Raw genomic sequence first — 71,670 nt, 5'->3', positions numbered from 1 at the left:
GTAGGCGAAGTACCTACATTGTGTGTTGGTGAACTTTTTGGACATGAATGCGGCCGGGCGGCAAGTCTGCCACCTTTCGCCTTGTCCAATTAATGCACCCATGCCCGCTGGGCATGCGTCTGTTATGACCCAGACGTGGAGTTTGGTCCTCTCTTCTTCTGAGAGGCTTTCCGGTGGGTTCCACTGGACGGGCTTCAGGATCGGAGCCCTACATGCTAGACGTTTGATTTCGTCGAAGCATTTCTGGTGGAGTGGTGTCCACCTGAATGTCTGCTTGTTTGAGCAGATTGTTTGCAGTGGTCCTGTGTAACCGCTGACGTTTGGCATGAATATCGATAGATATTCTACCATTCCCAGGAATCTTAGGACTCCTGTGTGGTCTGCTGGCTCTCGCCAGTTGCGGATTTTTTCCATTTTATCCGCTTGAGCATGGATGCCCTGTTCGTCCACTCGGCTTCCTAGAACGTCTAGGATTGGGGCAAATGGCTGGAATTTTTTCCGGCTTATGTAGAATTTCGCCCCTTTTAGGCGAGTGAATAACCACAATAGTGCTTTATTGTGGTTTTCCACCGAGCTTGTGCTGGTGAATATATCGTCGAACCAGACGTGTAGGCGTCTGCCTACTTCTCCTCGTAGTTCCCAGGTCAGTGCGCGCTGGAAGGTGCAGGGAGCATTGCAGTCTCCTTGCTGCATCGTGTTCGAGTTGTACGTCCCGTGGGGCGTGGAGAATGTCGTCCTATGGACGTCATCTGGATCCACGCGTATTTGTTCGTACGCGTCCGACATATCGATCTTTGATCGGTATGTTGCTCTGGCAACTGATTCCTGGATCAGTCGCATGTCTGGCATTGGTGTGACGTCGAGGATTGTGTTTGAGTTATGGTTCCTCGCATCTATTACCGTGCGCAAAGATCCATCTGCTTTGCGGATGCACAGTAGCGGGCATGCTCGCTCGCTGTTCGTGGGATACCACCATCCTGCTTTTACATAGCGATCTATTTTGGTCGCTAGTGCTTCCTGCAGTGCTGCGGGACATCTCGGGGTGTTTTCCCGAAATTTCTTGTTCGGATCCTTCAACGGGATTCGATGGTTCACTTCCCTCAGGGGAGGCATTTCTAATGGCGCTGGCGCCATTACGGTTTCAAATTTTTCTCTCCACCACTCCCTGAGTATTTCGAACTCGGGGTTGTTCATGGAGAGACCTTCCAGGTGTGGTACGTCTGGAAGTTCTAGTCCTTCCGGACTAGGATTGGGCCAACCTTCAGGGTATTTTCTTGTGATTACCCTGAGGTGTGTTTCAGTCCCGCCTCCCTGTCAGGGGGGCTTCTTTTTTGGTTGTTCTCGGGCTCTTGCTCGAGTTTTCCCTCCGTGTGATCTCGTCACACGGTCTTCGCTTATTCCAAGGGTGTCTATGTTACCCTTGTTCGCCGTTCTCACTTTGTGGGACCGGAAGTCTAAGCTTACCTGGTTTTTGTTTAACCAGGGGGCGCCGAAGATGGCGTCGTACCTGTCGATGTTAATTACATCGAAGTAATGTTTTTCTACGTGGCCGTTGATCTCAACGTCCACATTAGTTCCGAACAGGATCTGTGATCTTGTTCCTTTCGTCCCCATTTGGAGGACAACTGGGTTCTCCAGTTGAAGGATTGGGATGTGGACCGCGCGGACAAAGTCCGGTGATAAAGCGTCCGTTTCGGCTCCACTATCGAATAGCGCATAGGCTTTTATGCCTGCTATTTTTATGTGAGCCGTTAGCGTTCTCTTTGTTGAGAGCGGTCTGTTTACGGGGTATTTTCCCGTGTCTTTTGAGATGCGGAATTTCGCATCAAATAAAGGGGACTGGGTTTCGATGGACTTTTGGTCCTTCTTCCCTTTGTCCTTGTTTTCCTTGGGTACTTTGGTGTATTTCCCCAAGGCGTCTTTTCTTGGTGCTTCCACCAAGGCTTCGGCGACTTTTTCGTCTGCCGTGTTTTCTAACTGGTGTGCTACAGCCAGTTTGATTTTATAATTTATGTCATCGTGGTCGACGACTGACATTGGGCCCATTCTTATGGTCCCAACGTTGACTTCCTCACCCTCTGAGTCAGGTGAGTATTGAGGTCCTTCGTATGGGTCCTCCACTTCGAAGCTTGATGCTTCGGAGTTACCAGAGTTGTTCTCTGGTTTCTCATCTGATGAGCTTTTTGACTCTTCGTCTGTTGAGTTCGCGATTTCCATGGCAGCTATACGCCTTGGTTTTTCATCGCTCGTTATATTGTGTCTTGGGCAATCTTTCGTTTGCCCTATTTTGCCGCATTTGCCGCAAATTGGAACTGACTTTTGGTCAGTTTTCCTCGAGTTTTTTGAGGATGTATCCTCTTTCCATCTGGGTTTCAGCTCTTCCGCTTTCTTTCCTGACGGGAGGGCTTTGCCGCGGCTCGTTGTTGCCGTGGTGGTTGTTCGGGTATAGTACCCTGATTTGTAGGCTGAAGACATCTTCAGCCCGTCAATTATCTCGTCTACACGAGATATTGCTTTTAACATCTCCTCGTTTGAGGAGAAGTCTGCTCTGATTCTATCATGAGCAATCATTTCCCTCTTCCATTCGAGGGGAATGTAGTTTAAGAACCTGGCGTTAAAGGACGCCTGGTCTGGCGGCGTCACCATTTGGGACGCTGCTTTTGACAGTTCTAAGTAGAACTGTTTTAGGCCTTTTTCCGCTTCGTATTTGACGTTGCGGTATTTCTTTGTCGCGTTCAATGCGGCGGAGGCTTTGATGAAGGTTCTCATCAATATGTTGAGAACCTCGAGGAACATGCCCTCGTCTCCTCTGAGGAGAGTTTCGTCTCGGAGTCTAATTCCGAGGTCAAATGCGGGTCCCCCTAATCCACGAATCAAGCAGTCCAGGTGGACTTCGTCGAATTGGGGACCTTTGCATCCTCGCGAGGCGAGGAATCCCAGTAGTTCTGTGAACCACTGCCAGAACGATTCCATGTCGTTCTCCCCTGACCATTTCTTGTCAGGGAATGCCGGCCCATTCTTTAGGGCTTCTGGCTTCACTCCTTCTGGGTAGGGAGTGAGTATTCTCACTTCGGCCATTCTTATGGCCTTTTCGTACCATTTCTCCAGGTACTCTTCTTGCTCCCCTGCCTTTGCGGGGTCGCTGTCCAATGGAGATCTCTCCTTTGGGGGGGTTTTTGCTGGGGGGAATCTTTCTCGCAGCATTTCTTTGGTTTCAGGCGAATTCGCCTGAAGTTGTATTTGTATTCTCTCATTGTTTTGAGAGGGTATGAATGCGTTACCTCTCTGTTCGAGAGGTCCGTCATAATTGGATGTTTGGCCGAACCTTTGGTACGTGCCAATTCTCCTTCTGATCTCTGAACGATGTCTTCTCTCGGCATCGTCTTCTCCTATCCTTGGGAGAAGGATCTCCTTAGCGTCTCTGTCGAGTCGCTGGTGATATTCCAGTGTGCTTTCACTGGTGGTTCTTTTCGTGAATTTTTCACGAGTTCTATTTATGTCCTGGACCGTGGTCCAGGGGTGTTTATTTGTTTCCTCACTTTTTTGTGAGGAGTTTATTTCCTTCAGCAAATCTGTTTGTTCGCTGATTTTTTCTGTCAACGCGTCGATTGCGTTGGCCATTCTTTCTAGAGTTATCTCTAGACGAGCCGTGCTATTATGGTTCGTTTCCTCGATCTTTTTCTGGATCGAGTTTATCGCGTTTATTATGCGCGATTCCTGGTTTTCCAGGAGGAAGTTTGGTTGGGCGAGCAGTGACTCTCCCCAGTTGACATTTCCGCTTCTGGGAGTTCCAGAATGGGTTCTTGGAGTGAACACTCCACGCTCGCTTTGTTTTGGCGAGGCCGTTGCGGAGGGTGCTTCCCTTTCATAGAGGGGTCTGTTCGCTGGTTTCTCCTTATTTTTACGTAAGGCTTCCTCAGCGAACTCCCTCATTTCAGTTCGCCTCCTCCTCATTATCTCGGAGACCTCCTCCGAAGTTGGTGACCTTGCCTTGTCTGGCATGGTGCGTGGGGGTGTAAACAGCAGAGGCTCTTTTGGAGCTTCCGCGCTCTGAGAGATCCTGCTCTCAGGGCGTATTTTCGCGCCTTCTCGGGCTTTCAGCCTGAGAAGAAGTTGATCTTCACTTTCCGTCCTCCATTCGGACGGAACCTGGAACAAGTCCAGTAGTTTTTCGGATAGCCGACGCGGGGTTTCTTCCCTTTGTTTCCCTTTGTCTGCCTTTAGGGCTTGACTTGGGGACGTGATTGGGAACTCTAGGGGATAGTGGGGCCCTGGGGTTTCCTGCGGCTCTATCCGATCAGCTTTTTGGGCTGATCGTTCGGCGCTTACGCATTTTTCGCGCAAGTCGATTACCTCGTGAGGAGGTAAGGGATCTTCCCCAGCTTGGGTTAGATCGGTTTGTTGTGGAGTTCTGGGGGTATTTTGCCCCGCACTTACTCCACGTAAGTTTCTAAAGTCTTCAGGGACCAGCCCTGAAGTGGTTGCTTTTCCCGGATCGCATTGATCCTCGTCGTCATCTGACGACGGCTTTTGGTTTGAATCTCCCATGATGGGAGATTGCGGTTTCTTAATAAACCGCTCGCTTCTTTTTAACGTCGCTGCAGATGCGACCTTGCCCTTGCGGGCGTGTTTAGGCGCCATAAGCGCTTCCGAATCAGATGTTGAGATTTTATAGTTGTGGGTTGTGTTGTAAAACACACCTCATGCACTTAAAAAAGTGTGAGGTCTTTGGGGTTGCTCAGCACACAAAGCCGTAAGTGATACAAGATGATGTATTTTACGGTGGTGTGTAAGCGGTTACCCGGAGGTTCCCGCTTGTCCACGTGACTATATCTATCTAGTTTACATGTGACTCGGGGTTCGGGGCTATTGCCCTGACACCTAACCAGCCCCCAACCCCATGTCTGGCCCCCTGCCTTACTGTGTGAGACTTGGCCAAGAATCAGAACCTAGACCCTGCCGGTATTCCGACCTTACCTCCAGTTCCTGAGCCCTTGGCGCTCCCGGCATTCAGTCACGCCTGCCTTGTCTCCATCTGAACCACACTCATCGCTTCCCGCTATGTGGTCACAGCCATGCCCCGCTTCTGTCCACTCTGCACCCTCTGCCCACTCCGCACCCTCTGCCCACTCCGCACCCTCTGCCCATCTCTGCACCTTCTGGCCACTTCTGGTTGCCCTTGACACCTCTGGTCAGGTCAACACTCCCACTCCCCTCTGTACCTCTGTTGGCCTTCATGCTGTCCTTGTGTGACAGTGCTGGCAGATCAACTTCTGTTCGCGGACTTGTGTCGGCACCGCACCGACCCCGCTTATTTGCGGACTTGTATCGGTGCCGCGCGCTGACCTCCGCTTTTCCTCTGGCCATTTGTCACTTGGCAGCTTATCATTCATTCCTTGCCGAGTGCCATTTATTGTTTGCTTCCCTGCCAATATCGGCATTTGATCCCCTCTTTATTGGCACTAGGTTATTGATCTCATTCAGTTATTCATCAATAACCCTTGCCACTTATTGTTTAGTGATCTGTTCCTCCTTTCCAGTTCCCAGGCTCTTGTCCTTATTTAGTTTGACAATCCCCGCTTATCTCCGCGCCGGACCACGCCGGACTGACCGGCCTTTCTATATTCCCTCTTGCCTATTTATATACCTTGTAAATACTTTTGGGGACCTCAGTCTGAAATCAACTAGAGTACCCCCCCTGTCTGGTCTGAGTCTCTCCTTCTGCAAAGGGGGCTTTCCCCCCTCTGAGTCCGTGCTCGCGGAGTCCGCGCTCCTCCTACAGGTCCGCTCCGCCCGCAAGTCTTGTTTGAAGTCCGCTGTAAGTGTCAGTTTGTAAATACGGGATCTCCCCCAAACGTCAAGCTCAGGGCACAGCGCTCCACCTGAGTCGCTGAGGCCGCGATCCCACTCTGTTAACCTTGAACAGCACTTCCGGACGCGCCGCATATTTCCGCCCGCATATCCGCGCGCGCGCGCGCTCCAACAGACCTCTGCCACAATCTCCGATCCCGACTCAGACAGAAACCCAAGTATTCCGACTCTGACAACAATCCAGAACTCTGACAAAAGCACGGAAAGTGCAAAACAACCTTAGATCATGAGGGAAAAATCTGAAATAAATCACAGAAGCCCATATGAAAGAAATAAACACCCGTGCATATCATAAATCCCGAACAATTAAACGGAAACAGTGCCCGCATACGAACGACTATGGGAACGACACACGTGATTACCAAATGTGCGTGCGAACTTTTGCTAACTCAACGAATACCAGGAAATAGGACACAACCTTAGTACCATTGGAAAGGTGGGAATAAATGAAAATTTATGATACCAAGAACGTGAGAAGACATCCAGAAATGAATGAGATACAAGGACATGAAGTTAGAAACCTGAAAACACACGGGAAAACAGCTTCAAGAGGTCCAGAGTCCTAAATAAAATACATAAAAATATGATATCTTCAAGGACGACCTACTATGACAACGAACAATACATATGGAGGATTAGGATGTGATAATACAAAGGGGAATCAGGGAATATGAACAAAATTCATGAAAACCACTAAACTATGATGGATCATGGCGGGAATTTTAGGGAACGATATTCTAATAAGGTGGAGAGCTATAACACATTCGTTTGAGTAATTCTTGACTACTAGCAACTTTTTCTTTCAGTTTTAAACCTGAATAATTCACTCATTTACCATTTCAGTCTCATTTTAACTAAATGTCACTAAATAAAAATGGAATAAATCAGCTGAAGGTCTCAGCACAGCCGTACGCATAGTAATGCGAAGTTTGAATTCAGAATCATTGAGTCATAGCAAATTTAATGGTATATATAGGGAATTTGAAATAGGTAACTGCGGCAAATGCAGCGCAGCCAAGTTCTAATTAACCATTAAAATAGCTTAGGCGAGGGAGGACAATAAGGATTCTAGGCGCAGTCTGACCACAGTAGAACTGCAGTTCAGTGCAGCAAAAGTGCAGTAGAACTATAGCGTGAAAATTTCATTTTTTATTCAGTTTGAGAAAAATACACTGTAAATAAATCCTGTAAGAAAATAGAGTATTATTTTTCTCAAGCATTTCTGGTTGTCACTCCAGCGCAAAAAAGTGATATACAGTTAAGATTGCCACTGTAGTAAAAGGCAGCAATTAAGGAGAGAAATATTAAGTAAATATTTCAACAGGAGAGCTGGTTAACACTCCAGATTTCAAAGTGTAAACACAAAACAGTTATCTTGCTACTGTTAAAACAAGCAATAAAATAAGACAAAAATAAAACAAACCCAAGGGACACTCCAGACACAATCCAAATCCATTAACTGAATAGAATCTTTGAAACTTCACCAAGTAGAAGATTAAATTCAAGTTAAATTCCAAATTAAACAACACTACACAGAATTACACCTAGACAAATTAAGAAATTTCAATAAAGGAACAGCTCCGCAGGGCTCGGTTTATCTGTAAGTCAATTCCCAGGAACTTTAAAACTAACCCATAAAAATAGAATTAGCCAAAACACTTGGATTGGTACTATATTTACAATAAATAACACTAGTACACTTCCCCATCCTAACTAAAGAACCAGGGAACAGCTTGGTGGTAGTCTCGTTTGAACCTCCCAACTGACCTTCCTTCGTTCTCTCCTTCAACGTAGTATGAGGTCACCAATGCAATGGACTAAGGCCGAGGTGGAGTCAAAGTCCGAGGTAGGAGCTATGACAGAGTCTCGGAGCGAAGGTACAAGCGGTGTCCGAGTACGAGGTAAGGGACAGCGGCAGAAGGTCGTAACTTGGCAGGAGGTTGGCAGAAGAGGACCAGAGGGAAGAGGGAGGAAAGAGGGAAGAGTGGCGGAAAGGAGAGTTGTCAGGTCCGAAGGTGAGTATCGGAGCGGACAGGAGAAGAGTAGGAGGATGACGGAAGGGTGGAGGTGTTGTGAGGAGGGAGCGGAGGAGTGGGAGGAGGAGTAGGAAGAGGGTGGCGAGAGGAGTGGTGTTTGGTCCGAGGTGGGTATCGGAGCGGACGGAGATAGGACAGGAGAGGGACGGAGGAGTGGAGGTGGCATGGGAGGTGAGAGGAGGTGTGGTGCCAGGACTGAGGGTGAATATCGGAACGGACAGCGGTAGGGTAGGACTCCGGAGGTGGTGAAGAAGGAGGTCCGGGAGTCGGGTTGGGATCGGGTATGCACAGATATGACAGGTATTCGTCAAGTTAGCAAAAGTTTGCATGCACATTTGGTAATCACATGTGTTGTTCCCGTACTTGTTCATATGTGGGCACCATTTCTGTTTAATTGTTCGGAATTTATTGTATGCGCAGGTGTTTGTATCCTCAATACGGGCTTCCATGATTTATTTCAGATTTTCCCCTCATGTTCTAAAGTGTTTTTGTACTTTCTGTGCTTTGTTTTAACCAGGGTCTTCCTTATTTGGACAGAAATTGGTCTTCGCGATCTGCCAAAGTGTGGATCTCAGTTCCAATGGCCTTCACATCATGTCAGGGACTCGCCCAGGGTCGAGGCGGTTCGGGTATAGCGTCCGGGACCGAGAGCCTGGCGGGGGGCGGATCGGGCGTGCGTACTGACAGGCCCAATATGGGACAATAGTCCCTGGCCACTTAGACTGAAGTGGAAAGTTGTTATTATTATTAAAGGAGAAATATTGTACTACTTACCTGAAGTGGAAAGTTGAGAAGAAGGCTACTTCTTTGGTTCCCACTTCAGGTTCATTTATATACATGCGGCTTGGATCACATGACGGATGCCACGTCACCCTCGCACACAGCCGTAACCACCCGGGTGTCTCCGTGGGAGATCCCGAGGGTATCCGGTGCAGGTGTGCGTGCTGGGCACAGCGGGAAGTCGCCCGAGGTGCCCAGGCTGGGTGCATGGTGGGCGCGCTGCAGATGGGTCAGTTGTACATTGATACAGAGAAAGTCATCCATGTAGAATAAAGGGGGAATAAAGGAGAAGTAAGATAAGGAGAGACTGAGGAGGGGAGGATGAGGGGGGAAGAAGGGAAAGGGGGAGGAGGTAAGGAAGGGTGGACCGGCGGGGTACTGGGTCAGGTTGGGCCGGGTGGAGCCGGGTCAGGCGGGTGTGCCCTGACACATCACCACCCTCACATGTCTTTAAGCATGATGCAGATTTCTATATTCCTGTCGTTGGTGTAACTTCACAACAGCTGGACCGTTTGGGCTGAAACTTCGCATAACGATAGTTTCCAATTTATGATATTTTCTATGTAAATTTCGTTATGTGTTTTAAATATGGATCTTGCTTGAATGTCGTCTTTTCCCTGAGCTGTGACTTTGATGTTGCTCATTCCGTTAATGAATATCTCATTGATGTGTGAACCTTTTATTATGAAAATTTGGGTGGATTAAGATTATATCCCTTCCTTTTTAATGGGCTGTCAAGCTCGTCTCGGTCATTACTGCTTGTTCTTTGTGCTTTCCTTTTAAACGTTGTCCTCATTTTCCGAGAGTTTCAGTCATATCTCCGTCATCTATGGGTACTTTTCCCTGAATTTACTTTCATTGGGTCCGTTTGGGAAACATCTACATTCCCTATTATAAACACGACTTTGAATTTTTCATTGGTTCCTGAGGAATCCTTGTTCCATGGTACTTCCAGCCTCGGCTATGTGTGCAGGCATGGGAAAGTAGTTTCCGTGGAGGTTCTCTGGTTGGTTTTATAGTCAAATCTTGCTCGATTGTCCTAGTTCCTTGTTCAATAATTCCCCCAAGCATTCCGTCTTGTTGGTGCTAAGCTTGAAGTATTTTTATTAATTTTCTTTCTTCCGATTTATTGTATGTAGTCGTTATAATTCGTAAAAATTTGTTAAAATTCAGGTTCTTCTATTTTCTGATATCTACTTGACGTATGGGGTTTTTCGTGGTTTATCTGACATATTTCCATAATGAGTTTCCATAGGGTGACCATTATTTCTCCTACAGCATGAGGGGGGGTTGCAGTTGGTGGGGGTTGCATTAGGGTAAGCAGGGGCCTGGGCAGAGGTGCATGAGGTTGTGTTGCCTGGAAGTGTCTCCACTGGTTGTCCAGGAGAGTGGCTTCATGTTTCCATTTGGCCCAGGTGGTGGGCATGGGGTGAAGATCTCGCAGAGCCGGGCATTGATTGCTTGCTCAAAACAGTCAACGAGCCCAACATCGCCCAGCTGCAAGGCAGGTCCCAGTATCTTGAACTCCTGGATGACTTTGTCCATGGAGTCACTCCCCTGTCGGATGCTTGCCAGCTTCTGCCAGGTGGTGGCCTCCCAGTTGGGTTGGGCTGAAACATGGCACCAAGTTCTGTGTTGAACTTGTCCATGGTGAGGGTGGGAGAGTTTGCTGTTAGCAGCACGATGGTGCACTGTGTTGCCCATGCTCCTGTGGTCCCCCCCTTCATGTAGGACAACACAAAGAGGATCTGAGAGAGGGGGGTGGGGAACTCAGCTATGCAGATGTGGAAATAGATGCTGCATTCGGCCTTGAAGTGGTCGAGGTCCTCGCTGGCTCCCAAGAAGGCAGTGGGGGGGGGGGGCAACCTTAGGCCCTTTGGGGGTGGGTGTGGGTGCAGGTGCAGGCATGGGCATAGTGTCATATCCATACAATCCCAACCTCCACTCTGGGCTCCCAGAACTCCGAAACTGACTCCGGAGCCCCACTTCCCTTCTGTCACCTCCTCCTTGCCGACTCCCAAGAGATTATCCCACCTCCGGCTCCGACCTCAACCTCGACACCTTCCAGATGAGCATGCAACACCTATGCTCCTGACTCCGGACCTCCACTCCGGAATCCCGTTCACATCTCCATCTCCAAAACCTCCGGTCTTAGCTCTGACCTCGGACTTTGACCCCACCTCCGCTTATACCCATTGTATTGGTTAGCCAATTCCATTTATTTACCTTTGCCAATATTCTGGAGTTTGGCCTCCGAGTTCAGACTTTCTGGACTTACTTCGGACCTTGCAACTATTGCATTGTCCCATTTCAATTCCGCTATTCTCCCTCATTCCTATTTGGGCTGCTGCTTCCTTTCTATTCAGTCAGCTAGCCATTCCCGACTCCCATCCTCCTTCCTTCCTCCTTGGGCCTTGGTCCTTCACTCCTCCTTTGGGAAACACCATTGAGTCAACCCCTTGACCCTCAGTGTTGTTCCCCTTTCCAGCTCCCTTTGTCTCCTTTCATCCTACCCTTGTTCCTTTTGATTCTGGACCCTTCCTTATATACAATGTACCTAGTAACTTGTAACCTCAGTCTGAAATCGACTTGATTTCCCCCCAAGAGACTTCCCCTCTGCTAGATCCGAAATTAGGGACCCCCAGGACAACCAGCAATGGCACAGCGCTCCGCTTGAGTCGCTGAGGCCAAGGTCCTTCCATGCTAAGTCTCCAATTCCATTCCAGAGTCATCCAAATCCACCTGATCTAACACATAGGTGTGGGTGCAGAGGCAGGTGCCAGTTGGTTCAAGACTTGGTTTTTGATGATGGCCTGCAGTTCTTGGAACTGGGCCAGCAGGTTGTCATATTCCTCTTTGGTTACCATGGCAGGTGTCAAGAAGACTGTCAGAGACCAGATCGAGACGAAGGAATGTCTCCATGGCAGAGGGCTTCGGCCTCAGTGACTTATGCCAGGAGCGCTGTGCCAAGTAACACGTCTGTGCCCTAACTTACTAACTGGCAACCAGAACTAAAAGGGGGTAAACTCTAGTCAATTTTATTACTGAGGTGTAACCTATGTACAAGTTGAGTATATATATAGTTACAATGAGGGCCAACCTGTAAATGGCAGGGCCGAGCAGAGTGGAGCTAACGGAGTTAAACATTAGCCGATTGAATATTACCGACAAGTCAGGTTACAGGGTTAGCGGAAATGGCAGGCGATAACCCAGAAACAGAAAGGAGGGATAGGCCCAAAGGAGGGCTTGCAGGGCAAGCAAGTGAATTGCCCAGTGGAGGCGGGAGTGTGCTAGCAGACATCGGAGCTGTCCGGAAACCTTCGGGGCTCCGTACTTAGGGAGGCATAGGTAATATATTGAAACAAGGGGGTGGTGACCATCGAAGAGAAGCGGAGGTGGTTGTGGAATACTGTCAGGGTTCAGCACCCTGCCCTAGGGTGCCCCAGACTCCCCAACCAATCCCTTCCTTCCATTCCTTCATCGTTGCCTTGTTGTTGCCTTTCCGTATTGTGTATCCATGCGCACGGGATAGCGTGGGAACTTTCTGAGCGAGCAGCTCGCCCAGAATGTTCCCATGGGTCACAGCCACAGTTCTGGGTGAGCAACTCGCCCAGAACGTTCCCACGCTTACTGGGCACTGCCACCTGGATGTTCCCTCCGGGTCACACTACACAACTCTAGGAGCTGTATAGTTGTGGGCATGTGACCCATTCCTTTATATAGCAACCATGCAGGGAGATGAGACCTTTACCCTTCTTCTCATCTCATGCCCTGCATAGTGTGAGGATGGTTTAGATGGGGGTTGAGGTCAGGGAGCCTCCGAGTCCGAGGCCGGGCCCTGACAAATACGGGAGCTCCGAGGTTAGTGAGGAAGGAGCGGAGGTAGTCCAGAGAGTTCAGAGGTAGTAGAAGTTGATGGCCGAGTATGGATATGACAGTATCCCCTTCTTAGGCCTGAACCCTTGAAGGCCCAGAATTAGTAAGGTGAGGGGAGCTGTACTTACAGAAAAGAAAAAATGAAAACGGAAGTGAGGAGTGGAGGGAAAGGGAGAGATGGGAGAGGAGTTGAGTTCCTAAGGAGCTTCGGGTCCAGGCTTGTCTGGGTACCAAGAGTGGAACGCTTCGACAAGGTTGGAGGCGTGATCGAGTTCGCCAGCAAGGAGCCATTGTGTCTCCTCATCAGTCCCTTCATAGCCCAGCCACTTGACCAGGTAGAGCAACTTGTTGTGTCTACGTCGGTCGATCTTGGAGTTGAGTATCTCTTTGATCTCGAACTCCATCTTGCCTTCGATTTCTATGGGAGGCGGAGGTGGCTGGTGGCAGTTCGGAATGACATTCGGGACGGAGGGTTCGATCTGCGAGACATGGAATACTGGGTGAATGGCTTGCATGTTTTCCAGCAGGCAGAGAGTGAGGGAGTGAGTTCCAATGCGGGCAATGATCTCGAATGGGCCGAGGTTTTTCTCGGAGAGCTTTTTGGAAGGTCAGGTGGAGCAGAAATGCTTGGCCTTTACATAGACCAAGGTTCCTACCTCAAAAGCTGGGGCAGGGCTCTGATGGGAGTCTGCCAGGCCCTGATAACGGATCTGAGTGAGGTGCATTTCCTCGCGAAGGAAGTGGTGGAGGGAGTCGAGATCTATGGAGTACTCTTGGGCGTGTATTGATGTTAGGTCTCACTCTGGGTGAACGGTGATGTTTGGATGGTAGCCTTTGTTGGCAAAGAACGGAGAGACGCCTGTGGTGGCATTCGGAGCGTTGTTGTATGCGAACTCCATGAGAGGTAGGAGTTCGGACCAATTGTCCTGCTGGTAGTTACTGTAGATGCACAGGTACTGCTCAAGTGTCTGGTTCATCCGTTCAGTCTGTCCGTCTCCTTCTGGATGATAACCGGAGGTGAAGTGGAGGCAGATGTCGAGGGCCTTACCAAGTGAACGGAAGAAATGAGAGACAAACTCCGGACCCCTGTCGGAGGTGACGTGGGAAGGAACTCCGTGCTTGGAGAACACATGGAGGAGGAAGAGCTTGGCCAGTTCCGGAGAGGTGATGGTATCGTGGGTGGGAATGAAAATGCACTGTTTGGACAGGCGGTCCACGACAACCAAGATGGAAGTGAATCCGGAAGAGGAGGGTAGCTGTCATATCCGTGCATACCCGACCCCGCCCCGACTTCCGGACCTCCTCCTTCCCCACCTCCGGAATCCTACCCTACCACTGTCTGTTCCGATATTCACCTTCAGTCCTGGCACCACACCACCCTTCACCTCCCATGCCACCTCCACTCCTCCATCACTCTCCTGTCCTATCTCCATCCGTTCCGATAACCACCTCGGACTGAACACCACCCCTCTCGCCACCCTCCTCCTACTCCTCCTCATACTCCTCCGCTCCCTCCTCACAACACCTCCACCCTTCCATCATCCTCCTACTCTTCTCCCATCCGCTCCGATACCCACCTTCGGACCTGACACCTCTCCTCTCTTCCCTCTGGTCCTCTTCTGCCGACCTCCAGCCAAGTTACAACCTTCCACCGCTGACCCGTACTTCGTACTCGGGCACCACTCGTACCTTTGCTCCGAGCTTCCGTCATAGTTCCTACCTCGGACTTTGACTCCACCTCGGTCTTAGTCCATTGCATTGGTGACCTCATACTACGTAAACACCTTCGGCACTTTCGCTGCTTGTAATGTATTTCTTGCGTTTCTCCCTCATCCCTATTTGGACTGCTGCTTCTTCCCATTTTAGCCAGTAGTCATCATCCCCACTTCCCCTCATCCTCCTGCCCCTCTGGGCCTCGCCCTCCTTACCTCCTTTCGGACGTATCACAGGTTTTGCCTTATGACCTTTGGTACTGCTCCGCTTCTGACATCCCTTTGTTCCTGTTCGGACGCCTTCGTTCTGATTCGGTTCCCCTTCGCTTCCTTGTGCTTTTGCCCCCTCCATTATTTATATCGGTGCTTGTACATACTCATAGCGGGCTCAGTCTGAAATCGACCTGAAATGCCCCCTAGAGACTTCCTGCTCGCCTACTGTGAAATTAAGGACCAAATGGACAAACAGCAATGGCACAGCGCTCCGCTTGAGTCGCTGAGGCCAAGGTCCCTCCACGCTAAGTCTCCGATTCCACTCCGGAGTCATCTGAATCCGCCCATCTCTAACAGTAGCTGTTCGATGAAATCCATGGAGATGGAGTTCCAAGGTCGTTCGGGGATGGTGTCAGAGTCTGCATGTCAGTTCGCACGTAAGAATCTCCCCGGGAAACTAGTCGTTGTAAAAGCTGAGGGGCCAACCCAGCTGGCGATAAGGCCTTATATACATGAATTCCACAACTCATAAGAGCGCGGCTACATTGGGAACACATGGTAGCCGATAGAGAAGCGACATGAAATAGGAGAATAGATCATGCGGATAAGGGGGCGATAACGGGTGAGGGATGATGCGATAGCGGAAATAGCGCATTGAATACAGCCCGCGTTCTAACTACGGCAAATCACACGCAGATATCGGCTTACAGGTACTCAACCTATCCGGATAGGGGTCCGGGCCAGCCGGATAACCGTCCGTGCCCTGACAGATGGGGAGTTGTTTGAGCAAGCCGTAAGGCTTATGATGGGGGAATTTGGCATGGGCACAAGAAGTGCAGGAGGACATGTAGCTCTTCTCGAAGTTATGGATGCCCGGCCAGGTATACTCACGATGTACTAGATCCAGAGTCCGGTTTTGACCGAAGTGTCCGGAAAGTTGGTGGTCGTGTTTGTCTCGCAAAACGCAGAGACAGAGATCGTTGGAATCCGGAACATAAATGCGGTTGTCCAGCCTTAACAGGCCTTCAGCATCGATGGACCAGCGGGAATTGGGGAGGTTGGGGGAAGCGAGATGAGAAGATCGGAGGAGAGGGAGGCTAGAATGTCTCGATGGAGAGCCTCTGTGTCAACGAGTACGGCTGCCCGGATTACTGTGGCAGCTAGGAATGTGGCTTGTAAGAACGCAGTGAGCTGCTCGGAAGTGAAGACCAGTCAGAAGTTCTGTGGATTGACACGAGCGTAGTCCATATCCCCTTCTTTGGGATGATGTCCCAGCGTCTAGTCAACGCATCTGGTTTTACTCCGAGTCCTCCAGGACGGAATCGGACAGTCATGTGGAACTGGGAGAGGAACTCTGACCAGCGGGCTTGCCGCCAGGTCAAGAGTTTGGTGGTGGAAAAATACTCGAGGTTCTTGTGGTCGGTGACGACGTCGATTGGAGTTCCTGAACCTTCAAGGTAGTGATGCCACGATCGGAACGCATTGTGGATGGCAAGCAGTCCCTTATCGTGGGTGTCGTAATTGAGCTCCGGCACCAAGAGTGTTCTAGAGCGGAAAGCGATGGGGCGAATCTCTCCATCATCACAACAGATGGACAGGATTCCGGAGATTGCGTAATCGGAGGTGTCGGTTTCCACAATGAGGGGGCATTGGGTAACCAATGTGTCAGGATGGGAGTGTCAGAGTCCGCGCATCTATTCGCAGCGTAAGAGTATCCCCAGGAAACTAGTCGATATCAAAGCTGGGGGGCTAGCCCAGCTGGCATAGTAGCCTTATGTACATGAGTTCTGCTAACTCACGAGAGCGCAGTTACATTGGGAAGATGGTAACTAATAGAAACACAACATCAAATAGGAAGATAGAAGATGCGGGAAATGAGGGAATATCGGGTAAGGGGTGACGCGATAGCGAATATAGCGCAATGAGTTATATCTGCGTTCTAACTACGTAATTATCTCACGCAATCTCGGCTAACAATTACCTCATTGATATCGCTTAGAGTAAAGGGGGGCCGGATAACCGGGCATCCCCTGACAGGGAGCAGAAGTGAAGGCTTCTTTCAAGGTGTTGAAAGCAGAGTGACAGTCATCAGAGAATAACCAGGGGGCTCCTTTACATGTAAGTTGCATCAAGGGGACCACAATGTCGGAGTATTGGTGGATGAAACGCCGATAGAAGTTAGCGAAGCCAAGGAAGGACTGGACATCCTTGACTTTACAGGGCTCGGGCCAATCTTGGACGGCTTTAACCTTCTCGATGGACATGGTGAGTGCGGAGGGAGAAAGGCAGTATCCGAGATATTCCATGGTGTCCGTATGAAATTTGCATTTCTTCGGATTGGTGTATAGGTGTCAGGGGATGACTCCCGGGTCCCCATGACCCTCCACTATGGCCCACAGCCTCAGGTCTGGCCAGCCCTATCCAGGGCACAATCTACTGTGGGTAAGAAGATGAGAAGGAAGCTAACTTCTCATCTTCCCACAGTGGCCACCATATCAGGAAAACTTCCGGGGATACCCGGAAGTCACATGAAGGGTAGGAACCGGGCTTGGAGCATGCGGCGTGCGGAGCGTGCGTGCATGTGGGAAGCGTGGTGGGTGGAAGCGGGTCCGGATGCGGGTCCGGGTCCGGGCTAGTCAGGGTGTGTGCCCTGACAATAGGCCATGTTTGCGGAGTCTCCTAAGAACTTCTCAGACATGCTCCTGATGTGAAGACATGTCTTCTGAGTAGGTAAGGATGTCGTCTAGGTAGACTACCACAGAAACATCCAAGAGGTCGGCAAAGATCATGTTGACAAATCACTGGAAGGCCGCAGGTGCATTCATGAGACCGAATGGCATGACAAGCCACTCGTAGGAGCCGTAGCGCATGCGGAAGGAAGTCTCCCATTCGTCGCCTGCTGCAATGCGAACCAGGTGGTAAGCATGCCGGAGGTCGAGTCTGGTATAGACTGTGGCACGGCTAGGGGCGTCAAGTAGGTCTGAGATGCAGGGAAGTGGGTAGCGATCCTTTTTGGTGATCTTGTTCAGCCCTCGGAAGTCAACGCAAAGACAGAGGGATCCATCCTTCTTGCGGACGAAGAGGACCGGCACCGCATGAGCGGAAGTAGTGGGACGAATGAACCCGGAGGCTAGGTGTTCGTCTAAGAATGCCTGGAGAGCCTTGAGTTCCAAAGTAGAGAGAGAGTACATAGTACCCAAGGGTGGTGAAGTGCCTTCCTCAAGGTCAATCTTGAGGTCGTGCTCATGATGCGGTGCCAGTGTCGAGGCTTTGCTCTTACTGAACACATCCACGAACTCGTGATACTCCTTCAGAATGGCCGAGAGGTCAACGGAATTGGTGTGGGATGAGGCAGCCCTTAAGCGGCTGTCCTCGGAGGGGATGGTTAGGCTGATGGATACCGATCCTTCAAGTCGACAAGCCTTCGTGAATGCAGAACGGCTGATGAACTCGATAGATGGTAATGGAGGAGTGGGAGCCTGGGGCTGGGGTGCTGGCGGAACATCAGATGGTTGGATGTCGGACGATGGCGGTGGTACCGGAGATGACGGGGGAGAGCTCGGAGTAACTGTCTTGGTAGGTTTGGAAGTTTGGAACATAATACTGCTTGAGACCCAGTCAATCAACGGATTGTAGTGGGTAAGCCAGTTGTGTCCTAGGACTAGGGAACATGATCCATCCAGCGATGTGACAAAGAAAGTTGTGGGGGTGATGTTTCTGGAAGCGAAGCGGAGGGGAATATCAATGGCATGGGTTATGATTAAGTTGGTGCTACCGTCAAATAGGCGTAGTTGTAGGGTTTTATCTGATATGTCTTCAAGGCCAACTTCTTTACGAATGTGTCGTCGATGAAGCAGTCCGAAGACCCAGAGTCTATGAGTGTGGGTACGTTCTCATAGGTGTGGAAGAGTTTATTATGTGTCCTATCATTGGATGGAGGAGAAGAGACAGAAGAAGAGAAACGGAAAGAGGTGGATCGATCTACGGAAGTAGTCAGAGGGGGTGGAGGAGAGAGTGGTACATCAGCAACACTATCTACAACAGGTAGAACATTAACCGAAGGGTCAACATTGAGAGGAGAAAATAGACCATTTGAAAGAGAAAACGAAACAGGAATATGGAGGGAGGATAAGTCGGAGATGGGAGACACGTTTAGACACACTTCTTTGGGCGCACGGAGGGAAGAATCGCAACCCCCGGTCCGTGCGGAGTCCATGGGGGTGCGGACTAATTTCTTGCTTCTGCGGAAGCGGATCCTTGCTCCTTGGTCTGGGCCGAACGGGCCTTAGACATGTGAGAAGAAGACTTGGGACAGTCCTTGACCATGTGGCCAGACTGACCGCAGAACATACAAAGTTTCTCATTGAGACGATGCTTACGCTCTTGTGGCGTGAGCTTGCCGTTGTCTCCGAGTTTTGACAAAAGGTCCGGTTTAGCGGAGCTGGCCTCGGACTTCTTATTGTCCTTCGGAGGCTTGCTACCGGAAGCGGAGTTGAAAGAGGAGGAGGGAGGAACGGGGTCGGGACGAGAAGCGGTGGTGGACTTGTTGAAAACATTAGAGGAGGAGGGTTTTGCGTGATGTGTCACTTCGGATTTACGCTCCCAATAGCGCGCATTGAAAGTTTGTGACAAGGTGCGAAGTTCCGAAAGAGTAGAAGGTTTACCTACTCTGGCAATATCGTCCTTGATACGTTCCGGCAATCCGTTATAGAAAAAACGACGGAGCGCAGCTTCTCCGTAACCATGAAGTTGAGAGGTGTGTCGGTTGAACTCGATGATGTACTTATTGATGTGGTGCCCATCCTTCATGTCCAAGGTGATTAGTTGAACTTCGGCATCGCACACAGGATCGTGAGGACCGAAGTTGGTTTGAAGTTCGTTGACGAACTCTTGATAGTTGTTCATCCATCATGGACGAAGTGTAGAATTTTGATCGAATAATAGATCCGGCTCGAACCAATCGAGGGCCATTCCCTTGAGGTAGGACTGCATGAAGATAACCTTGGTGCGGTCGCTAGCAAAAGCGAGGGGATGGTCCTGGAAATTCAGTTCGCATTGGACCAGAAATACTCGGAGTTCTCGGGATCTTTTCCGTCGAACTGTTTGGGCTCATGGACCTTGGTCCAGAGAGCTGAGGATGGTGGAGGTGGTGGTTGTCCAGTGTAAAAGAAATAACGGCCACACTATGGAAACCCATTATGGAAATATGCCAGATAAATCACAAAACCTCATATGACAAGTAGATATGAGAAAATAGAAGGACCTGAATTTTAACGAATTTTACGAATTTTTACGAATTATTATGACTACACACGATAAATCGAAAGAAAGAAAAATAGCAAAAATACTTGAAGCTTACCATCAACGAGACAGAATTCTCGGGGGAATTTATAGCAAATATTAAACCAAGAATTAGGACAATCGACCAAGAATTGACTATAAAAACAATCAGAGAACCTCCACGGAAACTACTTTCCCACGTCCGCACACGTAGCCAAGGATGGAAGTACCACGGAACAAGGATTCCTCAGGAACTAATGCAAAATTCAAAGTTGTGTTTATAATAGGAAATATAGATGTCCACCAAACGGACCCAATGAGAGTAATTACAGGGGAAACTACCCATAAACGACGGAGATATGACTAAAACTCCTGCAAAAACGAGGACAATGCCTAAAAGGGAAGCGCGAAGATTAACCAGTAACGACCGAGACAAGCTTGATGGCCCATTAGAAAGGAAGGGATCTAATCTTAATCCTCCCAAATTTTCATAATAAAAGGATCATGCGTTAATGAGATATCCAATAACGGGAATAGCGACATCAAAAGTCCAAGCTCAGGGAAAAGACGATGTTTGCGTAGGATCCATAATTATAACATACAACGAAATTTACACAGAAATTATTAAAAATGGGGAACTATAGTTATGCAAATTCTCAGCCCAAACGGTCCAGCCGTTGTGAAGTTATACCCATGACGGGAATATAGAAATCCGCATCATGTGTAATGACACGTGAGGGTGGCGATGCACAGGGAACCGGCCATCGGAACCGAGATCCGCACTTCGGCAGATCGTGAAGACCAATTTCCGTCCAAATAAGGAAGAGCCCGGTCAAAACAAAGCACGGAAAGTGCAAAACAACCTTAGATCATGAGGGAAAAATCTGAAATAAATCACAGAAGCCCATATGAAAGAAATAAACACCCACGCATATCATAAATCCCGAACAATTAAATGGAAACGGCGCCCGCATACGAACGACTATGGGAATGACGCACATGATTACCGAATGTGCGTGCGAACTTTTGCTAACTCAACGAATACCAGGAAATAGGACACAACCTTAGTACCATTGGAAAGGTGGGAATAAATGAAAATTTATGATACCAAGAACGTGAGAAAACATCCAGAAATGAATGAGATATAGGGACATGAAGTTAGAAACCTGAAAACGCGCGGGAAAACAGCTTCAAGAGGTCCAGAGTCCTAAATAAAATACATAAAAATATGATATCTTCAAGGACGACCTACTATAACAACGAACAATACATATGGAGGATTAGGATGTGATAATACAAAGGGGAATCAGGGAATATGAACGAAATTCACGAAAACCACTAAACTACGACGGACCATGGCGGGAATTTTAGGGAACGATATTCTAATGAGGTGGAGAGCTATAACACATTCGTTTGAGTAATTCTTGACTACTAGCAACTTTTTCTTTCAGTTTTAAACCTGAATAATTCACTCATTTACCATTTCAGTCTCATTTTAACTAAATGTCACTAAATAAAAATGGAATAAATCAGCTGAAGGTCTCAGCACAGCCGTACGCATAGTAATGCGAAGTTTGAATTCAGAATCATCGAGTCATAGCAAATTTAATGGTATATATAGGGAATTTGAAATAGGTAACTGCGGCAAATGCAGCGCAGCCAAGTTCTAATTAACCATTAAAATAGCTTAGGCAAGGGAGGACAATAAGAATTCTAGGCGCAGTCTGACCACAGTTCAGCACAGCACAAGCGCAGTAGAACTATAGCATGAAAATTTCATTTTTTATTCAGTTTGAGAAAAATACACTGTAAATAAATCCTGTAAATAGAAGGTAGAGCGTGAAAAAGGAAGGCGACCCAAGGAGTATAAAAGGGAGACCCTTTCTGCGACTTTTTGCCCCCTTAGAGAAGTAAGAAAATAGAGTATTATTTTTCTCAAGCATTTCTGGTTGTCACTCCAGTGCGAAAAAGTGATATACAGTTAAGATTGCCACTGTAGTAAAAGGCAGCAATAAAGGAGAGAAATATTAAGTAGATATTTCAACAGGAGAGCTGGTTAACACTCCAGATTTCAAAGTGTAAACACAAAACAGTTATCTTGCTACTGTTAAAACAAGCAATAAAATAAGACAAAAATAAAATAAACCCAAGGGACACTCCAGAAACAATCCAAATTCACTAACTGAATAGAATCTTTGAAACTTCACCAAGTAGAAGATTAAATTCAAGTTTAAATCCAAATTAAACAACGCTACACAGAATTACACCTAGACAAATTAATAAATTTCAATAAAGAAACAGCTCCGCAGGGCTCGGTTTATCTGTAAGTCAATTCTCAGGAACTTTAAAACTAACCCATAAAAATAGAATTAGCCAAAACACTCGGATTGGTACTATATTTACAATAAATAACACTAGTACACTTCCCCATCCTAACTAAAGAACCAGGGAACAGCTTGGTGGTGGTCTCGTTTGAACCTCCCAACTGACCTTCCTTCGTTCTCTCCTTCACCGGTGTGACGAGCCAAACTGGTGATGGCTTGGGCTAGTTGTGCAATAGCCATGTTGGGGATGGGTTCGGCATTGTCAGCGGTTGGGACAGTGGGGATGGGAGGATCAGCAGGAGGAGGATCGATGAAGTCAGGGACCTCGGAACCGAGTCCAAAGAAGTGAACGGGGTCTATGGGTTGTTCCGTGGTGTCTCCGAAATCGGAATCTGCAGCTGGTGATCGATTCCTAACGGGACACATGATCGGAGTCGATGGGAGAGGAGTTTCTAGATTAGAAAAGCTGCGAAACTCAACTGGGTTTCTCGCCAATCGACTAGGACCAGGCTGTGAGGGTTCTGGGGACGGTGAGGCAGAGTTGGGAACTAATGTGCGTAGTTGCGAACGAGTGCGAGGGGCTTTTGGTGCCATACAAGATGTGTACTAGTCAGGGAGTAATAAAATACTGTCAGAGACCAGATCGAGATGAAGGAATGTCTCTGTGGTGGAGGGCTTCAGCCTCAGCGACTTATGCCAGGAGCGCTGTGCCAAGTAACACGTCCGTGCCCTAACTTACTAACTGGCAACCAGAACTAAAAGGGGGTAAACTCTAGTCGATTTTATTACTGAGGTGTAACCTATGTACAAGTTGAGTATATATATAGTTACAACAAGGGCCAGCCTGTAAATGGGAGGGCCGAGCAGAGCGGAGCTAACAGAGTTAAACATTAGCTGATTGAATATTACCGACAAGTTGGGTTACGGGGTTAGCGGTGTAGGAGAAATAATATTCAAAGAATAAAACAATGATCTATCAGAATTGTCAACGAACAGGTGACAAGTTCAGACGTTTAACAGATCTCATGATCTTTATGAGACTGGACAGACATTAGAAGATCATTATAAATTATCTACACCCATGTAGCATGAGATTTAATCTACTACAAGCATGCCTAGAACCTGGCATAGGTGTAATATTCAAAGAATATATCCCTACAACAAGACAATAGCACATAGATGGCAGAATAAGAAGGAACATTGGGAAAGAAATGTGAATATCTCGGGAACCAGTAGACTCTTGACTGTAATCCTTTTACCATCTGAAAGGACTGTTTCTTAACTTTATCCACGGTTATGTTTCATTCTAAAAGCTTCAAAACTGACGGAGATATCGCTCAAACGGCGAAACACCTTATAATTCATATATATTTATTTGCTAATTCTTACAAAAAGTAATGTGACTCAAGGGAAATATATTGGCGCCCGGAAGTCTGGCGGACCGAATACCATATGATAGAGTATTCCCCGGCGCGGGCGGACAGTTTTTGATCGCATCAGAAGAGGAGAAAATGCTAAAAAACCGGATCTTGTATATTTTCCCATGATTCATCAAAACTTTTTGATTTTAAGCTCAAATAAATCGGAACAAAGGAATGATTGATGATCTGGATCTCGGATCATAAGCATGAAGTGATTCAGAAGTCCGCGGATCGGTTAATTAATTGGGAAGGCTCTAGAACATTAGTAATGATGCGGCTTCACAAAAAGGGGTCAATTAGAGAACAGTCTAGAAAGTTCCTTTATAGCCAAGTCATTTCTAAAGATAACCGTTCGTAATTAAGGCGGTGTAGAGCATAGCTTCAGCGCTACAAGATCCCGCTAAGATCGGCCCAAAAGACAAAGAAATGAATTAGTTATTGCTGAGTCATGTCCTAAGTCCATTATTAAGCTTACACAGCCCAAGCCCCTATATCATTCTAGAACTATCTATAATACAAATGTAGCACATGTAACTAGTGCGAGGTGTGGGAGTAGAGAGGCCTCTGAAAAGCATAAAAGGCCGCCGCTTCTGCCCCCTCTCAAACCTCAGGTAGAAATAAAAGTTTAATTCTCCTCACCAGTGGTTGGTTCGTTTGCTCCAAAAGATAAAAGCAAATATTAGTTGTTAGCTAATATAAAACTAACACGTCACTCTAAGCGTGAGTTAGGGTCAGTTAGACACAGTTGAACAAAAGTGTCATAGTGAGAATTAGTGAGAATTTGGTGGAGGGACTTCTTAATTGAATAATCTCTCAGCAATACTTGGTTATCACACCACAGGAGAAAAGTGAGTGATCCTGAACCTGCTAGATAACTAGCACGCACTCTAAGCGATAGAAAGAGCAGTTTGGTCACTCCTGTATTGAGTAACATTTATTGCAGAATTATTTTATTAGTAGTTTTCCTTCAGTAAATTATCAGGAAAATCACATCCTACTGAAAAGTGGTATATCTAGGTGTAATATTGACTAGAAATCATAGTAAAGTCAATATAGAATTTTATCCGTAGACGATCTATACGTCAGGTGAGATCGTTGGGGGGTGTTTATTGTTGTTTAGACAGTGAACAATTATATATTTGGCAACCAAAACACGGTCAGTATGCAAATCAGCACAAACTCTAATATCGTTATTGGACGTAGGAAACTGGTTACATAAGGTGATCCAGCTCCACTCCTTCAGCGGAAATGGCAGGCAATAACCCAGAAACAGAAAGGAGGGATAGGCCCAAAGGAGGGCTTGCAGGGCAAGCAAGTGAATTGCCCAGTGGAGGCGGGAGTGCGCTAGCGGATGTTGGAGCTGTCCGGAAACCTTCGGGGCTCCATACTTAGGGAGGCGTAGGTAATATATTGAAAAGAGGGGGTGGTGACCATCGAAGAGAAGCGGAGGTGGTTGCAGAATACGGGAGCTCCAAGGTTAGTGAGGAAGGAGCGGAGGTAGTTTGGAGAGTTCGGAGGTAGTAGAAGTCGATGGCCGAGTATGGATATGACAAAGACATTCCTTGGATAGGTCCGATCACTATCCAGGCGATGCTGTCAGGTGGAGCTTGGTGTTCTGGGTCGTCTGATGGTGGGTCGGAGACAGACTGGAGGTGGGTGGAGCTCCAAGGGTGACAGGGTGTTGAAGGGACTTGGCTTCAGCAACTTGGAATGGAGTGCTGCACCCGGTACGTTCTCATTGTCCCCAATTTGTCAGGGGAGCTGGCGATGGAGGAACTGAGGCCACCAGCAGAAGGGGGCCGGAAGCCCCCTCACTACTTAATGATGGAGGTGTTAGCAAGGGTCAATCATTTGTCATGTGATTTGTGTGGGTTTTATACCAAGGCGTCTCTAGACATGCCTGTTACTCAGTACTTAGTTCTAGGGTAGAGCAGCAGACAAGTGGGACGCGATAGACGTCCTGGAGGAGGGTTTGGAGGACTCAAGACTGTTTATATTATAACTGGGGGGAACTATTTACTAGAGGGGTATGCACATGTGTACATATAGCGGAAACATTTGGATCCAAAGGTAAACAAAGGTTACCAAGGGGAAGGGGAAGTAAATAGAAAAGAATCCACAGGACAAATAAGGAATAGGTGAAAAGCCTGAATTATGTCTGAGGTTTGTGGAGTGAGAGAATTAAAAGCCAACTGAATGGCAAGGTCTGGAACCATCTAAGAATAAGCAGGGGACTACAGAGAAAGATATCCGGAAAGGTCCGGAGCCCAGAAGTTGTAGTCTGGAAGATTGGGGTTGTAGAAAATATCAAATGATAAGACAATAGAGATTATCAAGACTGGAGGTAAGGTAGGAATGGGGAGGTACTGGAGGTGTGGAGACCAGAAGTAAGAAGGAGGGTGGATAGGCAAGTTGAGGTTTATCAACAACAAGCAGGTCCATCTCCTTTGAACAAGGGGTCCAAGGAGGTGGAGGTCCGGAGGTGATGCAGATGTAGATGGGAGGCAGAGCGGGAGAGAGTCGAAGGAGGAGGTAGTCCTAGGGCTGTTGGCATCGACTGGAGGCAGCAGAGAGAGATTGGAAGGGCTGGGGGAGGTCATAGGAGTCATATAGGGATAGAGCAGAGGGAGGTGGAAGATCCGAGATATGACAGCAGGGGAGAAGGGAGGGATAGGGGAGATGAGGTTCTTCTGCTGTCAGGGATGGGAGGCCCAGGTGAGATGCCCAATGCTGTAACGGGGATTTGCCAGTGTACCTTAAACGAGCCAAATCCCGCAATTCTACCACCCTCAGCAAGCACCTCACATCCATCACATGTAGCCTATATCCCCTCACACTCTTTACACACATTTCCTATTTTTCCTAATTTTTCTGATTCTATTTCCGATGTCTAGAGGCCGATGTTTCCATTTTCTTTTGTCATGTGATATTCTTTCCTATTTTGTCTATCGGACTCTTCCGGGACCCGCTGTACAGTTAGCTAGAGAGTTATCAGCACCAGACCTGACTGGACCAATATACCCATTCAGACCTGACCCTCAGTGAGATCCTTATCCCCCCTCTTTCCTGTTGCAAGTCTAGTTGGATAGACCCGTTACAACACTAGAAGCCTCATGGGGTGTGGAGCAGGTGTGCATACTGGCAGGCCCAGCTCAGGAGGCAGTCCCTGGCCACTCAGACTGAAGGCTACTTCTTTGGTTCCCACTTCAGGTATGTTTATATACATGCAGCTTGGGTCGCATGATGGGTGCCACGTCACCCTCACATACAGCCATAGTCACCTGGGTGTCCCCATGGGGGATCCTGAGGGCGTCCACTGCGAATGCATGAGTTGGACATGGTGGGGAGTTGCCTGAAGTGCCCAGGCTGGGTGTGTCCTAAGCATGCTGTGGGTGGGTCAATGGTACATTGATATGAAGAAAGGTCATCTGTGTAAAATAAAAGAGAAAGTAAAATAGGGGAAGAATGAAGGAAGGGAGAGGAAGAGAAAGAAAGAAGAAGGGGGGAGGAGATAGGAGAGGAGTGGGTGGCGGGGCACTGGGTGAAGTGGGGCTGGGTGGGGCCAGGTCAGGCAGGTGTGCCCTGACACTCTGCCCAAATTGATTCCTACTGTAGTATTCAATGTGATGTGGAACAAAGGATCTTGGATGATCACCATGGAAAGGACAAACTCATTGCACCTATTTCTCTCCTATACCAGCCATTTGTGACATTTGCTGTGGACTGGATAGAAGGATTTCCCTGAAGATAAACTGAAGGAAGATGTCAATGCACTCAAGTTTTTCAACAAGGAGCCTGGACCTTGTGGAAATCCTGGAGAACCCACACCGGAGTTAAGGATCAATAGTAAGGATGTCTAGTCAAGAGAAGTAGAGTTTAGGAGAGTTTGGCCCCATCTTAGTCAGCATAGGGAGCTGTGAGCCCTCTTTCAACATCAGCTATCACTTCACATGGGAATGTGTTGCAGATGGAACAGTTTGTCAGAGACCAGATCTGGGATGAGAGACGACATCCTGTGGCAGAGGGCTTTGGCCTGTCAGGGCATGCCACTCCACTTCATGCTGCTCCCTCCCTTTGCTCCTCTTTTCCTTTTCATTTTTTTCTTTCTTTATACAGATGACCTCCTCTCTTACATGTGTAGCACAGACACATCTGATGCCATTGCCTGTGGAGCCACCCATGATAGCCCAGCTCTGTCTGGGGCTGATGTGGCACACTCACGTGACCTGTTCCCACCTGTATATAAACCGAGCCGAAGCAGAACTGAAGAAGTAGCCTTCTTCTCATTACTGCTTCAGGCAAGTACCTTAGTCTAGCTTAGTTTAGTTTATCCTTTCATTCTAATAACAACCATTACTGCTTCAGCCTAAGAAGCCAGATAGGGACGCAAGGGCTACCCACCATACACTCCCGTTACTCTGCTGCCGCCCAGGCCGCTACCCCCACCTCTCCTGCGCTGTCCCTGACACAGCCTCAGTGACTTATCCCAGGAGTGCTGTGCCAAGTAACATGTCTGTGCCCTAATTTACTGACTGAGGAGGAACTCTAGAAAAGGGGGGATACTCTAGTTGATTTTATCACTGAGGTGTAACCTATCTACAAGTTATGTATATAGAGGGTGGGCCCGTGAATGGCAGGGCCCAGCAGAGTAGAGCTAACAGAGTTACAGGTTAGCTGACTGAATATTACCAACAAGTTGGGTTATGGGGTTAGCAGAGTGATGGGCTATAACCCAAAAACAGAAAGGAGGGATTGGCCTGAAGGTAGACTTGCAGGGAAGGCAACTGAGTGCCTGGCAGGAGCGGGGGTGCAATTGCGGACATCGGAGCTGTCTGGAGACCTTCGGGATTCCATACATAGGGAGGCATAGGTAATATATTGAAATGAGGGGGTGGTGACCCTCAGGGGAGTCGGAGGGGATTGTGGAATCTGGAGGCTCCAAGGTTAGTGATGAAGGAGCAGAGGTAATCCAGAAGGACCAGAGGTGATGGCCATGGATATGACAGGAGGTAACAGAATAACCACTTGCTCTAATGCTAATGCTAAAGCTCAGTCTCAAGCTAATGCACGAGAACTATAATATTACCTAATGCTAAAGCTATAAGGTAATATACAATGAGTTACAATGTAGAAGAAATAAGAGTAAAAGAATGTTGTAACTAACCTCAGTCTCAAGCTGATGTGCAAGAACTGAGGGAAAAGAAAACTAATTCAAATGATTGAATATAGTTTGTGGCCTTCATGGATAAGTCCGAAGTGACCAAAATAAGTAAGAAGAAAAGGTGTTGTGACCAAGTAGTCATGCTACCATGGGAATGTGGCTGTGCGACAAACTCGTCCGGCCTCCCATAGCACACGGTTCCTCCAACAGGAGGGACCTTGACCTCAGCAACTCAAGGGGAGTGCTGTGCCATTGCTGTTTGTCCATTTGGTCCTTAATTTCAGAAGTGGTGAGCAAGGGGGCATTTCTAGTCAATTTTGGACTGAGGGTCTAAAATGAGTATGTACAAGCACCTACATATAATGGAGAGACGAAAGAACAAGGAAACAAGGGTGATCTGAAACGGAACAAAGGTGTCCAAATGAGGGTACCGGAGAAGGTACTGGAGATTGGAGGTGGAGGTGGACTGGAAGTATACTGGAGGATATGGGGGAGGTGAGGGAGAGGATGAACCAGAAGTGAACCAGAACAGTGGCAGAGTAGGTTGGAGGTTGGGCGGAGTTGGTATGGATATGACAATGATCTTTGGTACTGCTCTGCTTCTGTAATTCCCTTTGTCTTGTATCCTCATCATAGAAGATTATTAATATTTCTATCTACCCAACATTACTATGGACCTCCTAGGACCTCTGCCAACCCTGCAAAGGTTTTCCCATTACCCAATAGCTGTTGCTAATCCCACCCTTCACTTACCCACTCCACAGTGCTCGATAAGGTGATTCTCTCATGAGCTTGCCAACCCAGCAAGTGGGTAAGTCCATCTTGGGTTTTCCCTTTCTTCTCATATTTGTCCTGTATTATGTATATAGGTCATGTACCATAGTTGATGGCACTTCAGTGCAAAATCGATGACTAGATCCCCCCAGAGTTCGCGCCCTCCCGTTCTGAAGTTAAGGACCCAACAATAGCGTAATCGAACGTTGGCACAGTGCTCCCCTCTGAGTCACTGAGGCTACGGTCCCTCGGCTCATCCTCTACCTCTGGCCTCCCTTCCAGGGAAAGGTCCAGACATGCTTGTTCCCTTTTTGCCATGCTCTGACAGTCATGGGTTAGACTCTATGGTACATCTGAAAGGAGGTAGGGAGGGCGAAGCCCAGAGGGGCAGGAGGATGAGGTGAAGTGGGGTTGATGCCTAACTGGCTAAATGTAAAGAAGCAGTAGTCCAAATAGGGATGAGGGAGAAGTGCAAAATGTATACTACAAGTTGGAAAGGAAATACAAATAAAAGCAATGAAAACAATATCAGAAACAATAAACTGAATGATGGAAATAGTATCCCTCCTAATCAAGCATCCAACAACCTTCTCCTGCCATCCGAATGGACTTTCCTCGCTTGTAGCTTTCCAATGGTACTAATTTCATCCAAATCCATCCAGTGGTTCTTGAGATATGACTGGAATTGGCAGTAACTTGAAAAAAGTGTAATGGCAGTTCATGAACCATCATGGAAGTCATGACATTTCATGAATGGTCACCAAACTTTATGAAGCAGCATGAAGTGTCATACACAGTCATGCCAGTTCATGACAAACCTTCATGGAATTTCATGAGATGTCATGAACCTGCATGGGGGGTCATGATTGCTCATGACTTAAGTGGTTCTTCCAGGCAAGTTTTGAGTGGTTACATGCCTGTCTATGAAGTGTCATGAAGTGTCATGAGCCTTCATAAAGGATCATGGACCCTCATGGACCCTCATGGACCTTCATGAATCATTAGGAGTCTTCCCAAGAATCATTGTGATTGATCATAAATTAGGATTCTTGATACAACAATGACAATTGGGGGCATAATGGTTAATTACATGTGTTAGCCTTAAGTTGAAAGTGATATGAAAGCATCATACAAGAAAACAATGGAATGGGACTGACAACCTAGGTGCCAATATTGGTGAGTTAAGTGAATGAATAGATAAATGTATTAGGTAATTAGCAAGAAATGAATAGTGTGCTGCAAAGTGTCATGGCCCTGCCAAAGGTGCCCATCTGTTACCACTCTCCCACTTCCCCACCACCTATCTTGCCCTGTCAATCCTCTCCATAATTCATCCCTCAGTGGTGCCAATAGTTGACCCTGTCCACAGTCCCACATCAGCACCTTCTCCCTTCCCATCACCACTCTAACTTTCCTGATCACTCAGCTACATGCTATTCATTTATTGCCAAGCACCCACATGTCCTGTTCCTGCCCATTCACTTAACTTACTTTAGTGGCCAATATTGGCACCTTTGATCCATCCCTATATTGACACTTGATCTGCTACTATATTGGCACCCAGGTTGTCAGTTCTCTCAGGTTGCCTCCCTACTTGCCTCTTTCAACTTTGTTTAATTGTTCATTCCACTCTCATTCATTCTCTCACTCTCTGTCTCCCTGGTTCTCATCCCTCATTTAGTTTGTCACATTCACCACTCTGCCTCCCATTCAGGTGCCAGACTGACTGGCCCCTCTTCTGTTTTCCTTTTCATGTTTATGCATTGTAGATTACTACCTATGTACCCCAGTTTGAATGTCAACTAGAATACCCCCCAAGTCCTCTTGTCCATAGTTCACCTCTGACTTCATCTTCACTTGAGCCTACATCGCTGCAAGATTCCCTCCACTACACCTGAAATACAGGATAGCCTAGAGCATGTGGCACAACACTCCCACTGAGTCATTGAAACCAACATCCCAACCCCCTGTCACGGCCGACAAATCCTGGGGCTCCGTCAGTGGCGAATCAATGCCGATAGGCGAATCCGCTGACCCGAAACCCAATCTAACCAGCCCCAATCCGATGTCTGGCCCCCTGCCCTATCAACCATGCACTGCATCCAGACCTCCACCCGCATCTGTACCTCTGCCCACCTCCACACCCTCTGGACCTCTGCCACTCCTGGTTGCCCTCCACACCCTGTGGTCAGGCCAACACTCCCCTCCGACCTTGCTGGCCATCATGCTGCCCTTGTTTGTGATGGCACTGACGGACCACCCTCTGTTGCGGACTTGTCAGCACCGCGCTGATTTCCATGTCCCTTCACGGACTTGTGTCGGCACCGCACCGACCCCGCTTATTTGCAGACTTGTATCAGCGCCGCACGCTGAAGGAGAGAACGAAGGAAGGTCAGTTGGGAGGTTCAAACGAGACCACCACCAAGCTGTTCCCTGGTTCTTTAGTTAGGATGGGGAAGTGTACTAGTGTTATTTATTGTAAATATAGTACCAATCCGAGTGTTTTGGCTAATTCTATTTTTATGGGTTAGTTTTAAAGTTCCTGGGAATTGACTTACAGATAAACAGAGCCCTGCAGAGCTGTTTCTTTATTGAAATTTCTTAATTTGTCTAGGTGTAATTCTGTGTAGCGTTGTTTAATGTGGATTTAAACTTGAATTTAATCTTCTACTTGGTGAAGTTTCAAAGATTCTATTCAGTTAATGGATTTGGATTGTGTCTGGAGTGTCCCTTGAGTTTGTTTTATTTTTGTCTTATTTTATTGCTTGTTTTAACAGTAGCAAAATAACTGTTTTGTGTTTACACTTTGAAATCTGGAGTGTTAACCAGCTCTCCTGTTGAAATATCTACTTAATATTTCTCTCCTTAATTGCTGCCTTTTACTACAGTGGCAATCTCAACTGTATATCACTTTTTCGCACTGGAGTGAAAACCAGAAATGCTTGAGAAAAATAATACTCTATTTTCTTACTTCTCTAAGGGGGGCAAAAAGTCGCAGAAAGGGTCTCCCTTTTATACCCCTTGGGTCGCCTTCCTTTTTCATGCTCTACCTTCTATTTACAGGATTTATTTACAGTGTATTTTTCTCAAACTGAATAAAAAATGAAATTTTCATGCTATAGTTCTACTGCGCTTTGCTGCGCTGAACTGCGGTTCTACTGTGGTCAGACTGCGCCTAGAATCCTTATTGTCCTCCCTCACCTAAGCTATTTTAATGGTTAATTAGAACTTGGCTGCGCTGCATTTGCCGCAGTTACCTATTTCAAATTCCCTATATATACCATTAAATTTGCTATGACTCGATGATTCTGAATTCAAACTTCGAATTACTATGCGTATGGCTGTGCTGAGACCTTCAGCTGATTTATTCCATTTTTATTTAGTGACATTTAGTTAAAATGAGACTGAAATGGTAAATGAGTGAATTATTCAGGTTTAAAACTGAAAGAAAAAGTTGCTAGTAGTCAAGAATTACTCAAACGAATGTGTTATAGCTCTCCACCTCATTAGAATATCGTTCCCTAAAATTCCCGCCATGGTCCGTCGTAGTTTAGTGGTTTTTGTGAATTTCGTTCATATTCCCTGATTCCCCTTTGTATTATCACATCCTAATCCTCCATATGTATTGTTCGTTGTTATAGTAGGTCGTCCTTGAAGATATCATATTTTTATGTATTTTATTTAGGACTCTGGACCTCTTGAAGCTGTTTTCCCGCGCGTTTTCAGGTTTCTAACTTCATGTCCTTGTATCTCATTCATTTCTGGATGTCTTCTCACGTTCTTGGTATTATAAATTTTCATTTATTCCCACCTTTCCAATGGTACTAAGGTTGTGTCCTATTTCCTGGTATTCGTTGAGTTAGCAAAAGTTCACACGCACATTCGGTAATCACGTGCATCGTTCCCATAGTCGTTCGTATGCGGGTGCTGTTTCCGTTTAATTGTTTGGGATTTGTGATATGCGCGGGTTTTTATTTCTTTCATATGGGCTTCTGTGATTTATTTCAGATTTTTCCCTCATGATCTAAGGTTGTTTTGCACTTTCCATGCTTTGTTTTGACCGGGCTCTTCCTTATTTGGATGGAAATTGGTCTTTGCGATCTGCCGAAGTGCAGATCTCGGTTCCGACGGCCAGTTCCCTGCGCATCGCCACCCTCACGTGTCATGACACATGATGCGGATTTCTATATTCCCGTCATGGGTATAACTTCACAACGGCTGGACCGTTTGGGCTGAGAATTTGCATAACTATAGTTCCCCATTTTTTATAATTTCCGTGTAAATTTCGTTGTATGTTTTAATTATGGATCCTACGCAAACATCGTCTTTTCCCTGAGCTTGGCCTTTTGATGTTGCTATTCCCGTTATTGGATATCTCATTAATGCATGATCCTTTTATTATGAAAATTTGGGAGGATTAAGATTAGATCCCTTCCTTTCTAATGGGCTATCAAGCTTGTCTCGGTCGTCACTGGTTAATCTTCGCACTTGCCTTTTAGACATTGTCCTCGTTTTTGCAGGAGTTTTAGTCATATCTCCGTCGTTTATGGGTAGTTTCCCCTGTAATTACTCTCATTGGGTCCGTTTGGGGGACATCTACATTTCCTATTATAGACACGACTTTGAATTTTGCATTAGTTCCTGAGGAATCCTTGTTCCGTGGTACTTCCATCCTTGGCTACGTGTGCGGACGTGGGAAAGTAGTTTCCGTGGAGGTTCTCTGATTGTTTTTATAGTCAAATCTTGGTCGATTGTCCTAATTCTTGGTTTAATATTTGCTATAAATTCCCCCGAGAATTCCATCTCGTTGATGGTAAGCTTGAAGTATTTTTGCTATTTTTCTTTCTTTCGATTTATCGCGTATAGTCATAATAATTCGTAAAAATTCGTAAAAATTCGTGTCCTTCTGTTTTCTCATATCTACTTGTCGTATGAGGTTTTGTGATTTATCTGGCATATTTCCATAATGGGTTTCCATAGTGTGACCGTTATTTCTCCTACAGCACTGACCTCTGCTTTTCTCTGGCCATCTTGTCACTCGGCAGCATACCATTCATTCCTTGCCGAGTGCCTATATTGTTCATCCATTCATTCGCTTAACTTGCCAATATTGGCACTTAATCCATGTGCTGATGCACTTCTTATTACCTGTCAATATTGGCACTTGATCTGCTTTTGTTTAGTTCATTGCCTCCCATTTCCTGGGCTCTTGTCCTTCATTCAGTTTGACAATCCCCGCTTATTTCCGCGCTGGACCGCGCCGGACTGACCAGTCCTTCTGTGTTTCCCTCCTGCCTATTTATATCCTGTAAATACTTTTGGGGACCTTAGTCTGAAATCAACTAGAGTACCCCCCTGTCTGGTCTGAGTCTCTCCTTCTGCAAAGGGGGCTTCCCCCCCTGATGGGAACTCTGTCCCTGCACTATGTCTTGAGCCTCTTTGGCTTCGTATTTGCTCTGGGCGCTGGTAAACTTTGCTAGAACTTCATGTTCTTGTTGGGGAGCACCTCTCTCTGTTGGGGGAGTCCTTTTTGTAAATACAGGGAAGAGGCAGTTATAAATATGAAAAAAGTATCTGTGGAAATCCGAATGATCCGACAGATTTAGGAAGGCAACAGATCCACAAGGAACACTTAAGAAAAAAAAGCAATATCAAAGCAATATTGATGTTGTTAAGGAAATAAAGAACCATGGCGATCGGAACAACCGCTGAACCAAATGCGTCACTCGTAACATCGTTCGACTCGTGTTAACAAGGGCTTTCCAACAATACCAAATTCGTCCGGATCGGTGGAGAATTGATGGAGATATGGAGGAAGCGGCGGAATATGCGGGTGACAGTTGCCCAATTTGGAAACTGATGGTTGTCCGTGGTCGGGAATGGCTTGGAAAAAATCGGAAGAAATATGAAAAACGTGGAAGGGATATATGGAACAATGGTAGATGTGTTTCGGGAGTGGGGTACTTGACATGGGTGGTAGAATCGCGATAATCGGCTTGTTTGCGTGGTACCGGCTGTGCCTGCCTACAACGTGTCAGAGTTAGTGTGAGTGTGTTAGGAATTCCTACAGTAGGAGTAAGGGCAGTCATCTAGCTCACAAGGAGTGGGTAGTGGACACTGAGCCCGGACCTTGCAGAATTTCCAGAGAATTTCCTGGAGTTTTAGGATCGAGGCCAGTGGAGAAAGGAGTTTTTGTGGAGAGTTTCCCCCACAAGCTTGGTTGGCACCAAGAGCCACTAGCTCTCTTGCAGCATCTGGGGTTAGATCAATAGCATGGTTCCAAGGCTTTCGGGGGGCAGCACATCAAAGGCTTCCTTCGAGAATACATCCTGGAAGTGTCATATCTGTAGATACTCGATCCTGAACCGACTCCCGGACCTCCATCTTCACCACCTCCAGAGTCCTACCCTACCACTGTCCATTCCGATATTTACCTTCGGACCTGACACCACACCACCCCTCACCCCTCATGCCACCTCCACCCTCCCATCCTTCTCCTACCCTATCTCCATTCACTCCGATACTCATCTCGGACCGAACATCACTCCTCTCGCTCCTCCTCCTACTCCTCCTCACAACACCTCCACCCTTCCATCACTCTCCTACCCTCCTCCCATCCACTCTGACACTCACCTTCGGACCTGACACCTTTCCTCTCCTCTCTCCTCTCTCTTCCCTCTGACTCTCTTCTGCTGGCCCTCTGCCAAGTTACGACCTCTTGCTGCTGCCCCGTACCCTGTACTCAGACACCGCTCATACCTTCGCTCTGAGACTCCATCATAGTTCCTACCTCGGACTTTGACTCCACCTGTCACGGCCGTGCATTCCGGCCCGTTAGCCGCCCGTCCCGATGCCGCCCGAGCCCGTTACCGCTATGCGAGCGTGAGCGCAAGCCCCGACCTCAGCCCTATCCTCCCTGAGGACCCCCTGCTCACTTCCCCGCTTGCCCCTAGGCTCCCCTGCACCTGGCCGACTCCCCCACAGCCACACCGACCTCCCTGCCCCGAGTCCGCCTCTGGTACCGACCTAGCGTGACTCCGCGACATCGCCTACTCCGCTATGATACCATCGCCGCTATCGCGGCCCTACACCCCTTCGTTTATTTATCTGTTATTGTTTGTTTTGACCCTCGGTCATTGCCGGCCGCTGTGCGGCCAACCCCGCTCTTTGTTCCTATTTGCTTCCGGACCCTTCGGCCTTCGGCCCGGGTCCGCTTCTATTCATTTCACCTTCATATATATATCCTGTATACTACATTATAGTACCTTAGCTCTAATATCGACTTGACCACGACCCCAAGCCCTGACCCCAACAAGGCAGCCCCAGTAAGTTCGAAATGAGGGCCAAGAGACAACTAGGGGGCACAGCACTCCCTTTAGAGTTGCTGAGGCCGAATGCCCTACCCTCGGGCCTTGTCTGAGGCATCGCGGCCATCGCGGCCCTTAGCAGGTCCGCATCGGCGACCTTCGGTGCCCGACCCTGGATCAGTATCTAACACCACCTCAGCTTTAGTCCATTGCATTGGTGACCTCATACTACATAAACACCATTGCCAATATTCCTCGGACTTTCAACCCCGCCTCCGTAACCTCCATAAGCTCCACAACCTCCGAGCTCCACAAATCATCTTTGGCACTTTTGCTGCTTGTAATGTATCTTTCGCGTTTTCCCCTCATCCCTATTTGGACTGCTGCTTCTTCCCATTCTAGCCAGTTAGTCATCATCCCCACTCCCCCTCATCCTCCTGCCCCTCTGGGCTTCGCCCTCCTTACCTCCTTTCGGATGTACCACAGGTTCTGCCCTATGACCTTCGGTACCACTCCGCTTCTGTCATCCCTTTGTTCCCATTCGGATGCCTTCATTCCGATTTGGACCCCCTTTGTTTCCTTGTGCTTTCGCCCTCTCCATTATATATATCGGTGCTTGTACATACTCATTTTAGGCCTTTAGTCTAAAATCGACCTGAAATGTCCCCTAGAGACTTCCTGCTCACCGCCTATGAAATTAAGGACCAAAAGGACAAACAGCAATGGCACAGCGCTCTGCTTGAGTCGCTGAGGCCAAGGTCCCTCCTTGCTAAGTCTCCAGTTCCCCTCCGGAATCATCCACCCTTGCCCAGTTCTAACAGGAAGTCTCTGTAGTGCTCAGGCACCAGCTCTTCCAGCATCAGCAGTTTCACCTCCATGTCTTGGGCTTCCTCTGCTAGGTGTTGGGATGGCGTGGTTGTCACCCTCAGGTCGTGTCCCCACTGTGGCAGGATTATGGCATGTAGATCCCATCCCCAGGCTCCACTTCAGGGGTCTGCTTGGGGGTTGCTTGCAGCGACCAGCAGGAGGAGGGGCAACGAGACATGATGACCTTCTGCCATGCCCAGTTGACCTCTGGGTTATGGTGTAGCAGCCACAAATGCCCGATGATAAGGGACTGCTGCCCTAGGTTCACCACAGCAAAGCGGGCCCACTCTGTGTGTTGGCCAAATGTCAACAGGGCTTCCAGCTCTTCAGTGATGGCCCCATTCTTGTTTGGTGTTCCATCTACATTGCACACTGGGATGGGCTGGGGGAGTGGGGTTGTCTCAAGCCTGTGTTTCTGGATGAAGTCTGGGCTTATGAAGTTCCCAGTCACACCAGAGTCTAACAGTGCTGAAATGGTGACCGCAGTGAGGGATGGTAATGCGGTGTAACCAGGCACGAGAGCTGCCCAGACATATAATAGGGACCTGGGGGTAGCATCTGGATCAGGTCGGAATGAGGGAGAAAGAAAGGATAGTGGCAACAGTGCCGATACTGTGCTGTGGTCCAGGTGCTAGAAAACAATCAAATAAATCTCACTAAATCAGTACTCACTCCTGGTCCTTCTTTGGACAGTCGTCAGGAGGCTTCTTTAATGTATGGAGGGATCGCTCAACACCACATTCTTTGTAGCACAGAAGAGGGGTCCAACAACTGTAAGTACAATGCAAACTGGGTGTATATATAGAAAAAAAGAGAAATCAGAACAAAAAACAAGGGAAATAGCCGATGGATGGTGACAATGGAAACAGGAAGAATGTTAAGAGCTCGGCTAAGAAACAATAAGGCAAAAAAATGTCCACAAGGTAACAATAAAATCAATAATTGAGGCCCATAAGGTCAATATCAACCATTAATCTCGCTTCTCCACCGCGTATCCGTCGTCCTAACTCCCGTCCCGTCATTTCATCCTCTTCTCCTAATCCGTCGCAGTCCATCGAGCTCAAAATCGTGTGAATTGGTAGAGATTTGGGGGAGATATGGGGAAAATGGTAGATAACCATGGATTTTGGGGAAGTGGCAATATGAGTCTTGAGAAAAAGGCATGAAAAAAATAGGAAAAAATGTGGGAACGTGTCGTGGGCATTGGGACTGTGTTGGAGACTTGAGTGTGCTTGTTGGAGCCTCGAAAAACATGTTTCTGGCCTTGTTTGTATAGTACTTGCTGTGCCCTCCTACAGCAGTCACCTTTACTTTCATGTTGAGGGAGCAGGGGGACTGTTTGGTGAGCATGTAGATGGCGGGTGGGGAGACAGCCACCTCAGGTGGTGGGCCAGCAGCTCTTGTGCCTTTCCTGGTTGAGGATGCGGTTTTCCTCTGTTTCTTAGCAATTACCTGGTGGAATTTGGACGATGGTGTGGACTTGCACATATCTCGGTATTTACACTGGGTACTATTGCTCGTAGGCAGCTGGGACACATCCCTCACTGGTTGCCTTCCTGAAAATCCTCCGGGGGGTCTGCTTCCTCTCCCTCTTCATCCCTCTCAGGTGTCCCCATCAGCTGGCTTCTCAGCCCCTCTCATCACTGATCTGCCCTTGAACGGTCGAGGTCCATTGGCTGAGGGAGTGGGGCTGGGGGCATGGGGCCATGGCTGTGGGGTCGGGGCAGCATGGCAGGGGTCCAGGTGGCAGGCATGTGAAGGGCTGGGGGGTTGATGGTGGTGGGCTCGTGGGGGGAAGGGGCAGTTTAAAGGGGAGCTGGGGTTGTGTCGCCTGGAAGCACTGCCACTGGTTGTCAAGGAGGGTGGCTTCTCGTTTCCATTCTGCCCAAGTCCTTGGCATGGGACGCAGGCGATAGATGTTCTCATGGAGCTGCACATTGATCACTTGCTCAAAGCAGTCTATCAGTCCTACATCACCTAGCTGTGAGGGGGGGCCATGGATCTCAAACTCCTGGATGATCCTATCCATGGAGTCATTACCTTGCTGCAAGGTGACGAGCTTGTGTTGGGTGGTGGCTTCGCGGTTGGGGTCTTGGAACATGGCATTGAGCTCTGCCATGAATTCATCCATAGTGATTGCAGGGGATCCCACCATCAGCAGCATGATCATGTGCTGTGTCACCCATGCTCCCATGGCTCCTCCTTTCATGTACGATAAGACGAAGAGGATCTGGGACAGAGTGTCAGGGAACTCTGCTGTGCGGACATGGAAGTAGATCCCGCATTCCTTGCTTGCACCAGCAAAGGCAGTGGGTGGGGTGACCTTGGGTGCTTTGGGTTTGGGTTTGGGTGTGGGTGTGGGCGCGGGTGTGGGTGCAGGTGGTGGGTTTTGGATTTTGCTCTCAAGGATGGCTTGCAGTTCCTGGAACCTGGTCAGCAGGTCCTGGTACTGCTCCTTGGTCACCATGCTGGAGGAGGTGGGGAGACTAGGTTGAAGCCCTCTTCTGCTGTCAGGGATGGTGCAGGAGAGGTGGGGGTAGTGGTGTAGCCCCTGGCGCTAGTGGCCCAGGCGGCAGCAGAGTAACAGGAATGTATGGTGGGTGGCCCTCACTCAGGCTTGCTGGCTTCTTAGGCTGAAGCAGTAATGAGAAGAAGGCTCCTTCTTCAGTTCTGCTTCAGCTCAGTGTCAGGGCAATAGCCCCGAACCCCAAGCCACATGTAATTAGATACATATAGTCATGTGGGTAAGCGGGAACCTCCGGGTAACTGCTTACACACTACCGTAAAATACACACATTTGTATCACTTACGGCTCTGTGTGCTGAGCTACCCCAGAGACCTCACACTTTTTTAAGTGTATGAGGTGTGTTTTACAACACAACCCACAAAAAACTATCCATTCTTAACATCTGACTTGGTAGCGCCTATGGCGCCTAAACATGCCCGCAAGGGCAAGGTCACATCTGCAGCGACACTAAAAAGAAACGAGCGGTTTATTAAGAAACTGCAATCTCCCATCATGGGATATTCAAACCAAAAGCTGTTGTCAGACGACGACGACGATCAACATGATCCGGCAGTAGCAACCACCTCAAGGCTGGCCCCTGAAGGTTTTAGAAACTTACGTGGAGTAAGTGTGGGGCCTAATACCCCTAGAACTCCACGACATACCGATCTAACCCAAGCTGGGGAAGATCCCTCACCTCCTCACAAGGTGATTGACTTGCGCGATAAATGCGTAAGTGCCGAACGATCAGCCCAAAAAGCTGATCGGATAGAATCGCAGGAAACTCCAGGGCCCAACTATCCCCTGGAGTCCCCCTCATGTCCCCAAGTCAAGCCCCAAAGGCAGACAAAGGGAAACAAAGGGAAGAGCCCCCACGTCGGCTATCTGAAAAACTACTGGACTTGTTTCAGGTTCCGTCCAAATGGAGGACGGAAAGCGAAGACCAACTTCTTCTCAGGCTGAAAGCCCGAGAAGGCACGAAGATACGCCCTGAGAGCAGGATCTCCCAGAGCGTGGAAGCTCCAAAAGAACTTCCACTGTTCACACTCCCACATGCCATGCCAGACAAGGCAAGGTCGCCAACCTCAGAGGAGGTCTCCGAGATAATGAAGAGGAGGCGAACTGAAATGAGGGAGTTCGCTGAGGAAGCCTTACAGAAAAGTAAGGAAAAACCAGCGAACAGACCCCTCTATGAAAGGGAAGCACCCTCCACAATGGCCTCACCTAAACAAAGCGAGCGTGGAGCATTCACTCCAAGAACCCCTTCTGGAACCCCCAGAAGCAGTAATGTCAACTGGGGAGAGTCACTGCTTGCCCAACCAAACTTCCTCCTGGAAAACCAGGAATCGCGCATAATAAAAGCGATAAACTCGATCCAAAAAAAGACCGAGGAAACGAACCACAATAGTACGGCTCGTCTAGAGATAACTCTAGAAAGAATGGCCAATGCAATCGATGCGTTGACTGAAAAAATCAGCGAACAGACGGACTTGCTGAAGGAAATAAACTTCTCACAAAAAAGTGAGGAAACAAATAAACACCCCTGGACCACGGTCCAGGACATAAATAGAACTCGTGAAAAATTCACGAAAAGAACCACCAGTGAAAGCACACTGGAGTATCATCAGCGACTCGACAGAGACGCTAAGGAGATCCTTCTCCCAAGGATAGGAGAAGACGATGCCGAAAGAAGGCATCGTTCAGAGATTAGGAAGAGAATTGGCACGTTGTTGTGGGGACAAGTCCGTGCAGGTCAAACCAACCCTTATCACACATTTCACCCCTTACTGCATCAGGGACTAGGATTGGTGAGTCGTGGTAATAGTAGGAGTTGTAGAGACTGTGGGGGTGGTTCTGACGAGCCCAAGATCGTCGGATTTGGTGGAGTAGTTGAGGAGATATGACATTTTCTTTATTTTCTTTACTATTTTCATTCATTCATGCATGTGACTTTCCTTTTATATTTGTATCGGACTCTTCCATGACAACTGTACAGACAGTTAGTTAGAGGTTAGACAGAGAGTATCAGCACCGTACTCGCAGGACCCACACCTACCTGAGAGAAAGAGAGATACCTACCCCCCCCTAGACCTGAGCCACGAGTCTAGATTGATAGACCCGTTACAACGTACCAAAGGTTCGGCCAAACGTCCACTTACGATGGACCTCTTGAACAGAGAGGTAACTCAAACACACTCTCTCAAAACAATGAGAGAATCCAAATACAACTTCAGGCGAACTCGCCTGAAACCAAAGAAACGCTGCGAGGAAGATTTCCCCCACCAAAAACCCCCCCAAAGGAGAGATCTCCATTGGATAGTGACCCCGCAAAGGCAGGGGAGCAAGAGGAGTACCTGGAGAAATGGTACAAAAAGGCCATAAGAATGGCCGAAGTGAGAATACTCACTCCTTACCCAGAAGGAGTGAAGCCTAAAGCCCTAAAAAATGGGCCAGCATTCCCTGACAAGAAATGGTCAGGGGAGAATGACATGGAATCGTTCTGGCAGTGGTTCACAGAACTACTAGGATTCCTCACTTGGATGCAAAGGTCCCCAATTCAACGAAGTCCATCTGGACTGCTTGATTCATGGATTAGGGGGGCCTGCGTTCGACCTCGGAATAAGACTCCAAGACGAAACTCTCCTCAGAGGAGATGAGGGCATGTTCCTCGAAGTTCTCAACATTTTGATGAGAACTTTCATTAAAGCCTCTGCCGCATTGAACGCGACAAAGAAGTACTCCAATGTCAAATACGAAGCGGAGAAAGGCCTAAAACAGTTCTACCTAGAACTGTCCAAAGCAGCATCCCAGATGGTGACGCCGCCAGACCAGGCATCCTTCAATGCCAGGTTCCTAAACTACATTCCCCTCGAATGGAAGAGGGAAATGATTGCTCATGATAGAATCAGAGCAGACTTCTCCTCAAATGAGGAGATGTTAAAAGCAATATCTCATGTAGACGAGATAATCGACAGGCTGAAAATGTCTTCAGCCTACAAATCAGGATACTATACCCGAACAACTACCATGGCAACCATGAGCCGCGGTAGAGCCCTCCCATCAGGAAAGAAGGCTGAAGAGCTGAAACCCAGATGGAAAGAGGATACATCCCCGAAAAACTTGAGGAAAACTGACCAAAAGTCAGTTCCAATTTGCGGCAAATGTGGCAAAATAGGGCAAACGAAAGATTGCCCAAGACACAATATAACAAGTGATGAAAAACCAAGGCACATAGCCGCCATGGAGATTGCAATCACAATGGAAGAAGAGTCGAAAGACTCATCAGATGAGAAACCAGAGAACAACTCTGGTAACTCCGAAGCATCAAGCTTCAAAGTAGAGGACCCATACGAAGGACCTCAATACTCACCTGACTCAGAGGGTGAGGAAGTCAACATTGGGACCATAAGGATGGGCCCAATGTCAGTCGTCGATCACGACGACATAAATTACAAAATCAAACTGGCTGTAGCACACCAGTTAGAAAACACAGCAGACGAAAAAGTCGCCGAAGCCTTGGTGGAAGCACCAAGAAAAGACGCCTTGGGGAAATACACCAAAGTACCCAAGGAAAACAAGGACAAAGGGAAGAAGGACCAAAAGTCCATCGAAACCCAGTCCCCCTTGTTTGATGCGAAATTCCACATCCCAAAAGACGTGGGAAAATACCCCACAAACAGACCGCTCTCAACAAAGAGAATGCTGACGGCTCACATAAAAATAGCAGGCATAAAAGCCTATGCGCTATTCGATAGTGGAGCCAAAACGGACGCTTTATCACCGGACTTTGTCTGTGCGGTCCACATCCCAATTCTCCAATTGGAGAACCCAGTCATCCTTCAAATGGGGACGAAAGGAACAAGATCACAGATCCTGTTCAGAACAAACGTGGACATTGAGATTAACGGCCACATAGAAAAACACTACTTCGATGTAATTAACATCGATAGATATGATGCCATATTCGGCGCCCCCTGGTTAAACAAAAACCAGGTAAGCTTAGACTTCCAGTCCCACAAAGTGAGAACGGTGAACAAGGGCAACATAGACACCCTTGGAGTAAGTGAAGATCATGTGACAAGATCACACAGATGGAAAACTCGAGCAAGAGCTCGAGAACAACCAAAAAAGAAGCCCCCCTGACAGGGAGGCGGGATTGAAACACACCTCAGGGTAATCGAAGAAAAGTACCCTGAAGGTTGGCCCAATCCTAGTCTGGAAGGACTAGAACTTCCAGACGTACCACATCTGGAAGGTCTCTCCATGAACAACCCCGAGTTCGAAATACTCAGGGAGTGGTGGAGAGAGAAATTCGAAACTGTAATGGCACCAGTGCCATTAGAAATGCCTCCCTTGAGGGAGGTGAACCATCGAATCCCATTGAAGGATCCAAACAAGAAATTTCGGGAAAACACCCCAAGATGTCCTGCAGCACTGCAGGAAGCACTAGCGACCAAAATAGATTGCTATGTAAAAGCAGGATGGTGGTATCCTGCAAACAGCGAGCGAGCATGCCCGCTACTGTGTATCCACAAAGCAGATGGATCTTTGTGCACAGTAATAGGTGCGAGGAATCGTAACTCAAACATGATCCTCGACGTCACACCAATGCCAGACATGCAACTGATCCAAGAATCAGTCACCAGAGCAACATACCGATCCAAGATCGATATGTCGGACGCGTATGAACAAATACGCATGGATCCAGACGATGTCCATAGAATGACATTCTCTATGCCCCACGGGATGTACAACTTGAACATGATGCAGCAAGGAGACTGCAACGCTCCCTGCACCTTCCAGCATGCACTGACCTGGGAACTACGAGGAGAAGTAGGCAGACGCCTACTTGTCTGGTTCGACGATATATTCACCAGCACAAGCTCGGTGGAGAACCACAATAAAGCATTATTGTGGTTGTTCACTTGCCTAAAGGGGGCGAAATTCTACATAAGCCGGAAAAAATTCCAGCCATTTGCCCCAATCCTAGACGTTCTAGGAAGCCGTGTGGACAAACAGGGCATCCACACTGCAAGAGGGCTTGCAGCTCTCTATGCCGACTAAGCTCGTGGGGCCAAACTCTCCAAACTCCTGCTTTCTTCACTCAACTTCGCTATACTCTTGATCCTTAACTCCGTGGTGGGTTCTCCGGGATTTCCGCAAGGTCCGGGCTCAGTGTCCACTACTCACTTGTTGTGAGCTAGATCACTGCCCTTATTCCTACTGTTGGAATTCCACACACTCACACCCTCTCTAGCGCATCCTAGCACCTTAGAGAATTTTGGGGGAGGGGAGAACTTCTATTCCAGAATCCGGTATGTACAGGATATAAGGAACAATTATTTTTAGAATAATTGATGGGAAATATTGGTACCATATGGCACCTGCATACCTTATTAGGCGAAATAATAAAAAAAAGGGTAACAGTATCAATAAAAGAATATCAATCAATAACTGAAATGATGGTGAAATATGAAAATATAAGAAAATAAGTGATATCTCAATGGATTTACGGAATTAAAGGCCAAAATTGGAAATGTAGCTGAATAGAACTATTACGCAGCCGATGAGCATTTTTACCAATTTATTAGACGCCGTGGGAACGAGTGAGGCAGGAATTCTGGGTTGCCGCTTGAGATCCCCACGCCTGCACATGCCCGTGCCTAACTTGCCCAACATAGAACTCCGTCAATTCTCCACCGTTTGGGATGTTCTTGGTACCGTCGGAATCGTAAGAATTAGGACTATTTTTGGATGTCGAATTTGTATCGGGTTGTTGTGTGAATGGAAGTGGTTTTATAGTCGTGAAATTGTGTATCCGAGCCGGCTCTGTGTGTGGGCAATTATCCCGCCTACAATGCTCAAGCGGATAAAATGGAAAAAAAACTGCAACTGGCGAGAGCCAGTAGACCACACAGGTGTCCTAAGATTCCTGGGAATGGTAGAATATCTATCGATATTCATGCCAAATGTCAGTGGCTACACAGGACCACTGCAAACAATCTGCTCAAACAAGCAGACATTCAGGTGGACACCACTCCACCAGAAATGCTTCGATGAGATTAAACGTCTAGCATGCAGGGCTCCGATCCTGAAGCTCGTCCAGTGGAATCCACCGGAAAGCCTCTCAGAAGAAGAGAGGACCAAACTCCACGTCTGGGTCATAACAGATGCATGCCCAGTGGGCATGGGCACACTAATTGGACAAGGCGAAAAGTGGCAGACTTGCCGCCCAGCCACATTCATGTCCAAAAAGTTCACCAACACACAACGTAGGTACTTCACCTACGAGCTCGAGGCACTGGGTGTCCTCGAAGCACTCATGAGATGACAAGACGATCTCATGGGAGGCTGTGAATTCACAGTAATCATGGACCACAAAGCTTTGGAATATTTCAAAGCGAAAAACCACAACTCAGGTAGACACCTGAGATGGCAAGCCTTCTTCACAAGCTTCAATTGCGAAATAAAATACATGGAAGGCCACAAGAACAAAGTGGCAGATGCACTCTCACGGTACTACGACTTGTCAATGGACGAGGATCTGCATTTCGACAACTACGTGTCGGCGGACATCCATCTGGACAAAAATGCAGAAGATACTATCCCCGACAGAATCGAGGAATACGAAGAACTGCTACTAAGCAGTACCCTGAGTAAAAACTCAGAGAGAAAGAGACTCGCAGCGATACGCACGAGAAATACCCTAGAGGAAGCTCTAGGGGGGAGCGCCCAAAATCTGGAAGAAATCATAATTCCAGAAGAGAACCTTCGAAAACAATTCGAAGAGAAAGACCTCATTGAGGCAATAAAATCTGGATACTCGCAAAGCCAGATCCACCGGGAAATCCTAGAGAACCCGGGGAACTTCAAAAACTCTCCATAAAAGATGGGCTGATAACCCGACTTGGAGAAGGAGGAACGACCCAAATAGTAGTCCCAAAAGGGAACTATGAAAGGAAGTCCATTCGAGGAATAATCCTCGAAAACATCCACGAAACACTTGGACACCTAGGATCCAAGAAAACAGTGGAAACCCTCCATCGACACTTCTGGTGGAAGTCAATGAGAAAGGATACCCACAAGTTCTGCAGGTCTTGTGGAACTTGTCAAACAACAAAGAAAAGCACCAGGAGAAATCCTGGACTGCTTCACCCACTCCCGACCCCGGAAACACCATGGTCGTCAATAGCTATGGACTTCACAGGTCCATTCCCAACAAGCTTGGGATATGATTACCTCTGGGTAATCATTTGTAGGTTGACGTCCAACGTCCACCTAATTCCAATAAAGACAACAACGAATGCACTAGAACTAGCATTCGTATTCCTTCGTAAGACTCCACGGTCTACCACACTCGATCATATCAGATCGAGACTCAAAATTCACGTCAAAATTTTGGCGCGAACTACACTGAATACTCGGTGTGCAGTTGAAATTCACAACTGCATTCCACCCGCCAAGCGGAAAGAATGATACAAAAAGTAGTACAAATACTACGTGCGATGGTTAGACCAGATCAACGTGACTGGGCAGTGAAACTGTCGATGGCGGAATTTGCGATCAATGCGAGCTCAAACACATCAACAGGATTTGCCCTGTTCGAATTAATCTACGGCCATATGCCAAAGATGTGCCTAACAGCACCATTCTCGGACTACCCGGGAGTAAACGACTTCGCCCAAAAAGCGAAGGAAAACCTCATGACAGCACACGACGCGATAATACACAATCGTGCTGCTCAAACAATCCAGGCGAATAAGAAAAGACACCCGGACCCACCTTTGAGAAAAGGCGAGCTTGCATAGTTATCCATGGATAAGCTGAACCTACCCAAAGGAAGGGCAGGAAAACTAAAGCCCTTATACATAGGGCCTTACAAAATTCTGGAAACATTTCCAGAGACGTCAAACTACATCCTCAAGTTGCCACCACAACTTGAACAACGTGGAATCCACCCAAGATTCCACGTATCCCAGCTCGTACCTCACAAGCCAAATGACCAAGAGATCTTCCCAAATAGGGAATTAAACACATTCTACGATTTTGGGGAAGACCCTGATCGTGAAGCAGTAGTTCGCGAAATCTTAAACCACGCATGGGTTCACAACGAACTCTGGTTTAAGGTCAAATGGGAGCTAGGGGACACCACATGGGAACCCCTAGGAAATTGCAATGACCTCGTCCACCTGGACGAGTACCTCACTTTACAAAATGTAAGGGAACCAGAAAAACTCCCTATCAAAAAAGACAGGGAACTCTCGGCATCACTACGCCCCCAAAAACGGAGGTGGAGGAAGTAAAGCCGAGGGACGATGGCCCACAGCCAAGAGCATGGGAAAGTTCTGGGCGAGTAACTCGCCCAGACAGCCACACCATGTACTAGAGATCACATGGGCCAGGCGAGTAACTCGCCTAGACCACGTGAACCACAGGCTCACATGTAAAAGAACACACAACTGCGGCGAATCCCATGCATGCAAGAACGAAAACCCCTCCCACCACCACAAGAAACATAACGACGAAATGTCGTTCTCTGGGGGAGGCAACCCTCGGTTCAATCCAAACAAGCCACCGGACATCGAAATACGACAACCTGGGGAGCAAGGCTCCCCGGAACAACAACAACACCAGGCGCAGATAAGCGCCATGGACTACACGACACACACAGCACAAATGAGTGCCGCGAACCAACAACCATCCACGTTGCTAACAGGCACCGCATACCCCCAGCCTCCTCAGAGGGGCTTCCAACCATACGCGGTGCAAACTGCACCGATGGCACAACAAGCGCCATTCCAGGGGCAGCATTTGCTGCTGCAGCCCCAGGCATACTCCCCAGGGAACTTCCCTGGCCAGATCAACCCCTGGATTGGCCAATTCGGCCTAGGTCCAACAACACCCCAGCCAAATGCAGGCTGGGAATCAGCCATCGCATCAGCGGTAGCTGCTCAGACAGGTCAGCTCCGTGAGGAGCTGAAAGAGATGAAGTCCCTCGTAGGAGGGAGACGAGGGAGCGACAGCGGCTCCTCGTCCAGACCGTCCAAATGGGCACGGTCTGATAACTTGAGGGTGTCAGAAGACGCCTGCGACCATTGCACCCACTGGAGGCGTGAATACAACAGAGCACAAAGAGACGCCGAGGGCATCTTCGACTCTCTGAAAGACACAGAGAGAGAGGTCGATCTCCAAAAAAAGGGAGATTGAATTACTGAAACGCGAGCTCAGAGAGGCATGCGCACTGGCAGACCTCGCTGCCAAACCCATTATGACGGGGGCCTCCCAGGTCAGGGGGAGGGGATACGGTGCCAGGGCACCTACTATCCCGCCACCCCGTGGGCAGGTGACCCTGTCCGGGTTGCATAAGGGCCCGCCCTCAGAAGGGCAAACCCATGTCGAGGGGAAGAGGGAGAGCAGTAGGCAACCGATGGCAGACCCTAAAATGGGGACCACTGCCAGAGGCAGCGGGCCGCTGAGTACCTCAGCACCCTATGGGCAAGCTACCCTGCAGGGAAGTGTCCACATGCTATACGAGACCGCCAAACTCAACGAGTTTGGCAAAGTCGAAGCTCCAGTTGACGTAACAATCAACCCCAACTTCCCCATGAGGAGAATAGCGGGGTCAGAAGCGGCGCTGAAGGAGAGAACAAAGGAAGGTCAGTTGGGAGGTTCAAACGAGACCACCACCAAGCTGTTCCCTGGTTCTTTAGTTAGGATGGGGAAGTGTACTAGTATTATTTGTTGTAAATATAGTACCAATCCGAGTGTTTTGGCTAATTCTATTTTTATGGGTTAGTCTAAAGTTTCTGGGAATTGACTTACAGATAAACCGAGCCCTGCGGAGCTGTTATTTTATTGAAATTTCTTAATTTGTCTAGGTGTAATTCTGTGTAGCGTTGTTTAATTTGGAATTTAACTTGAATTAAATCTTCTACTTGGTGAAGTTTCAAAGATTCTACTCAGTTAATGGATTTGGATTGTGTCTGGAGTGTCCCTTGAGTTTGTTTTATTTTTGTCTTATTTTATTGCTTGTTTTAACAGTAGCAAAATAACTGTTTTGTGTTTACACTTTGAAATCTGGAGTGTTAACCAGCTCTCCTGTTGAAATATCTACTTAATATTTCTCTCCTTAATTGCTGCCTTTTACTACAGTGGCAATCTTAACTGTATATCACTTTTTCGCACGGGAGTGACAACCAGAAATGCTTGAGAAAAATAATACTCTATTTTCTTACGTCTCTAGGGGGGCGAAAAGTCGCAGAAAGGGTCTCCCTTTTATACTCCTTGGGTCGCCTTCCTTTTTCACACTCTACCTCCTATTTACAGGATTTATTTACAGTGTATTTTTCTCAAACTGAATAAAAAATGAAATTTTCATGCTATAGTTCTACTGCGCTCAGCTGCGCTGAACTGCGGCTCTACTGCGGTCAGACTGTGCCTAGAATCCTTATTGTCCTTCCTCGCCTAAGCTATTTTAATGGTTAATTAGAACTTGACTGCGCTGCATTTGTTGCAGTTTCCTGTTTCAAATTCCTCATATTTACCATTAAATTTGCTATGACTCAGTGATTCTGAATTCAAACTTCGCATTACTATGCGTATGGCTGCGCTGAGACCTTCAGCTGATTTATTCCATTTTTATTCAGTGACATTTAGTTAAAATGAGACTTGAAATGGTAAATGAGTGAATTATTCAGGTTTAAAACCAAAAGAAAAAGTTGCTAGTAGTCAAGAATTACTCAAACGAATGTATTGTAGCTCTCCACTTCATTGGAATATTGTTCCCTAAAATTCCCGCCATGGTCCGTCATAGTTTAGTGGTTTTCGTGGATTTCGTTCATCTTCTTTGATTCCCCTTTGTATTATCACATCCTAATCCTCCATATGTATTGTTCGTTGTTATAGTAGGTCGTCCTCGAAGATATCATATTTTTATGTATTTTATTTAGGGCTCTGGACCTCTTGAAGCTGTTTTCCCGCGCATTTTCAGGTTTCTAACTTCATGTCCTAGTATCTCATTCATCTCTGGATGGTTTCTCACGTTCTTGGTATCATAAATTTCCATTTATTCCCACCTTTCCAATGGTACTAAAGTTGTGTTCTATTTCCTGGTATTTGTCGAGTTAGCAAAAGTTCACGCACGCATTCGGTAATCATGTGCATTGTTCCCATAGTCGTTCGTATGCGGGCACTGTTTCTGTTTAATTGTTCGGGATTTATGATATGTGCAGATGTTTATATCTTTCATATGGGCTTCTGTGATTTATCTCAGATTTTTCCCTCATGATCTAAGGTTGTTTTGCACTTTCCGTGCTTTGTTTTGACCGGGCTCTTCCTTATTTGGATGGAAATTGGTCTTCACGATCTGCTGAAGTGCGGATCTCAGTTCCGATGGCTGGTTCCCTTCGCATTGCCACCCTCACGTGCCATTAAACATGATGCGGATTTCTATATTCCTGTCATTGGTATAACTTTACAACGGCTGGACTGTTTGGGCTGAAAATTTGCATAACTATAATTTCTTATTTTTCATAATTTCCGTGTAAATTTCGTTGTATGTTTTAATTATGGATCCTTTGTAAACATCTCCCTGAGCTCGGACTTTTGATGTCGCTATTCCCGTTATTGGATATCTCATTAATGCGTGATCCTTTTATTATGAAAATTTGGGTGGATTAAGATTAGATCCCTTCCTTTCTAATGGGCTATCAAGCTCGTCTCAGTCGTTACTGGTTATTCTTTGCACTTGCTTTTTAAGCGTTGTCCTCATTTTGCAGGAGTTTTAGTCATATCTCCATCGTTTATGGATAGTTTTCCCTGTGATTACTTTCATTGGGTCCGTTTGGGGGACATCTACGTTTCCTATTATAAACACGACTTTGAATTTTGCATTAGTTCCTGAGGAATCCTTGTTCCATGGTACTTCCATCCTTGGCTACGTGTGCAGACGTGGGAAAGTAGTTTCCATGGAGGTTCTCTGATTGTTTCTATAGTCAAATCTTGGTCGATTGTCCTAATTCCTTCTTTAATATTTGGTATAAATTCCCCCGAGAATTCCGTCTTGTTGATGCTAAGCTTGAAGTATTTTTGCTAATTTCCTTTCTTTCAATTTATCGTGTATAGTCATAATAATTCGTAAAAATTCGTAAGAATTCATTAAAATTCAGGTCCTTCTATTTTCTCATATCTACTTGTCGTATGGGGTTTTGTGATTTATCTGGCATATTTCCATAATGGGTTTCCATAGTGTGACCGTTATTTCTCCTACAGTGCACGACGCCGCATACGCTTGGTGGACAAGCATGAGTGGGAAAGAATTCGTACATTGGTACGAACAGGCCGAAGCCGCCTTCAAAAGCGGCAAGGTACACAGAACCCTTCGCGAAAAAGTGAAGGAAACTGAGAAATACTTCTTGGGACTCCTGTCATATCCATCCCTGGCCATCGACTTCCGATCCCTCCAATCCCTCCAATCCACTTCCGCTCCTTCCTCACTAACCTCGGAGCTCCTGTATCCCACAATCCCCTCAGTACCCCTCGATGGTCACCACCCCCTCCTTTCAATTCATTACCTACGCCTCCCTAAGTACGGAGCCCCGAAGGCTTCCAGACAGCTCCAACGTCCACTAGTGCACTCCCGCCTCCGCTGGGCAATACACTTGCTTTCCCTCCTTTCCGTTTCTGGGTTATCGCCTGCCTTTCCGCTAACCCCGTAACCCAACTCGTCGGTAATATTCAATCGGCTAATGTCTAAACCCTGTTAGCTCCGCTCCGCTCGGCTCCACCATTTGCGGACCCGCTGTTATAAAAATGGGGCCTAATTGGCCCATTTCTATAGCATCCGGGTGCAGGAGGGGGCCGTGACATTGAGAAGATGTTACAATTAATGTAACAGATGTTGTAACAGTGGGGTTTACAATAACATGGACATCGGGTGTGTTGGGTGATAATTGATGGTTAGGTTGTTATTATTTACATGTCACGTGATATTATACTGCATAGAGCCCATAAGAGGCTAAAAATGGGAAAATCCCATTTCCATAACACCCGCCCTCGCTGTAACTATATATACTACACTTGTACATAGGTTACACTCCAGTAATAAAATCGACTAGAGTTTACCCTCTTCAGTTCTGGTGGCCAGTTAGTAAGTTAGGGCACGGACATGTTTACTAGGCACAGCGCTCCTGGCATAAGTCGCTGAGGCCGAAGCCCTCCGTCACGGAGACACTCCTTCGTCTCAACCCAGTCTCTGACAACTCCCGAGTATTGCAAGACTTGCGGAGGAGTATAATTCCCTGGAGAACAAGGGAAAAATCTCCTGGGAAAGTCTAGGCAAAGCCGCCTATCTAAAGTCCCAGTTCGAACCACTCAGGACTCCTGAAGAACGTGCCGCAAAAACTGCGGAGCCGGAAGCGAAAGCTTCCAAATACCGGGAAAGAGATGCAAGTCTCCACGCTGGACAACCAGCCCAACGACCACCCTTCCCCACGGGAAGAACGGTAGACCTACCGTACTCCACACCTGAGCCAAGTAGCTCAGGAACACAACAACCTGCTCCCACCCAGGGAGCGCCTACTTCGTTGAGCCCACAGCCCGACAATGTAGCCCAGGCTACGTCATCGCATCCGACGCAGCAATTGGATGTCCAGATGAAGAACCCGGAGGAAAACCCTCCTCCGGGGCAATGACTCCACCCTTGAGAAAAGGGAAGCGCCATCGAGGTGCCCGTGAAAACACCTTCCCCCAACTCAAGGCCCTGCACACAATACTGTATGCGAGGAACCGCAAGTAACAATTGCGGAAATCCCTACTCCGTCAAAAGACCCACATCCACCACCGCTCGTGTGTAAACACCACTTACACACGAACCCTCACGGAACAAGTGAGGAACACCAAACTTTGGGTCGAAATTCATTTCCAACAAACTCCACTACTTTTCTCCCTGCGATACCCATGTATCGCCGTTCACTTCAAAGTAACGGCCCATACTCACTTATTCCCTAAACCCTTCTTCTCTCCTTCACCGACATGTACAAAAATCGCCCACTTTAAAGTGGCAACAACAAAACACTCATTGATAATTTCAAACTCAATGTAAATCAATTATTAAAAACTTTGTTTTCTTCACCATCAACCTTGTATGCGTTGCAAATGCAATGCAAGGGGGTGTCATATCCGTGCATACCCGACCCCGACCCGACTTCCGGACCTCCACCCTCTTCACCTCCGGAGTCATAACCTACCGCTGCCGTTCCGATAACTCACCTTTGGTCCTGGCAACACACCTCCTCCTACTACTCCGCTCCCCCTTCACAACACCTCCACCCTCCCGTTATCCTTCTACACTTCCCCCGTCCGCTCCGATACTCACCTTCGGACCTGACTACTCTCCTTTCCGCCACTCTCTCCTCCCTCCGTTACTCCTCCACCACCCTTCTGCCAAGTTACGACCTTCTACCGTTGTTCCGTACTTCGCACTCGGACACCGCTCGTACCTTACTCCGAGCCTCCGTCATAGTCCCTACCTCGGACTTTGACTCCACCTCGGCCTTAGTCCATTGCATTGGTGACCTCATACTACGTAAACACCATTGCCAATATTCCTCGGACTTCCAACCCCGCCTCCATAACCTCCGTAAGCTCCGCAACCCCCGAGCTTCGCGGACCGCCTTTGGCGCTCTCGCCACCTGTAATGTATTTCTCGCATTTTCCCTTCATCCCTATTTGGACTACTGCTTCCTTCTATTCTAGCCAGTTAGTCATCATCCCCACTTCCCCTCATCCTCCTGCCCCTCTGGGCCTCGCCCTCTCTACCTCCTTTTGGACGTATCACAGGTCTTGCCCTATGACCTTCGGTACCGCTCCGCTCCCTCTACCCTTTGTTCCCGTTCGGACGTCTTCGTTCCGATTCGGTCACCCTTTGTTCTCTTTGTGCTTTTGCCCCTTCCATTATATATATCGGCGCTTGTACATACTCGTCTTGGTTTCAGTCCGAAATCGACCTGAAATGCCCCCAAGAGACTTCCTGCTCACCTACTGTGAAATTAAGGACCAAATGGACAAACAGCAATGGCACAGCGCTCCGCTTGAGTCGCTGAGGCCAAGGTCCCTCCACGCTAAGTCTCCGATTCCACTCCGGAGTCGTCCGTTTCCGCCCATTCTAACAGGGGGAGAATGTCAGGGCAATAGCCCTAAACCCCGAGCCACATGTAATTAGATACATATAGTCACGTGGGTAAGCGGGAACCTCCGGGTAACTGCTTACACACTACCGTAAAATACACACATTTGTATCACTTACAGCTCTGTGTGCTGAGCTACCCCAGAGACCTCACACTCAGTTTATATACAGGTGGGAACAGGTCATGTGGGGGTGCCATGTCAGCCCAGACAGAGCCAGGCTATCGCAGGTGGCTCCATGGGCAATCCTGAGTGTTAGAGGAGAGAAGCACAAGTGGGGATGTGCAGCATATTCGGTAGTGTGGTACCCACATGGAGTACTCAGCATTGGATGCATCCATGCTACACAAGTAAGAGAGGAGGTTGTCTGTATAAAGAAAGAAAGGAAGAAAGGAAAAGGAAAGAGGAGCAAAGGGAGGGAGCAGCACAGAGAAGAGCAGCATGCCCTGACACTCTACCCCAGATGCATCCCTGACACAGAGTCTCTTTTATTAGACACATGCAGTCACAAGACTAGTCAGACTGTCAGAGACCAGATTCGAGACGAGGGAGAGTCTCCATAGTGGAGGGCTTTGGCCTCAGCGACTTCTGCCAAGAGCGCTGTGCCTAGTGACACGTCCGTGCCCTAACTTACTGACTGGCAATCAGAACCGAAGGGGGGTAACTCTAGTTGATTTTATTACTGGAGTGTAACCTATGTACAAGTTGGATATATATATGGTTACAGCGAAGACAGGTCCGCAATTGGCGGAGGTGAACGGAGCGGAGCTAACGGGTTTAAACATTAGCTGACTGAATATTACCAACAAGTTGGGTTGCGGGGTTAGCGGAAAGGCAGGCGATAACCCAGAAACGGAAAGGAGGGATAGGCCTGAAGGTGAGCTCTGCAGGGCAGGCGAGTGTATTGCCCAGCGGAGGCAGGAGTGCACTAGCGGACATTGGAGCTGTCCGGAAGTCTTTGGGGCTCCGTACTTAGGGAGGCATAGGTAATAAATTGAAATGAGGGGGTGGTGACCATCAAGGGGTACCGAGAGGATTGCGGAATACGGGAGCTCCGAGGTTAGTGAGGAAGGAGTGGAGTTAGACCGGAGGGATCAGAGGGACCGGAAGTCGATGGCCGGGGTTGGATATGACACAGACCAGACTCAAACTGGGTTAGGATCTCTGGGAATAATACATTCATGAGGTGGCCAGTTGAACAATCAAGACACACTCACAAAAAATGACTAAGAGCATTCAGCATTCCCACTTCAACCTGGGTTGAAAAATTGAAAGCTTTCATCTTCAAAGGAGTCATTATCCAATTTTAGATCCTTTAAGATGCTTGGTTGTAATGCTGCAGATTGTTAGTAGCCAAGCCAGGTGGGAAGTAGCTGTCGTACCTCATCAACATGAATAAAATAATCAATCCCCAGCAGAATTTTAGGCTTAATCAAATCGGACATGGAGAAACTTACAGGGTCTTCAGAAGTTGCCTCAACGCAACCACCATGGACAAAGTGATAGGGATTGGATCGTCCATCGAACAAGGTGTACGGAATTTGGAGGAGGCGCTTCGCAGCTATGATTATTTCAAAAAGGCAAACCAGAGACTAAACAGATTGAATATGAATATGAGATTTGAGAGTCCTATTTTCCACAGCGGTGCTTCACGGTCAAGAAGCAAAGTCACAGTCTTTCATAGCTGAATGGGCTCCAGCTTTCCCACCTTTTGCAACTGAACGTAGTCCTCATTCGGCATCTGCAAAACGGTCACGGAAAATCCATTAGAGTTTGAATGCTGCATACCTGGTACAAAGAAAGCGCCCGAAAAACCTCCTCACTGCCCAAGCGAGCAGTGACAAAGGCGCTGCCATAATCGTAAAGCCCTTTCCGCGAATCCCATGGGTGTGCCATCCATTCCAACTGGCTGAAGGAGGATCCGGACTCCTCGACGTGAAGAGACATGCTAACGCCTATAATGATAGCTCCAGACTTGTTCACCGGTGACCTGAGCAACTTACTGAAAACCACCATGAGCTCACGTTGCCTGCTCGAATGTTAATAGGACCTTGTCTGAGTCCAAGCGGTTTTTGGGAACATCTTCCAACCTCCGTCGCGTCGTCACCCCTTCCAACCACTGCAAAGCTCGAGATGAAACACAGGCGAACCAGGCACCACACGTTCACCTCGTAAATTTCAGGCTCCCTTACATCAAACGAGGTGCACTGTCGAAACGTGGGATGCGATTTGATGAGGCGGATAGCAGTTTGTTGGGGATAATATCATCTCGAACTGGTCCCAGATATCCGAACGAATTGGGTGGATACTCGTGAACCAAGTGGAAGGTAGTCATAGTGGACGATAGAGCTGTGGATGGATGGTTTCATTTTAGAGTTGCCTATCGGCATATGCCGTACTATGATGACACGGGTGAAAGATGGTTGAGACACGGATGAAATGGTATGCGTTTATATCTAGGTGTGAGCAATGCATCGAGATTCGGAAGGTAGGAGGGAGAATAAAGTGAAGTAATAACACAAAGGAGAGGTGCATACAACTTTTCTGCCTCACGTGACAGCTCCAAGCGTTCAATCACTCTTCTATGACTAAGAAACGCAAAATTTCTGGCCTTAGCGGCATTGAATTGTTTCAGGCTCACGAAGCCTTGGTGAAACTTAAACAATCTCTTGTCATTACCGAAGAGGATGATGGGCAAGACTCGGAGCAATCGGAAGATTTTGCTCGTGGCTTGGATGAGTTGATTTTTGGGATGGAGTCCAGGCTGAATGGACCCCAGGTGTGAATGTTGAGTGTCGTGTATAATGCCCTACTTATTTTCTGTAGGCGTTCGGTTTTTCCACGGCAACTGAAGTTACGTTGGAGAAGTTGGGGATCACCTTGGCTGGTAGTCTTAGACTAAAGCCCGACAATGTACTGCGCGTCGAAAGCAGCAGACTCCTTGGGAAAGGGGAGTTCTGGTCTTCTGAACATATGCATCGCCATCTGGCGGTATTAGGGAGGCTTGTTCCAAGAAGGGTGGGATCCGTTAAATGACTCCCTACTCGAAGCTCACTACCACGTTATGTCACTAGAACGAGGCAGGTGCACGCATATGGATCGATGTCTTTCTCTTCCGTGCATCTGCAATGGTGCCATCGGGCAAACGCATGGTTATCAACCCTGAGCACCCCATCCCAGCCACTCGTATCCACCCGTCCAGTTTAACGACTCTATCTGGGTATATAGACTATACAGCCATCGTAGCAGCTGACAGCGTGGCGGGTTCGGCATTTCCTAAATTCGGATTTCCGCTTGCTCATCTGGCTCCTAGATGCTTACTATCATGTCCCTACCATTGCAATGGCCCGGCAACTCAATACAGGTTTCTTTGTAGCCGAAGCCAAGACTGGCCCGATCGACCAGCACATTCCTCAGGTGGTGTGCGAGATGTATGCAAGTGGAAAACAACTCAAGTAAGCGAGTTATTCACCACGCAATTCCTGCAGCTGATTTGTACTCAAGGAAAGAGACCCTCCGTGGGGCCCTAACCAATGGACATGAATGGATCTTTATAATCGTCCGTTTCAACAGCAATGACTGCGGTGCTGCCTATAAGTTCACTGTGCCCCTGGGGTCCCACGTTTCTCAACCTGCTGAAGATCTGAATCCGCAGACTGGGCCGGACATTATCGCTGGTGTTCTGTCATATTGGGTAAGATGGGGGTCATTGGTTCATCAGCATGATCAATCAACTCATCGATGTGGCAGATTCAGAAAAGCTATGTAGATCTTGAGGATGATGATTGGGTTGAGGAAATTGAGCCCAATGAATGAGCTGCCGACATGTAATTCTGCAGATACTTTGTGGATCCTGAACCGGCTTGTGGAGAATCTCTAGAGGTCAAAAATCATCCTGGTGTAGAACCCTCTTTGTTACCTTGTTATCATTATGTAAACTAGTTTATTGCCGTTTTCAAAATTCCTGGCAAACCCCGCAATTCAAAAATCGTGCAATAACTTTTGGCCTGTAACTCCGTGAAAACTCGATGAAATTTTATGATTCCACTTGCACTCTGAAGCGCCGAAGTAGGGAATCCTAATGATACCAAAGTTGATGCATAACTCAAAGGTTTGTGGATCATCAATTTTAGCATGGATGATCCATAGAAGTTGTTATATCTTTGTGATTACGCATTCCTAAATCATACAAACCACATAGAATGATGCTAGAGTGAACATATTTCAGGAATTGGGGGGTTGCGTGCAGCTGAATCCTTGCAATGGCTGAATAGTTGAACTGCCATTGTTTGCGATTCACCAAAGTGAACGGGCCCCTTGGGCCCTCAACCAACTTGAAACAATTGTGATGGGGACCTGGGGTCCACAGGAGCCTCTTAGGGGGCCTAAGCAAGTTTAATAACACTGTCAACCATGTAAAAGTAGATGTGTCAATTCTGAATTATCATAAGTCCGCCATTGGCATATTACATTATTGTGCCTCTCAGTGGTGACATGAGAATTAACTATACAGGATTGTCATAGAGTAAAGCTGTTTATACAGTAAGAGTTAAAACAATGAGGAAAAAACAAGGGTTATTATTTACAAAGCCCATATCTTCATGATTTCGTCTGCTCACTCGTTACCAACCACACCAGAATGAGCAGGGCACCATTTGACAATGACATCAATACCAATCCTGTTGCACAACAATTGCCCTACATGTATCCCAAACTCCTGCAAACATTGGGCCTGCCCAACCTGACCCACAACAGTCTCGATAGACCTAACATGATTGGAGAAGATATAGATGTGTTGGAGGCCTTGCATCAACATCCTGTCCTGCACAAACACCTCACCTCCCTTGCTGCAGCGCAAAGTGCCCTTGTCTCAGCGTTGCTTGATCCCACCAGCCCATCCATCAAACCACCCATCACAACGATTTCATAGCCATTCTGATATATCATGACGCTGTAGCCTGTCCTGATTACCCCATTTCAAACAGATTGAGAACCATTGCAGTAAACGAAAGATACGACAGGCCAGATTCATTTCATGCAATGAATTCACCGTGTTGGGTAACCCACGCTTGTTGGTGTGATGCTCGATGGGCAGGGGAGGGGATGACAACCTCCAGACGATCCATTGGATGCAGATGTATAGTCTGCATGGGAAGTTGTGAAACTGGGGGGATGTTGGCAATGAAAATGAAAAGGAAATACAGGATATTGATCTCTCGGCCATGCAGGTGCAAATGTGAGCTCTTGAAGCAAGAGTTTGAGCCTTAAGTTGCGCAATTGATCGTGAGCATTCAACAACTTCAACAACGACAACAACAACAATGAACTCCTTCGATGTAAACAATGGTGACGCAAGGAGGGGAGTCACCAACGACGACGACGAGTGGCTGAACACAACTGTTTGGGCTTCAAAGTCAGGCAATTGATTGTGAGTGCTTGACAACTTCGACGGTGACAATGATGAGCGTCTTTGGCATAAACAGTGGTGAAGTGAGGGAGGGAGTCGCCAACAACAACAAGGAGTGGCTGAATTGGAATAGCGCGATGGGGAAAAGACCAGGGACCGTGTAAAAGCTGCATGGGTGCCAATATTGATGGAAGGATTTTCGATTTTCTGTTGCAGCTCATCATCACTTGCCCTGTTCACATCACCATCCTCCCTGTCTGCATCACCCAATGTCACTGACGCATGGTCCAGCTCTGCAATGACTGTGAAGTCCCCCTCTTGGGCAATATCTTCCTTCACCATTTGCGGTGTCATCATCTGAGCTTATCACATTCATCATCGGTGCCTGGGACTTTGTGTTGCAGCTGAGATGCCGCACCCAGGTCTGGGGGTGATAGATGAGCAACAACCGGAGATGGTGTTGGAGGCAGAGACATGATTGACAACCCATGGATGTGAGGAGATCTGTTGATAGGAGGTGCCCCAACTCAGCTTGCAAATGACTGAGACACATAATTGTGTCTACAAGCTTTCCTGAGCGATTCCTGGATTGACCTGCAAGTGGGGCTTGGTCCTCAGTGCAAGAGCATGACGATCAGACATGATACAGACCAGTTTACTTTGGGATGCCCTCTGGTCATGAAATTGCAAAAGGAGAGAACAGATCTCCAACCCCTGTGTGAGACACTTGTGGGCTTCTGACATTTGTTCTTGAGCACAGCAAATTCAAGCCTGTAGTCATTTCCCCATATTTGCAAGTTTTAACCCATCACCATGCTCGATTTGAAGGTCAAGGATGAAAACACGATGATGATACTAAAAGGCACTCATAAATATATATGATGATAACACGAAAATGAGACTAAACCTACACCAGTCACCCTAAGCCCAGGAATTAGTTTTCGGAGGTCACTCCAAAATCTCTCATACTGTACCTACATGACCAGGAGCTGCCTCGGGTTTGAGCGTGACAAGGGAGAGCCTGCTGCAAGTGGCCCTTCAAGGCATGACATACCTGGACCAGCAGATTCCAGAGGCATGACACATGAGTCAGCATTTTCCTGCACAACAAAATAAGCAGGCAGCATATATTTCTGAATTTGAACATTTGAAAATTCCCCTCTTGCAAAAATCCGTGAAAAGTGTCAAATGGTGATTTTTCGATGAAGTATAATTGCCTTTTTGGAAATTGAATTGAAAATGTCACAGCCACCCTGAAACCATACTCACAGCATGATGAGGGACCCAGAGCCTCAGACCCAGTGTGACGCATGACAAAGGACCAATTTGAGCCGTGCCACAAGGCCAGTGTGATGCATGACAGGCTCCCGGTCATGTAGGTACAGTAACCTCCATCAGACAATCCCCAACAAGAGTGAAGGGAAGCACTGGGGTGTTGGGCTACTGACTCAGGGATTTGTTTGGGGGTGAAGTTTCCCACTTTTCTGGCATTGACAAATGCTCTTTGACTCATTGCCTTGGAAGTATCCAAGATACACTGAGCAGGAGCCATCTTTGCAATGATCACATTGGGAATTAACTGTGTCAAGGACCCCTGAGGCTCCAGGATGGCAGTTTCATATTATGCATCGCTGAGCCTATCCAAGAAGTGGTATTTTACAGGGGGGCCATTTTGATCTTTGGACCTCCTTCTGCTGTCACCATGCGCAAAGAGCCCAGGACACACGAAACCTTGGGGGCCCCATGGGGCACATGGATCTGACCTCTGGCTGAGCAAGGTGAGGATTCAGTGACAATCTTCTGGCATCCCAAACGGTCCAATTGATGGATTGGTGGCCATGAATGTCTTGACAGTCACTGACACATCATTTGGATCAGTGGCTTCGGAGATAGTAATGCATTGAATTAGGGTCAGGAACATACTGAAGGGATAGGGGCAACTATGTTGTTCTTCACAGTGCCAGTGAAGTGTCTGGTATAGTAAGCAAGCTTTTGAGACAAAACATCAAAGGAGGTAGGTGGTAACCTTGATTTAAGAGGGTGTCAAATGGTTATTGATAGACAGGTCAATATAACAAACACCTCAACCCGAGGGTGAATGAGTTTTAGTTGATTACATTTCTCCATCAATGGGGAAAATTCCAATAACAGAAAGACTTTTAGACTTCCAGGTTGTGAGGCATGGTGGGACTTGAGAAGCGCTTCATGAACAAAGTGCATGTCATATCCATCCCTGGCCATCGACCTCCACTCCCTCCGATCCCTCCGGTCTACCTCCGCTCCTTCTTCACTAACCTCAGAGCTCCCGTATTCCACAATCACCTTGGTACCTCTTGATGGTCACCACCCCCTCTTTTCAATTTATTACCTACGCCTCCCTAATGTCAGGGCACAGCCCCTGACCCCACACACCCTCAGGTACCCTTCCCCCATTTTCTCCTATTTTTCCCTTCACTGTTCCACAATCCCGCATGCATGCAGACCCGTGGGAACGTTCTGGGCAAGCAGCTCGCCCAGAATCTTCCCACGGGGGGGTGCCAATTATGGAAAGTCGGCAAAGAGCCGAAAACTGTATAGTTCCCGACTCCCATTTGTAGCGGCTTCACAGGAGGTTGAGAAGGTTACCCTTCTTCTCAACTCATTTCCTGTGAAGGCAAGTGTAACTACCTTCTCCCTAAATGCGCAGCAACTCATTTCCTGTGAAGGCTGGGGCTAGCCCCCTCAGTGAGTTTGAAGATCTCGGACTGGGACTAGATACCCCAGCGACTAGGAGGATCCCCCTGGGCCCATCGCAGAATGAGGGCCGGGCCCTGACACCTAAGTATTGGAGCCCCAAAGGCTTCCAGACAGCTCCGACATCCGCTAGCGCACTCCTGCCTCCGCTGGGCAATACACTCGCTTGCCCTGCAAGCCCACCTTTGGGCCTATCCCTCCTTTCTGTTTCTGGGTTATCGCCTACCATTCCGTTAACCCTGTAACCCGACTCGTTGGTAATATTCAATTGGCTAATGTCTAACCCTGTTAGCTCCGCTCAGCTCAGCTCCACCATTTGCGGGCCCGCTCTCGTTGTAACTATATATATACTCAACTTGTACATAGGTTACACCTCAGTAATAAAATCGACTAGAGTTTACCCCCTTCAGTTCTGGTTGCCAGTTCAGTAAGTTAGGGCACAGACGTGTTACTTGGCACAGCGCTCCTGGCATAAGTCGCTGAGGCCGAAGCCCTCCACCACAGAGACACTCCTTCGTCTCAACCTGGTCTCTGACAGTGCAACAAGTTCTGAGTGAATGTGGCAGCCTGTCAGGACTTCTGGGAAGGGCATAGCCACAATCCAAACCACATGGTGTTCAACAACCATGGTGTCCCCTTTACCTTCTTCTGCACTGTCTCTTGTATCGTCGCTATCAAGCAGGGATGAGGTCACCATCTCTACAGGCATCAGGAAACTCATGAATGAGTGTTGTGAGATTGTGGCAAGGATGCTTGCTCTGCAGCTCTGTCTGGACAAGATAGCTGTTCTCATTGGTGTGAGCATGCGGTCTGTTTATCACATCTGAGCAGTTTGTGAAGAGAATGGAGGGGCATACAAGATATCAAAGCCGCCTTCTAGAGCTGGTCAACCTGCTTTGATTTCAGAGGATGACATGAATGTACATGTCATTTACACACAGTTTATCAGTTAGGAATCAACATATCTCTACCTTAGTACCTCCTTGGGCTTTTATCCTTCCATCGAGATTTCTTTTTGGATGAACTACAGTTCCACCTTCGTGAGTTTTGGGGCCTCAATGTCTCAATACCAACAATCTGGCATGCACTTGAAAAGGCTGGGCTATCTTGGAAGAAAGTATGTATGGGATATTTGTCATATCCCAGAATCCTGACCCCGCGCTCTCCCACCTCATCACACCTTCCTAACAACTTCATCATCCCCTACACCATAACTCCCCACTCCCCAAGTCACCTTCCTCCCTAACTGTCTCAGCTCTGGCCTGGTCGTGGCACACCTTACCTTGACCACTCCCATCCTGGAAGCTCGGTCCCAAGTCGGAACATTCAGAGACTCCGGATTTGCTCCGATATCCCGACGGATCTCCAACATCCCGTGACATACCTTTAAACCATTCCCCCACCCATTTCATTTATTGGAGTTTCCCAACATCCTTCGGATAGATAACTCCACCTTCGGAGCTACCCACATCCTCCGGTGACCCCACCCACGTTGTAGGAGTGCATAATGGGTGTGCTCAAATTCATGGAACCTTATGCAGCAAATACATCAAAATTGGGCTCCCGCCCTTGTACATTATTAGGAAGAAAGAATGATAGAGGGGAGTAATAGGAAAGAAGAAATAGGGTTTTTGTACGAACCGAATGAGCCTTTCTGCGAAGGAATTGGTTGAGATTTGGTGGTGAAATTCAACCAGAAATTGTCAGGGCCCGGCCTCGGACTCGGAGGCTCCCTGACCTCAACCCCCATCTGGCCTGTCCTCACACTATGCGGGGCATGAGATGTATAGTAAAAGGAAAGAGAATATATACACTTGCCTATGCGGGGCATGAGATGAGAAGAAGGGTAAAGGTCTCATCTCCCCGCATGGTTGCTATATAAAGGAATGGGTCACATGCCCACAACTATACAGCTCTTAGAGTTGTGTAGTGTGACCCGGAGGGAATATCCAGGTGGCAGTGCCAAGCGTGGGAACGTTCTGGGCGAGTTGCTCGCCCAGAACTGTGGCTGTGACCCATGGGAACATTCTGGGCGAGCTGCTCGCTCAGAAAGTTCCCGCACTATCCCGTGCGCGCGCGTGTACACAACACACAAAGGCAACAACAAGGCAACAGTCGAAGAATAAAAGGGGGTAAAGTAGGTGGGGAGTCCGGGGCACCCTAAGGCAGGGTGCTGAACCCTGACAGAAATGTCCTCATGAGCAAAGTCCGTGTACTTGACTGCGACCATGAGAACAAGGTCAAAAGCTGACGGAAGAGGACGATCTTGGGGTCATTAAATTGAGAGAAATGCCCAAATACTCAGTGTTGAATTTCACCCTAATCGGTTCAGTGGTTGTGGAGATATTCTGATTATCAGGCATGATGGGAGTCACGGGACAATATGAACTATGTGGAAGCTCACGTGCGAGCTAGTCTCAGTGAAATTCCAGGAGAATATGGGCTAGTTAAATGATACAAATACTAAAGAAGACATTGGAGGAGTCTTGGAATTGTGGCATATTATTTGGCCCAAGTTTCCCTGTGCACAGATAATCAAGATATATATTCCGTTTCTGAGAATTCCCGTTCTCAGTCAAATCTCCACCAGACTTCACAAAATCGGTATCGATAGAAAGCTATGGATGAGGAGAGTCGAGTGGGATAAAGGGACGGAGGTTTGATGCAGTGTTTGGAGTGGTATGAGGAAGTTTGTGTTTTTCTTTTCAATTTCCTTTGTTGTTTGGAAATTTATTCTAAGCCAACGGCAGCCGAACCTTACCGCCGTTGTTGGTGGAGGCTTAGCTCAGCCAAACCCATATATTTCGGACGCTTTTCACAGATTGTATGTTTGCTGTATGGGTATATGTACATAGCGATTGAAACAGAGCAGAGATTTTCCCCCTCCCGCTACTTTTGAAGTCCATTGTAGGAGAAATAACAGACACACTATGGAAACCCATTATGGAAATATGCCAGATAAATCACAAAACCCCATACGACAAGTAGATATGAGAAAATAGAAGGACCTGAACTTTAAAGAATTTTAACGAATTTTTTTACGAATTATTACAATTATACGTGATAAATTGAAAGAAAGAAAATTAGCATAAGTACTTCAAGCTTAGCATCAACAAGACGGAATTCTCGGGGGAATTTATAGCAAATATTAAACAAAGAATTAGGACAATTGACCAAGATTTGACTATAAAAACAATCAGAGAACCTCCACGGAAACTACTTTCCCATGTCCACACATGTAGCCAAGGATGGAAGTACCGCGGAACAAGGATTCCTCAGGAACTAATGCAAAATTCAAAGTCGTGTTTATAATAGGAAATGTAGATGTCCCCCAAACGGACCCAATGAAAGTAATTACAGGGAAAACTACCCATAAACGACGGAGATATGACTAAAACTCCTGCAAAACGAGGACAATGCTTAAAACGCAAGTGCAAAGAATAACCAGTAACGACCGAGACCAGCTTGATAGCCCATTAGAAAGAAAGGGATCTAATCTTAATCCACCCAAATTTTCATAATAAAAGGATCACACATTAATGAGATATCCAATGACAGGAATAGTGACATCAAAAGTCCGAGCTCAGGGAAAAGACGATGTTTATGTAGGATCCATAATTAAAACATACAACGAAATTTACACGGAAATTATGAAATAGGAAACTATAGTTATGCAAATTTTCAGCCCAAACGGTCCAGCCGTTGTAAAGTTATACCAATGACAGGAATATAGAAATCCGCATCATGTTTAATGACATGTGAGGGTGGCAATGCGAAGGGAACCGGCTGTCGGAACCGAGATCCGCACTTCGGCAGATCGCGAAGACCAATTTCCATCCAAATAAGGAAGAGCCTGGTCAAAACAAAGCATGGAAGGTGCAAAACAACCTTAGATCATGAGGGAAAAATCTGAAATAAATCACAGAAGCCCATATGAAGGATGTAAACACCCGCGCATACCATAAATCCCGAACAATTAAACAGAAACAGCACCCGCATACGAACGACTATGGGAATGATGCACATGATTACCGAATGTGCGTATGAACTTTTGCTAACTCGACGAATACCAGGAAATAGAACACAACTTTAGTACCATTGGAAAGGTGGGAATAAATGAAAATGTATGATACCAAGAACGTGAGAGACCATCCAGAAATGAATGAGATACAAGGACATGAAGTTAGAAACCTGATAACGCATGGGAAGACAGCTTCAAGAGGTCCAGAGCCCTAAATAAAATACATAAAAATATGATATCTTCGAGGACGACCTACTATAACAACGAACAATACATATGGAGGATTAGGATGTGATAATACAAAGGGGAATCAAGGAAGATGAACGAAATCCACGAAATCCACTAAACTATGACAGACCATGGCAGGAATTTTAGGGAACGATATTCTAATGAAGTGGAGAGCTATAATACATTCATTTGAGTAATTCTTGACTACTAGCAACTTTTTCTTTTGGTTTTAAACCTGAATAATTCACTCATTTACCATTTCAAGTCTCATTTTAATTAAATGTCACTGAATAAAAATGGAATAAATCAGCTGAAGGTCTCAGTGCAGCCGTATGCATAGTAATGCGAAGTTTGAATTCAGAATCACCGAGTCATAGCAAATTTAATGGTAAATATGAGGAATTTGAAATAGGAAAACTGCGACAAATGCAGCGCAGTCAAGTTTTAATTAACCATTAAAATAGCTTAGGCAAGGAAGGACAATAAGGATTCTAGGCACAGTCTGACCGCAGTAGAGCTGCAGTTCAGTGCAGCAAAGCGCAGTAGAACTGTAGCGTGAAAATTTCATTTTTTATTCAGTTTGAGAAAAATACACTGTAAATAAATCCTGTAAATATGAGGTAGAGCATGAAAAAGGAAGGTGACCCAAGGAGTATAAAAGGGAGACCCTTTCTGCGACTTTTCGCCCCCCTTAGAGAAGTAAGAAAATAGAGTATTATTTTTCTCAAGCATTTCTGGTTGTCACTCCAGTGCGAAAAAGTGATATACAGTTAAAATTGCCACTGTAGTAAAAGGCAGCAATAAAGGAGAGAAATATTAAGTAGATATTTCAACAGGAGAGCTGGTTAACACTCCAGATTTCAAAGTGTAAACACAAAACAGTTATTTTGCTACTGTTAAAACAAGCAATAAAATAAGACAAAAATAAAACAAACTCAAGGGACACTCCAGACACAATCCAAATCCATTAACTGAGTAGAATCTTTGAAACTTCACCAAGTAGAAGATTTAATTCAAGTTAAATTCCAAATTAAACAACGCTACACAGAATTACACCTAGACAAATTAAGAAATTTCAATAAAATAACAGCTCCGCAGGGCTCGGTTTATCTGTAAGTCAATTCCCAGAAATTTTAGACTAACCCATAAAAATAGAATTAGCCAAAACACTCGGATTGGTACTATATTTACAACAAATAATACTAGTACACTTCCCCATCCTAACTAAAGAACCAGGGAACAGCTTGGTGGTGGTCTCGTTTGAACCTCCCAACTGACCTTCCTTCGTTCTCTCCTTCACCATGCACTTGGGTGCTGTGAGTGGCCACATGATTGGTAAAGGGCTATCGTGACCTTTAGGAAAATCCACCATGGAAAGAAGATAAGCAAGGTTATCAGAGTTATATATATTTCCCCAAATTTCCCCCCCCTCCCATTGATTATATGGACCTGTTCATACTGCAACACCCCTTTTAGCCCCCTTTCTCTTTCTTCCCTAGCTTTTGGGGAGTGAGTTGGAGTGCTACCTTCCACATTTTCTGGAGACAGTAGCCGATTCCTGCTTGCAACGTCATCACATATTAGTCACCTTCCATTTATAGTACTACTGCCGTCTTCTTTCCATTCAGTCGGCTAACCCCCTCTTACCCATTTCTCGTTCCCATTCATCCCCCAGCCTCCTACTCTGCCCTTCTCAACCCGACACCTTGGTTCCCTGCTAAGGATATCATCCGGGACCTTTTGGTATCATTCGACACCTTTTGTTGTTTCCCATTATCACTTGGACTTTGACTAAAGTCCTTCCCATTCCTCCATATATAAATACTTGTAGATTGGAACCTGTAGTTTCCCCAGTTCTAATCTCGACTAAAACGTTACTGTCATATCCATCCATGGCCATCAACTTCCACTACCTCCAAACCCTCCGGACTACCTCCACTCCTTCTTCACTAACCTCGGAGCTCCCATATTCCACAATCACCTCCGCTTCCCTCGATGGTCACCACCCCCTCTTTTCAATATATTACCTATGCCTCCCTAAGTATGGAGCCCCGAAGGTTTCTGGACAGCTCCGACGTCCGCTAGCGCACTCCCACCTCTGCTGGGCAATTCACTTGCTTGCCCTGCAAGCCCACCTTTGGGCCTATCCCTCCTTTCTCTTTCTGGGTTATCACCTACCATTCCGCTAACCCTGTAACCTGACTTGTCAGTAATATTCAATCGGCTAATGATTAACTCCATTAGCTCCGCTAAAGGAGAGAATGAAGGAAGGTCAGTTGGGAGGTTCAAATGAGACCACCACCAAGCTGTTCCCTGGTTCTTTAGTTAGGATGGGGAAATGTACTAGTATTATTTGTTGTAAATATAGTACCAATCCGAGTGTTTTGGCTAATTCTATTTTTATGGGTTAGTCTAAAGTTTCTGGGAATTGACTTACAGATAAACCGAGCCCTGCGGAGCTGTTATTTTATTGAAATTTCTTAATTTGTCTAGGTGTAATTCTGTGTAGCGTTGTTTAATTTGGAATTTAACTTGAATTAAATCTTCTACTTGGTGAAGTTTCAAAGATTCTACTCAGTTAATGGATTTGGATTGTGTCTGGAGTGTCCCTTGAGTTTGTATTATTTTTGTTTTATTTTATTGCTTGTTTTAACAGTAGCTGTCAGGGCACACCCGCTTGACCCGCCTCCACCCGGGCCCACCTCACCCGGTTCCCCTTCTCCCACCCTGCACCCCTCCTTCATACCCCTTCCCCCTCTATCCCTCTCCCACTTCCACTTCTATTTCTATTTCTATTTCTATTTCTATTTCTACTTCACACGGATGACCTTTCCCTTATATCCATGTATTATTGACCTGCCCACGACGTGCACACGACATGCCTAGCCCCGGACGACCCCGGACAGCTCTAGGGCGCAACCTAGTGCACGCGCGTGCAGCATACACCCTCGGGATCCCCCATGGGGACACCCGGGTGACTGCGGCTGTATGCGGGGTGATGTGGCGGACCTCATGTGACCCAAGCCGCATGTATATAAACACACCTGGGGTGGGAACCAAAGAAGTAACCTTCTTCTCAACATTCCCACTTCAGTCTAAGTGGCCAGGGATTGCCGTCCCACATCGGGGCTGCCAGTATGCATGCCCGATCCACCCCCCGTGAGGTCCTCAGCACCGGACGCTACGCCCGGACCGCCTCGACCCCAGACGCAACCCTGACAGTAGCAAAATAACTGTTTTGTGTTTACACTTTGAAATCTGGAGTGTTAACCAGCTCTCCTGTTGAAATATCTACTTAAGTTGAAATATCTACTTAATATTTCTCTCCTTTATTGCTGCCTTTTACTACAGTGGCAATCTTAACTGTATATCACTTTTTCACACTGGAGTGACAACCAGAAATGCTTGAGAAAAATAATACTCTATTTTCTTACTTCTCTAAGGGGGGCGAAAAGTCGCAGAAAGGGTCTCCCTTTTATACTCCTTGGGTCGCCTTCCTTTTTCATGCTCTACCTCATATTTACAGGATTTATTTACAGTGTATTTTTCTCAAACTGAATAAAAAAAGAAATTTTCATGCTATAGTTCTACTGCACTTTGCTGCACTGAACTGCAGCTCTACTGCGGTCAGACTGCGCCTAGAATCCTTATTGTCCTTCCTCACCTAAGCTATTTTAATGGTTAATTAGAACTTGACTGCGCTGCATTTGTTGCAGTTTCCTATTTCAAATTCCTCATATTTACCATTAAATTTGCTATGACTCGGTGATTCTGAATTCAAACTTCACATTTCTATGCGTACAGCTGTGCTGAGACCTTCAGCTGATTTATTCCATTTTTATTCAGTGACATTTAGTTAAAATGAGACTTGAAATGGTAAATGAGTGAATTATTCAGGTTTAAAACCGAAAGAAAAAGTTGCTAGTAGTCAAGAATTAATCAAACGAATGTGTTATAGCTCTCCACTTCA

General features: G+C 47.2%; 4 protein-coding genes across 4 annotated transcripts; 1 reads left to right on the top strand and 3 right to left on the bottom strand.

The window, feature by feature from the left end:
- Nucleotides 1-37,592: 37,592 nt before the first annotated feature.
- On the bottom strand, nucleotides 37,593-40,089 carry EI90DRAFT_3124688 (uncharacterized protein; the record flags this gene model as incomplete). The annotated part of the gene is made up of 3 exons (XM_039063745.1): nucleotides 37,593-37,829; nucleotides 37,891-38,253; nucleotides 39,595-40,089. 3 exons carry the CDS (start codon nucleotides 40,087-40,089, stop codon nucleotides 37,593-37,595), a joined length of 1,095 nt encoding a protein of 364 aa, XP_038915383.1.
- Nucleotides 40,090-56,626: 16,537 nt separating this feature from the next.
- EI90DRAFT_3289907 (uncharacterized protein) lies at nucleotides 56,627-57,822 on the bottom strand (the record flags this gene model as incomplete). The annotated part of the gene is made up of 5 exons (XM_039067194.1): nucleotides 57,315-57,822; nucleotides 57,100-57,266; nucleotides 57,020-57,052; nucleotides 56,769-56,872; nucleotides 56,627-56,693 (listed from the first exon to the last, which is right to left on the bottom strand). Exons 1-5 carry the CDS (start codon nucleotides 57,325-57,327, stop codon nucleotides 56,627-56,629), a joined length of 384 nt encoding a protein of 127 aa, XP_038915382.1. The 5' UTR covers nucleotides 57,328-57,822.
- A 49-nt stretch (nucleotides 57,823-57,871) lies between these two features.
- On the top strand, nucleotides 57,872-59,305 carry EI90DRAFT_3155067 (uncharacterized protein). Its single transcript, XM_039065973.1, has 6 exons — nucleotides 57,872-58,090; nucleotides 58,138-58,329; nucleotides 58,386-58,575; nucleotides 58,625-58,766; nucleotides 58,816-59,005; nucleotides 59,062-59,305. The coding sequence occupies exons 1-6, from the start codon at nucleotides 57,896-57,898 to the stop codon at nucleotides 59,125-59,127; spliced, it is 975 nt and encodes a 324-aa protein (XP_038915381.1). The 5' UTR covers nucleotides 57,872-57,895; the 3' UTR covers nucleotides 59,128-59,305.
- A 621-nt stretch (nucleotides 59,306-59,926) lies between these two features.
- On the bottom strand, nucleotides 59,927-61,194 carry EI90DRAFT_3016921 (uncharacterized protein; the record flags this gene model as incomplete). The annotated part of the gene is made up of 5 exons (XM_039057047.1): nucleotides 59,927-60,052; nucleotides 60,151-60,274; nucleotides 60,379-60,455; nucleotides 60,869-61,047; nucleotides 61,089-61,194. 5 exons carry the CDS (start codon nucleotides 61,192-61,194, stop codon nucleotides 59,927-59,929), a joined length of 612 nt encoding a protein of 203 aa, XP_038915380.1.
- Nucleotides 61,195-71,670: the final 10,476 nt, after the last annotated feature.

This window comes from Cantharellus anzutake, assembly GCF_015039405.1.
Source record: "Cantharellus anzutake strain C23 chromosome Unknown EI90scaffold_28, whole genome shotgun sequence".
Lineage (NCBI taxonomy): Eukaryota > Fungi > Basidiomycota > Agaricomycetes > Cantharellales > Hydnaceae > Cantharellus > Cantharellus anzutake.
Note: the sequence above shows the minus strand (reverse complement) of the source record. Positions and strands in the feature narration are given on the sequence as shown.

What these genes read in the sequence shown, in the direction of transcription:
- EI90DRAFT_3155067 (XM_039065973.1), top strand. Translation starts at nt 57,896, where the DNA reads ATGACTAAGAAACGCAAAATTTCTGGCCTTAGCGGCATTGAATTGTTT. An exon ending in AGCAGCTGACAGCGTGGCGG is followed by an intron (nt 58,576 to 58,624) that starts GTTCGGCATTTC and finishes TCTGGCTCCTAG; the next exon opens with ATGCTTACTATCATGTCCCT. An exon ending in GCAAGTGGAAAACAACTCAA is followed by an intron (nt 58,767 to 58,815) that starts GTAAGCGAGTTA and finishes TTTGTACTCAAG; the next exon opens with GAAAGAGACCCTCCGTGGGG.